The sequence below is a fragment of the Numenius arquata genome, chromosome 24, assembly GCF_964106895.1.
Source record: "Numenius arquata chromosome 24, bNumArq3.hap1.1, whole genome shotgun sequence".
NCBI classification, from domain to species: Eukaryota; Metazoa; Chordata; class Aves; order Charadriiformes; family Scolopacidae; genus Numenius; species Numenius arquata.
This window is the reverse complement of record NC_133599.1, coordinates 1,249,611-1,317,008: the sequence shown is the minus strand read 5'-3', so window position 1 is coordinate 1,317,008 and position 67,398 is coordinate 1,249,611. Positions and strand designations below refer to the sequence as shown.

Sequence of the window (67,398 nt, the reverse complement as noted above, 5' to 3'; positions counted from 1 at the left end):
CAAATCGAGGGCTCTGACCTTGGTTTTACCAGTGACCCCCAAATTCAGAGGGGACAGCAGGGAGGCGGGCGCAGGCACAAGTCGGACAAACATCCTGGGTGTGGGGTTTTAAGGAAACGCAGCTCATTTCTCCTCCTTAAAAGCAAACACGTGGGTGCCTGTTTTCCTCACCCCGTCTGTTCTCACATCATCCCCCCTCAGCGAAACTTCATTTAAAATCTGCCAGGATGCCAGTCTGCAGACCCATCGCCGGGGTCCTCCTGCCTCTGCAACTTGTCTGCGAGGGAATGACGTGATGTCTCCCAGCATATGTGTCGGTTTGCAGTCGTGCGGCAAAAAAAAAGATACAGAGAATGGAGGAGGAGGAGAAAAAAAAAATAATAATGGGAAACAGGCTTTTTCTGCTGCACATTCACTGCAGGTAGGGACGTATCCCTGCAGGACAGAGCAGGGTGTGTCTGAATGCCAGAATAAGATGAGATAAGCACAGAGCAGCAACCCCTGGTTGCCGTACTACCTTCAACGGGTCGGGAATACAAATTATTCGATGCAAACCCCCGGCACGATGAAGCAATACCCAGAACTAGAAGCCCTGCTTTGAGCAGGGGGCTGCATCTCCTGCGGTCCCATCCAACCACAATTATTCCACGATTTTGTGGATGCATTTTTCTGTGTAAAAAAAACCTTGAGTTTGACAGATGACGTGGGTCTGAACAGCAAACGAGCTGGGCGGCTCAGTGGCTGTTCAGCGCGCTCTCCCCTGTCCCAACAGGTCTAGGGCTGCCGAAGCAGCCGGCAGGCAGCACGGTTTGGATCAGTACCGAGCTCCCTGACCGACTCAGGCAGGTGGGCAAGCAGATGTAACCATCAGACGGTGGCAACGAGGCAGACAGAAGCATTAGTCTTGCACATACTGCTTTTCGCAGACATTGGCCTGTATTTTTGGAAGCAGCCGAAGACGACTCAGTGCTGAGACACGGCGGGGAGAGATGTACGGAGCAACCCCTGCCAGGCAGCTGCGACCATCCGTCAGCGGGAGCAGGAATCCCCTGCCAGGCCAGCAGCTCTGCTGCCCCACCGCTCACACTCCCCTCCCAATAACTTATTTAGAGATCAGGCTTCTCTGGCACCCCTCGTCTCGATTCCTACCTGGTTAACCCCATGTCACCACGACACAGGGGGTGACACAGGTGACTTCCCACCCTTCATTCCTCATATCCACCAAGTGCCCATGAAAGGCAGGTGAGAGGAGGCAGAAAATCTTGGACCTCGACAACATTCGAATGGGAGTTCGACTTTGGATATTCAACTTTGGATAAAGTCTCCCAGTGTCAGGACCTGAGGACCCACGTAGTCACCCCCCACACAAACTGCTCCGCTGTAGGATGCAGGACACGGCAGCAAGAGCAGCTACACGAGCACAGGGACACCCGGCTTTGCTCCTCTCTCGCCTGTTCTTTGGCAAAAGCTTTCACGGCGATGTGCAGGCTGCTTTGGGCACTCTTCAAAATTAATAACACATCCAGAAAAGTCTGCAGCTATTTTCTAGTTCTGAACATGTCTAAGCTGAAAGCATTGCACGAGCCCACAGGAAAGAAACGCTCTCCCTCCAGAGAAGTGTTAATCTGGCCGGGTGTGAACACCCCGGGGCTCGGGTACCGCAGACAGCTGAAGGCGAGCACAGCCCTCGTGCTGTCACTCGGGCGGCCAGGCCAGGCCAGGGGACCAGGGACCTGCTAATCTGCGTGAAAGCCACACCGAGCCTTCCCCTGGCTAGAGCTCGGCAGCGTGAGCTGCTCCGTGTTCCTATCCCAGCGCTGCACGCAGCAGTTAGATAGAGAGATGAGTTAACTGCGCCTTGAATCGCACCTCGGTCAACGAGAGTCTTTCCACACACATCCGCGCCGTTACGACTCCAAATCCAGGCTCGCTTATTTTTCTATTTTATTTTCAGTTTTCCTCCTGCTTTTTCCCTTTCCCTGCTGACTCCAACAGCCATTTCCCAAGCGCTAAGTGGTTTCCAAGCCAGACCATTGGTCTGCCTGGTTTCCACCCCCCATCACTTTTCTAATCGCCGCTGCCACCCCCTGCACTATAAATGGCAATGCTGTGTCCCTCTTGGATTTCACTAGACTGAGCCTACGGCCAAGGAATGGAGCAATCAGTAGTGCAAAGTATAAAGGTTAGAGGGATCTGGAGCCGGAGCAGACAATGGAGCAGAGGCTGAAATCCATGTCCACAGCGAGTCACCCACCAGAATTGCAAAAGAGGGCCCTGAGGCCAGCGTGGGCTGGTGGCCCGGCCAGACAGCCCGTGCCCGCCAGCTGGCTCCGGCGGCCAGCGAGAGCAACCCCTCATCCCATGCCCTCTGCTGAGATTGCAAAACCCACTCCAAATTTGTACCTATTTGGCAGCAAAACAAGAGCAAGACTTGTAACAAAAAAAAAAAAAACAACAACCTCCTAGGAGTCCATAAATTATACATGCTTACTTTTTATGGGATGGGAATAGGAAAATTGAGTTCAAGGGATTAATTTTTGCCTAAATTAGGGAATTAGAGAAAGGGAGGAATAAATTAGGAAATGCTCAACGCATAGGGATTTCTCCTGCAGAGACAGGAGCTGGTGGACTCAACACTCCCATTACAGCAGCACAACAGAAATAAGGGTCCTTGAGGAATTTGCTAGCAGGAACGACGCATCTCTCCTTTCAGTAAAGGAAAGGATCACATATACGGCCCGAAGCTAGAACTGGAGAATCCAGCTTAGCACATCAGTGTTAATTGTTCCATACCCGTTTTAACCCTGGTACTTGTAAGACAAGGTATAAGGAATATGAAAACGGAATAGTTCAAGGACTTGAAGACTGCAAGAGACCGCTGCAGCCTTGCCCCCGCCTTCCTCCGCAGCACCGCCACCGGACCTCGCAAGCGGATCGTTTCTGCTCGAGGTACATTGCAGCCACCGGAGAGACGCCCAGTCCCCGTTTCAAAGATTACAAGTGATGCAGATGATCACAACGGCAGACCCTTCAGAGTGATCTCTCAAGGGCAGGCAAAGGGAATAACTCGCCCACTCCAGCTGGTGTTAGCACGACCAGCTCAATCAGGGTTCTGCAGACACTCACTTCCCATGGTACAAGGCCCCTCTTCAAGTAAAAGTCACTGTCAAAAGTCAAATGTTAAGCGAGGATTCCAGAGGTACATTTATGTACAGTTTTCCTCAAGTATAAACAGAAGTTGAGAAAAATAAAAAATTAAGTGAGAGCAAAAATAACTGCTTGCTTTTTTGCAGTCCATGGGCCACAGCACCCGCGGGACGCAGCGGGGGTTTGCTGGGAGATGAGCGAATGGCCCCACCACTGAGAGCAGCAAAACGGCTCCGAGACAGCGAGCGGGAGCCTGGAGGGAGGAAATGCCTGACCACAACTGTCAGCCTGGCAAACGCCCTGGCACAGGCCAGAGGCTGCAGCCAGCCCACATCCAGGAGGACGCGATGCTCGTGCCCGCCCGGGCCAGGGAGCTGCCCCAGTTCCACACCAACCAGCAGCTCCCAGTCACCCCCCAGCACACAGAGGGGCGAAAATCTCTCCAGCCCATTGAGAGCACCGGCCCTGTAACACACACACACACTCACTGCCACATCTTGGCCTTCAACTCAAAGGGAATTAAAAGCAGAAGAACGCTGACTCACTGGAGCTGGATTTCAGTGCAGAAAACACCGCCTCACTGGAGGGCTGCCATTTCCTCTCCAGCATCTCTTCCAAGACCCTTTTTGCCTGTCCTGCATTAAACCCACTCCCTTTCGGGCTCCTCCCGCGGCAGTTACGGGGTTAACACTGCCAGAGGGACAGAGAAAGGCTTTAGGAAGCCCTCACATCAGGGACATCACCCCTGTAGTTTTCAGCTCTGAGCTCAGGCAGATTTATCCTTAAACTCTTCCTCTGATTTGGTGGCAGCTTTGGAGCCTGGGAACCTGCAGCTGGCTGAAACGTTATCCTCCCGAGCACCATCTCCTGCCTCCGCACAACCAGCCTAATTGAAAACAGTTGTTCGGTTCAGAAGCTTTTCCAAGTCTTTGTGAAAGACCTGAAATGTTCCCGTTTTTGACAAGTGAAATATGAGCTTAGTTTATAACTAAGAAGTCCAGGGACAGGAAGGCTTAGGATATTTTGGATGCAAAAGCTTCCGTTTTGCCTCTGGTGCTCCACACCAGAGCTTTGCTGCCTTTTCCTTGCCACTGCCTTCGTGCTCAGCTCCTCTTCTTGACCACAGGGCTTGAGAGGACACCACAGATGGTGCGATGGCCCAGCATGGTTGGAAGGGGGATAAATACCTGGAATAGGTTAAACACGTCCCTGCACAAGGGCAGGAAGGATAGGATGGGCAAAGGCGTTAGCATCCCTACGTGAGGTTTAGGAGGTGCACGTACCTCTCCGTGGGGTGTGCAGTACGTCTCGGGCTTGGAGAGGCCACAGGTGGAGGATGCTCTCAGGTGGTGGGCTCGTCCCAGCAGGAGGTCTCCAGCGGGGGGGTAACAGGCTCCCTGGGAGCAGGCTCGCTCTGCGCCCACCCGCCACGGGGCAGCTGGAACAGCAGGAAAACAGGACTTGGGGCTGTGTCAGGGTGGCACGCAGACATCAGCCAGCACGATGCTGTTTCTACAACACACCAACTACAACCCTACACAAAAAAGGACAAAGGTATTCTGCCCCTGAATTACCTTTATTTCTATTAAGAAAAAGGCACTTTTAAAGTGCTTTGTACTAATAGATATTTCTGAAAATCTCTTTTGCCACAACCCCAGTGTCAGGGCTGCAGGGATGCTCAGTTCCCTGCCCATCACACTGAACAGCCCTGTTTGCTGTCCCCTGTTCACCTATACATCTAGCCCTATAGCCGAGAGAACAGAGAGCAGTCTTTTGCCACACACCAGCGCTGTTACCAAATACCATTCTCCCAGCTGCTGCCATAATACTGGTACTAATACAAAGCTTACATTAGCAGCGTTTCTATTTAGTCAGCTTCCCCTGTATCCCTTTAGACACACTGTATGGTGAGCCTTACCCAGGAGGACAAATAATGCCCATGGCCAAAGCTGGCAGCAAGACTCCATCCTGCCAGGGACACACCTAGGGAAGAATTTGCAGCATAAGCTAAAATGAGCAGAAAATGCCAGTCTAAAGCTCAGTCCAGGTCCTTTCCATTCCTTCTCAGTTCACAAGGAGATAATTTTAATTGATCTACAACAGAATAACATGGGTGACAAATCAAGAATAACAAAGAGCAAAACCAGATGCTCAGACTGTGTATGTTTTTAATGTACAAACAATCCCAGATTTTCATCTAACTCAGGAAGCACGCACAAGTTTCTCCTAAAGTGCGTAAGTGATTGCCCCCTTCCCCGGCTGCTCTCTCTGGATCGTTGTGTTATTGCTGGGGTGAACCTCGGGTACCGGTGCGGCACCTCGCCCTCCGCAGAGCTGTGATTCCTGACTGCTCGGCTCCCTGGGGACATCGAGAAGCTGCAGCCCCAGCACCACGATCCGCGGCGGGCAGGGAGCCGGTGCTGATGCCAGGTCGCAATGTGCGGCTAGAAGCGATGCCCTGACGAGTGTGCACACACATACCCCCCCACATGCCCCTCCCCAGCCACCTCTTCCCCGCACGCTGCACTTTCTGCTCTCCAGCCCCACCCTTTGCCCTGAGTTTCCAGAATCGATTCCAAATCAAAAATCGCCAGCGCACGCGACGGCCCCGAGTCTTGTTCTACAAAAAGAAGAAACCTGTAAAAATCGCTGCAGAACACGTGTCTCCGGCAGGGTCCCTGCGGGGAAGCCTTGCAGGAGAGCCCCGGGGGAGGCAGAACTGCCAGAGACCTCACCTGACCTCTTCCCTGCGTGGGTGGGAGCACCGTCCCCGGTCCCTGTGGCGTCCCTGGTCCCTGCGGTGTCCCTGGCTCGCAGCGAGGGCTTTCTCCCCGTGCTTCAGTTGCCGATCTGCGACCGCAGGAGCCCTCTGAGCGCCGGCTCTCTCCTCTCCTGGCTTTTAACAGGCAGTGCCTCACCTGGGAGAGAAGGTGCCTGTGGGTGCAGTAATGATAAAGAGAGTGATTCAGGGATCTTCAGACATACACACCCAGTTACCGTATAACTCACGGTTATTGTCAGCTCCTAGACAGGGCACACGGCTGCAAACAGAAATCACTTCGGAGGAGGATGACAGCAGCGTGAACCAGCTGCTCCGCAGGTAACCGGCAAGTGAAAGCCCATCTGTAGGTAGCCCCACCTGCGGCTCACGTGGCCGCTGCCAGGATGTCACCGAGCCAGACTGAAGCCAGCTCCCTCCAGAGCTGCACGGCTGGGGGTCAGGGCCACGTCCCCAGCATTTGCCCACCCTCTCCGACAGGTTTTGCATGTCATGCTTGGCATCGCGATGACAAGACAGTGCCACTATCAGCGCCATTTAAAGCCTAATTCAGGACATCCACGTGAGTTATAATCACACTGGGTATTCACATCTCAGACCAGCCCGAAGGCGACCTCGAGCGCAGCGACGGGGATTGACAGGTCACGCAGCCCCGCTCCTGGCTGCAGCTCTGGAATTCCTCAAGACACAAAATTACCTAAAATGAGCGTGGGGATTATCAACAAAATGCAATCTTGTGAACTCACCAGCTGTGAAAAAAAGTCAAAGAGTCAAATTTTTTAAGAAATATAACTCTTGCTTGGATACCTAGCTGCATACCCAGCTGACAAGGAGCCCTTTTCTCCCACTTTGGACCCAATTCAGAGCTCTCTTGCACTTGACTCGTTTCAGTGATCACCGTTGCTTTACATGAGCATTGATGGAAACAGTAGCATAAGTTTTTTTTTTTTGCTGTGGCAGCAAAGTAACCAATTTTTAAGAAATCTGTTTAATCTGCGGACTGTTGGGACCACAGCTCAGCAGGGCGCAGACACAGCCACACACACACACAGGGTTCCTGGGCACCGCTCACGGGCTGCGTTTCAGCTAAAACACAGGTTTTTACCCTCAGAAAAACCTGCACCGAGCCTTTTCCATCTACTTTACTGAAACGACCCCAGAATCACGTCCTCTCCCGTACTGGCCAGGGGCTCAGCAGACCACGTCAGAAGACTGCGGATCTTGGCACCCGTGGCTTTGGCTGTGTGTGGTACCTACCTCCCGTCCCCACTGAGCGACACGGGGCCGTGCAGGCTGAGGATGAGGAGCCCAGGGAAAGGGTATACACAGAGCTGGAGCGGGGTGGGAAATATTGTCCCTAAGGCTATGGTATGTGAAAGATTGTCTGGGCTTCTGCCCGCGCCGAGGCGTGCCCGCTGCCGGGGAGCGCCTGCCCTTACCCCGCTACTGCTCAGCAATGCGGTAACACCACATTCCTCCTCCTGCAGCCGAGGAGCCTCCCCCCGTCTCACCTGGCAGCAGAAAGGAAGCGGGAAGAAACACTGGAATGTTTCACAGAGAAAGAGAGAGCCCAGACGTGCCAGGAGCTGCCGACACCGTTCCTGGCTGTGAGCACAGCTCAAACCACCTACTGTCCCGCCTTCAGCTGGGATGGAGTTAACTCCAGTAGCCGCCGTGTGTTGCATTCAGTACCAGACCGATGCTGATAACACGTATTGTTTTAGTTGTTGCCGGGTGATGTTTACATTAGTCAAGGACTTTCTCAGCTTCCCACAGGAGCTGAGCAGTGGCACAGACAGGCCAAAGGAATATTCCCTACCATACACGTCATGCTCAGAATATAAATGGGGGCTGCCCGGGGGGGCAGGAATCTGCGATCACTGCTTGGAAGGGATGGGCAACCCACCATTGGGTAGCGAGAGTAACTTACGTTGTATCACTTTATTTTGAATATTCTTTTACCATTATTATTTTCCTCTTCCGTTCCTGTTCTATTAAACTGTCCTTATCTCAACCCATAAGGTTTGGGCTTTTTCCCCTGCTTTTCTTCTCCCTCTTCTCCCTCCCCTACTGGGGATGGGGTGGGGGGTGAGCGTGGTCCTAGTTGCTGACTGGGGTTAAACCCCGACACTACCCCAGACTCTGCGAGAAACCGCATCAAACTCCCTAACTTCCTCCTCTGGTGGAGTGTCCATGCTGGAGAAGGCAAAGGAGAGGAAGGTCTGACCGATTTGGGTTTCTGCAAGGCTGCTGGTGATGCTGGACGTGGCACTCCTGCAAGCCGTGGCTAAACGGCCGCTTGCTGGGTGCCTGTTCTGCCTGGTTTAAAGCCATCCCCCACAGCACTGGTAGTCAAACTGGGAGGCTGAAGCTGCTCTTGGGAAGACTGTAAATGCCACCTATGGATCCTGCCAGAGCCAGCCGTGCTGAGCATTAATACACTCTGAAATGGTGATGCTTCCCCCCAAATTACTGTGATGCACAGGACACTGCAATTCTGTCACACAAACAAGGGTAGGACCGGAAAATGTCACCTCAACCGCAAGCTGGTCAAAAGAATTGTCCAAAATACCCCGATCCATCCTTTCCTCCTCCAGCCTCTCCCAGTGACTTGCCAAAGCAAGGTAAACCAGCACCTGGAATTTCAGGTGTTGCAAACAACAGAAGTGAGGAATAGTCTCATTTACAACATAGCTGCTGCAAATCAATAAAAGCACAAAAGAAAAGAAGCGGCTGTGATCAGCTGGGTGCTCAGGGACAGCGTGGCTGGGTGCAGGGGACCCCAGACACAGCCCTGTGACCCTGACGGGACTCAGGAGGCTCAAACGCTGCTCCGGGCTGTTGTTGATGAGACACATCGAGACAGCAGGGCCGGCTACATCCAGAGGAGACATAATGACAAAAATGCACTACAAAAATTAAAATATAAATGTTGGAGCAATCCTCTGTGATCAGCAAGAGGGAAGAGAAAGATGCTCTCAGGACTTCCATCCCCTTTTCAGTTTAGCCCACAGCTGCGCCAGTCTGTGCCGAGCTGTGTCAGAGCCTCGGAGGGCTGGGTAAGACCATTCCCTGGAAAACAAACAAAAGTAGCTCCTACAGGAAATTGTGCTCTGAGTCATGGGACATGCCCTGCCCTAAACACAGCGTTAGGGGACACTGCTTTGCTGGAAGCATCTGCTCCAGGATGAGATGTGCAACCATCTCCCAAGGAGCTCCCGCTCCCCACCGCTCCGTCAGGGAGCTGTTGCCTCCTCACACCCGGTGACGTTCATGTGGGCAGGATAATCTGAGTTCCTGCTCCACAGTGAGTGTGTGTGATTCATTAAGCAGCTTCTCTATCCTGTCCCCGAGGTGCTCGTCAGGCAGAAAAGCTCCATATCTTGCGATGGGCTGGCAATGGGCTGGCACCAGAAGATCTTAGTGCCAGCGGTGGGCTGACGTCCCTTCCGCACTGGCAGCAACCAAGAAAGATGCTGCTGGGCTGGTTTTAGGTTTCAGGTGGAAAGAGGTGACAGCACTGAGAACAGAAATGCATCGCAGCCAGCTGTGTAAAAGCTAATCTCCCCCTAAAAACGAGGGAGCACAGCCCTGCCAGCTGGGGACACACGTGTCACTCAGTGTCACAAGCTCACATTCTGCAATGGCTAATACCTGCCAAGCCTCCGCTTTTATAGTTGGGGTCCTCAGCCAGCCGGGCAGCCCGAGCCCCGCTGCCCCCGTGCTCAGATTCCTCGCACTCTTTCGAGGCTGCGGCATCGCTGTGGGAGCGGGACGAGCTGTGGCGGAGGGAGGGATGGAGGGAGGGATGGAGGGAGGGATGGAGGGAGGGATGGAGGGAGGGATGGAGGGAGGGAGGCCCCCCAGCTCCCAAGCGCTGCACCAGAGTGAACTCAGGAACGAAGGGGCGCAGGTGGTGGCAGCCGAAGTGAAAAGGATGTGACTCCTGCATGAGTAGCTTTGTTTTACTTCCTCCGATGTGACAATTGTTTCTGCTGGGATTAAAGGCACACGAGGACTTTACTCCTTTGGGAGCTTTTCCAGGGACACCATCCCAGCTCAGTAGCTTTCAATTGGGTTGTTGAGGTGTGATCCCAGTCAGCCAGCACTGACCAGTCTGGAATGATCGTGTTCCATTAGTTTTTGACGTCTCTCTCTGGAGTTCAGAGGAACAGGAAGGTAACTGGAAGTCAGGGGCAGAGCACTACACGCGAGAACACTTAATCTCTTGAAACACAAAACCTCCATTAAGGAAAAAGGATGCTAATTGAGTATAATTTTATAGCTTGTGCATATCAACATTAAGCAATACTTAATGCTGCTGTTGCATTTTTCATGGAAGGATTAATAAATGCCTGAAACACAATTCCTGAAAGTACATTTGCGATATGGGCTGCCGCAGAGGGAGGATTTGCTTAGTGATGCGGAGCAGGATCTTCGCACAGGGGAGGGCAGACTCCAGAGTCCCAGTCCCCTCCAGTCTCTGCCTTCCCAGAGTTGGGATGGAACCAAACACTCTCCATCTCCAGACGCCAGCAGATTACAGCTAAAGCAAAGGACGTAGTATTTGCCCTTAAGTTGGACTTTTCCTTTCCATGCCCAGTGGAGTTTCGCATGCCCAGCACACACTGGGTGGGCACAGGAGCCCAGAGGGTCCGTGGCCACCCACCTCCCATGCCCAGCCCTCCCAGGCACATACCGATACGGGCAACAGAGCTGGCAGGGGCAGCGGGCTGGGAAGCCTGCCTGCTTTCCTCCGGGGGGGGTTGATAAAATTATCCTTGCAGAGGAACATCTTTATTTTTGTCACGTCCCCATTTTCTAAAGGAGAAAATATTCCATTCGGAAAGCATCCAGCTGCTGGCTGGAGGATTTCAGCTTTTCCAGGCTACAATGATGGAGCAGTGAGGGGGAATCTGTGCTCCCCAGCGAGCCCCTCGGCACAGCAACCCTGCCTCCCTCTGCACCCATCAACGGCAGAAAATTTAAACTACTGGGGTATTTAGGAGCCCCTTTAAGCCATGTATCCTCCTTGACACCACAAGTGGTGACTGAAATGAAGGTCACACTATTCTCTGCTCCTGGTTGCCAGCTTGTTCCTCCTGGAACCTGATGGAATTGAAACAAGGGACTCGCTGTGCATGGGGTTTGATCCTGCTGGGGTAAAACGCAAGTGTTTTGCCCCATCTTTGCTCCCCTTCCCAGGCAGGACAGCGGGCTGGAGGGGACGAGCACAGCCCTGTGTCCCAGACCATGCTGCGGAGCTCACGCTTGTCACGGGCAAAGTCCAGCAGCGCCTGACCCTTGTCCGCGCACGGACGTGTGGAAGGTGAGGCAACCCATCTCTCCACCTCAGCACGCTCCAGCCGAAGCGATGCTACGGCACATTTTGGGAAACGTCACCAACAGGCAGAGCTCACCTCAGCATTTTGCCTCAAGTTCCACCCCATAACTCTGCAAAACCCAGAGCCACAGCCCGGGCTGGTGGGTAGGGACCTCTGGTAGCCCTCAAGGCCAAGGCATCGCTCGGCGTGGGGCTGGGCCCCAGACTCAACTCTTGCACAAAAGCACTGTGTTAGTTATGTGTGAATGTCTTCCTCCAAGTGGAATGATATTAAACGAAAATAAAATATTTGGATTCAGGATTTGGGTTCAGAGAAGAGAACTTGGCCAGGCCTATGACAGGTTGGCTGGAAGAGCACCCGGCACAAAGCCGCGTGAAATGGGGGCAATATTAGGTGCGGCTGTTCCTCTCCAGGAGGCAGATATGGCTCCTCGAGATGCCACGGCAGAGCCCAGCACAGATCGGCAGGGTCACCATGACTGAGCCACGTGGCCATCACACGCTCTGCCCTTACCTGTTCTTGTTCTGTGCCCATCACAGCCCACGGGGAGGCTCTTCTGCACCCGCACCCAGCAGGCACACGGTGTTCAGCACAGTGGAAACCACCGGTGTAATGAAACCAAGAGTTTTATCATTTTATTAATTTTTAATAGCGACAGACCCTTAATATGGCTTGCTGGCCTTTGGGGTTTCCTTTTCTTTTTACATCCCTATTTCACCAAGTGTTTTGGGGAGATACCGCCTACAGCACACTCATGCCTGAGCAGACCAACTGTCCCCAAGATTTTGTGGAGTTTCCTACGGGGATGCTCTGGCAGCAGGGGCTGGTCCTTACGCCAGTCGTTTCCCTTCCAGCACCTCCTGGCCCCTCTGGCAGAAGCTTTCCCCCCCGGGCCACCAGCACGCACCCACAGCGTGCCCAGCGCCTGCCCTGCCCCGCTGCCAGCAAGGAGCTGTGCGCCAGCCAAGGGACACAGCTGACACCGGAGCCGAGCCACCTGCGAGCCCCCCCGGGGGCCAACCCCTCTCCAGCCCTTCTGCAGAGCTGGAATGGCTCACCGCTCCTCTCCTCCAGCACGTCCACCTGCAGCAAGGGCAGAACCCTGGCTCCCGGTGCCCCCGTTCCCAGGAGCATCACCAAGGTTATCCCCACGCAAAACCAGCCGTGCCAGCGGGAGAGTTAAATTTGGGATCCTGCAGAGCCCCAGAGCAGCAGTGGCTGCGGCTTCACCTCCAGCCTCCACAGCGATTTCAAAGAAGCTTTACCCCAGCTGGTGGCTCCGCACCGGGCACCGGCCGAGCTCGGCACGTGCAAACCGGGGAGCGGAGCTGGGCTGCGGAGCATCATCTCCCTGAGCCCTCACACGCCTCGGCCGTCCCCGGCCGGCAATATTCAGGTTAAGCCTCCGGTGCTTATGCTGCTTTGCAAATTCAGGCAGAGCTCTTCTTCCAGATGACGTTAAACTCATGCAGTTTTCCCAGCTATAAAGCCTGGTTTAATCAAAGTTGCAGTTAAACCTGACAACCTCCTTGTGCAGACTCCTAAATAAGATTAGGAACAGCTAAAATTAGTCTAATTTAGTGTTAATCATTAATCCTTTTATCCACTCTTAATCCAATTTAAATGTCCACACAACGAGCTTGCACAGACTTTGTAACTCAAATGTAAAACAAAATTGAATTAAATATTATTTAATTAAATCAACACAATCTGAGTGCTGCTATAAGAGGCGTTCACCACAGATGATTATCAGCTTCTTGGTTAACCCTCAAAGTCATCCTGGGCTCCGTGCTCTCCCTACTGCTCCTCCAGCTCTTAGCACTTTGGGGTTGTATAGACATCTCCACCTGTGTTTACTGAGTCAGAAGCAGCTGCCCAGCCCTCAGCTTGGAAAAGAGACGAAAAAGGAGGGGAAAAAAAAAAAAAAAATTCTGCCTCAAAAAAACCCCCTTTTTTTAGGCAAAATGTCATGATTCCAATGCTTCCCACTGACCTTTGTTTCTGGGATTGCGTACTGCACTGAGTCGCTGGGCTCCAGGGTTTGTGCGGGGCCCGAGCAGCTCCGGGCGCTGGCGGGGCGCAGGAGGGAGCACAGAGCACATCTCACACCCACAGCCAGCCCGGCTGCACGTACGGTGACCTTGAACTTTCCCTGTCTAATTGCCGTCTCCTCCAGCTATCTTTTCTGCAATGGTCATTTTTCGAAGCATTGCAGAAGAGAAAAACATAGCTCGAAAGCAGGAATCAGCTGCAACCTTTGCTGCCAAGTTGGCAGAGAAGATAAGGACCTTTTTAAAGAAAAAACCCCCAGACACCGAGGAGGGATAGACAAGTCTTGAGCAACTTTTATAGCCAGTCTTGCAATGCAATTTCCTAAGCACATTCAAAACTTGCTTAAAAAAAAAAAAACACCAAGTTTTCACCGGCAGAGTTTCCTCGGAGCGCTCTGATCCCTGTGAATGCCCTCCCACCCGGCGATGGGGAAAAACCTCCAGCCTCCCTCGGACGTGCGGGATGTGAGCAGCAAGAGGTGACTCACTGCTCCTCCATCCCACGACAGAGCTCAGCAAGGAAAACCACCCTAACAAATTCAAGCACCACGTCCCTCTGAGGCAGACTGGCCACTGCCCAGGCTCCCGTGGCCAGTGAGCCCAGCGGCACGTGGAGCATTAACACCTGCAGCAGCCCAGGGAGGGCAGGCACAGAGGGGAAGAGGAGAGGGGAGGAAGACAGCATCATCCTTGCACAGAGGATTGACAATGAGAGTCTGGAATTGCAACCCCAACACAAAACCAGCCTAAAGTCTGGATTAATTATAGAATCAGAGAATGCTTTGGGTTGGAAGGGACCTTAAAGATCATCCGGTCCAACCCTTATGAGCCAGTTCAGTGCTTTTAGGGCAGAATTGGGCAGTGTCACCTCATAGGGCAGTGTTTCGGAAAGGAAGGTGATCAAAACCTCCAACAAAAGAAAAAAGGGGCCCGGGTAACTAACACACACTCCGGCAGTTCCCACATTTCTCAGAGCTCTCTTCTGCCCTTTCCCACCTCCAGAGACAAAGCCGGTGCTCGGCCCCGGCTGTGCCACGCACAGTGATGTGCCAGCTGCGGCACCAGTGACGCTGTGGGGGCAAGAAGGGGAAACACGGCACCAGTCACTCACATCACAAGTCATTCACGTCACGGAGAGGTTTCTCCCAGCCAGGGCCGAGATAAAACCCAGCTCAGGGGCATCAAACGCCCACTCCCTGTGCTACCATCCCTCCTTTCCATGCGCTGGAGAAGCCCCCTTTTCCTCTCCATTTGAGGACAAGACCCCTCGGGCTCCAGCTTGCTCTGGGGGCTGCCTGCCCACCCTTCGGGCTGCACCTCGTGGGGGTTCCCCAACACCCCTGGGTGCCGCTCCAGGAGATTCAGCCTGGGGAGCCACCAGGCAGCAGCATCCCTTACAGCATCTTTGGCGAAGGCTCCCTCTGAGCTTTACCTCCTTCCACAAACACCATCTCCTTAGAAGCGCTGCTATCTCACGACCTCGCACTGTGCTATAATTTCCATATACCGCCCCGGCAGAGCAACTCCCACCATCTCAGCCATAAGGTTCAGGTGAGAAATCTGCCCAGACACCACCATCCCCTCTGCAAAATCAGAAGCTGTAAACCCCAACAACTTCTTGTGGCTTTAGCAACTTCTCTAAGGTCAGCAGCCGCTAAAATGTGTATGGTTCCTCCAGCCAGAGCTGTATACGTGCACGGATGGAGGTGCCGGCGGAAGCGGATGATGTAATGTGCTGTATGATATTGATGCAATGCTCGTCGGCAGCAAGCCAGGCAAGAAGGGTGAGAGTGCTGCCTTCTGGTTTTCCCCAAAAAGGAAATACGCCGTCCTTGAGGTGAATCACAAGGAGTTACACTTACAATGGGGTGTTACAGAGTTTCAGCATCAAGTGTAGGAAAGTGAAAAGTAAGGTCTTAATGGGTTGCCTGTGACTTTCACTAATTTAGGAGTTTCCAGTTATTCTCTTATTTCCAAGAAATCCAGGTGCTGCCACAGGCTGCATCTATCCGCTTTCTAGTGGTTCCCCTTGCCATGAACCACCTATGGGAACCTTTAGCACACCTTGTCTTCACGCCTTGTCCTGGGCAACCCCTTTCTTATGCTCCACTGAGGCATTTCTTTCCCCGCTTCACTACCAGAGGGGGCAGCAAGGCCGAAACGTCTGCTTTGCTGGACTGGACTTCGCACAAATCCGAGCCCTAAATCCAAACCCTGGAATATTTTACCAGCTACGGACACAGACCCTCTCCCTCGTGCCCAAGGAGAGCTCAGTGAAGCTCCTACTGATATATTAAATATTTCTTACAGACGCACGGAGCCTGTATTTACAGGCGTGGAGCTGCATCGCAAGCGGTGCCAAAGATCCCTGCCTGTGGAATCGCACTGGAGGATATTTTTTTTTTGGAGGGGGGGGAGGGGGAGAACACTTAAGTTTTGTGGGGGAAAAAAAAAAAAAAAAAAAAAAAAAGTAGTTTTTTTTTAGCCTGGCCGGATTAAGGGCAGGAGCTGCCAAGGCGGGGGGGGTAGGGGGGGTGGACGGCCCGTGCTGGCGGCGTGCTCGGGGCACCCTGCCCGCCCCGGCCCGGCCTCCCCCGCCGGCCCCGCCCGCCCCGGCGGCGATATAAGGCGGCAGCGGCGGGCGGCGGGGCAGCAGCTGCCGAGCGGAGCCGAGCCGAGCTGAGCCCACCCCACCGCAGCGCTCACCGCCCCCCGCCCCGCAGCCGCCGCTGGGTAAGGGGGTGCGCTGCGGGGACGCGGGGGGATGCGCTGGGACGCGGGGGGATGCGCTGGGAGGGATGCGCTGGGAGGGATGCAGGGGGATGCTGTGCGCAATACGGGGGCGTGCCGGGGGGGGTCCCGGCTGGATCCCACAGCCCGGCTCCGGCTGCTCAGCCGGGCAGCTCTCTCCTACAGCCCCCGCATCACCCCGCTGTCCGGGCAGATGTGTTTTTCTGAACCGAGCCTGTAGCAAAAAAATCAGAAATCCCCACTTAACGCAGGTCTGGGGGTGTGCGGAGAGCTTGGACTGCCTGGGGGCTCTGACCACTACCGGGAAAAGCGGCTGGATTTAACTAACGTCCCTCTCCCTCTCTCTTTTCTTGCAGAACCGACATCTTCCAGATCTGCAAAAAAAATGGAAACCATGCATGAGCTGATCCCCTTTGCCAAAGAAATGCTCAGCCAGAAGCCCAACAGGAAAATGGTGAAGCTGTACATGCTGGGCAGCGTGCTGGCTTTCTTTGGGGTGGTTATTGGTCTGGTGGAGACAGTGTGCAGCCCCTTCACCTCTGAAGGGAGGCTAGAGGAGGAGGAGGAGAAGAAACCTGCCCCGACGCGAGAGCAAATGCTTCCTCAGAAGCAGGAGGATTTGATCTTGGACAAGAGCAAGAAGGCGGTGGGGACGCAGAGGGCCCTGGTGACCAGACCACACGCCTCCTAAGAGCCCCGTGGCTGGAGAGGTGCCTGCTGAGCAACCAAGCACAAGAGACTCTGCTGTCCTGTCGTACCTGGTGGTGGTTCCAGCAAGAAGAGGGAAGAGTTGGCTGAAGGAGACCGCAAGCGCGAGACTTGAAAGAAGTGAACGGTTATATTTGCTGCTGTGCAGCAGTGGGGAAAAAATACCTTTTGTTGGTATAAAAATGTGCAAGATGCACAGCATGGTTTCTTATTTTTATTACAGATGCATTTTACACCATTTTGCAAAAGCAATAAATATTTTATATGGTACCACTGCTCTCTAGCTGCGTTTATTTTCAAAGCCGTCTCTTACTGATTTGCACAAAGGTTCCACTCGTGTCTCTGGCTTCTCTTGGGGGACCCAGGGAACAGTTAAGGGTGGTGGCTGCACCCTCCAATGAAGCCCCCCTTGGTGGCTGCTCTGGGACCGAGGGGGTGGCCCTTCCGTATTTCCAGCAGCTTCTCCCTTCCAAAATGGGCCAAGTGGGGTGGGGAGAGGAGGTGACATTTGTGTCACACGGGTGACAGACACATGCCCCGAGCCGGAGGTGGGGCTGTACCTTTCGGGGTTATCTGGGTTTAATGGCACAGATTCGTGTCTGCCACGGCCGCGTGTGCCCAGAACTGTTCGGAAAAAAACCAAACAACCCTGTCCATCCCCCAGCAATCCTCTAACAGGCTGTGGCTGCTGCACGGCTAAAAAATCCTCTAGCTTTAGCGGGATCCTTCACAAACCCAGCAGAGACACCTCACTGTGCAGAATGATGTTGGCTTCCAGTATTATGGGGTGTCTCAGATGGAAAGACAGAGACAGACACGATGGCACGGTCAGCCCGGAGGGTGTGGAAACAGGGATCCAAGCTTCAGGGCTGTACCCAGGGCACTGCCAGACTCGTTAGAGGACTTTCACCTATTTAAAAGTCTTTCCTGGGGTTAGTAAAAACCTCCTGCATTCAGGACTATACCATGTTAGTCAAATAAACCCTCCAGACGGCCGCAGCTGAAAGATCATGACCATGCTACAGCAGGGAGGGAAGGGAAACAGTCCCTGCAGCCACGACTGGCTCTTTATCTGCTCAGTGGCAAAGAGATGGGCAGAGGCAGGAGCAGGCCACACACCTTGCACAGAAACCAGGAGATGTACCAGCGATATGCCACTATCTTGCTAAAAGCAAAATAATTGATACAAACAGCAGGAGATGATGGAAAATGAAAAAGCGCTGCCTGACACCAAGTGCCGAATGCATCGCTCCTCCCGGAGCTGCACAAGTTAACATCAGAATCCGAAAATACAAGAACACAGCTGAAGTTCACCCTTACATTTTCATAATACATAACCACGCAATCCATTTTGTTGACAATTATTTCTGCCAAAAAACACAGCAGCACATTGTGGAGGAGGAATCCTACCGAGCCTGCACAAAAGCTCTGTTCAAGCATAAAGTACCTTTTCCTCATGGGGAAAGGAGCAGAGTCCAATTAAATTAAAAACAGCCTTTGAGAAACACTCCATTTAGTCCATAACCAAGCCTTTTGCTCTCTGGCACGGTGGAACAATCGAACGCCTCATTGATACCAATGGAAATTTCATGGGCAAATGTGAAAGGAGAACTCAGGCCTGACGAAAGCCATGAGCTGACCAGAGCCCCCAGTTCCTTCTCTAAGGAGGTTCTAGGTTTGCAGCATGGCCCCGGGGACAGGGAGGGCTGGCCTGGAATTCGCTGTGGCACACTTTGGTGCATGGATAAACCAGGGACCTGAATGTCCATGGTTGTGTCAGGCACGAAAGTATTGCCAGGTCTGAGCTCTCGCACCAGTATAATTCAGAAGCGTCGCTGCTGCCACAGGGCTCATCAGCTGGTAAATGGGTTAAACACAAATGAGAATCATGTCTCTGTCCAAGGCAGCCGCAAACTCTGTCCATCACACATTGGTTCCCAAGATTCGCCCTTCTCCACGAGTTGTAGGTGTCTCACCCAGCCCGATGAGAAAGAGAAAATGTTAAAAATGAGGCGACAGAGCTGGTCTCGGGCAGCCCAGCTCACGAGTCCAGGGGCAACTGGGGAGCTCCCCACCCAGGGCTCACCTCCACCACTTCTGGGTTTGGACCTCAGGTTGTCTCCACACCACGTAGGTGGCCCCCCCGCCCCATGCTGGCACCCCACTGCCCACTCCTCCTCTCCACAGTCAGCCAGTCACGGGGTTTAGGAGCTTAAAGCAAAGAGGTTTGTGGAACAATCAAAATAGTTCCTCCTAAGACAGCTAACGGGATTAGACAGCTAAACCACGCGCTGCGCCGGCGGTTCTGCAGCCAAGTCGGTAAAATCGTGTCCCGCAGAAGACAATCTCCTGCCTCCTGACGCACTGCAAGCTCAGAGGTCGTTACCTCCCGCATGTTACCCCGAAAGGGCGCCCGAGAGGTCAAGCCTACGCGTTACCGTTTCCGCAGGAGATTGCACGGATCGTAGAGAGGACCAGCTCTCTGCAGGGTGGGGAATCAGACACGTATCAATGGCTGATTTTACCACAAGACCATATAAAGTTTTATTTAAACCGCGCAACGATGAATTCAGCGTGCGTGGAGGCCTAGCAATCCTTTTAACATCACTTTAACTATGACGGATGACACACTTGCCAGATGCAGTAGATTAAAAGGCTTCAGCAAACTTCCCTGTCTTTAAGCCACAGCACGACTCCCCACACCGGCCCGTTTCCCAGCCCTGTCCCCTCAGCCCCCCCATGTCTGTGTGTCCACACCGGGCACGGCAGAAATACAACTGCCACAAACACAACCCCACGCGACCAGCACCCACACACACCAGCGAGGGAGCACGGCAGAGTCATTCCAAAAGCCCGTGTGTGAATTGCAAAGAGAAATTGTAATTGTAAGTACTGGGATGTAGCAGAGGGCAACCAGATGGAACAAGCCGTAGAGTCGGTACCAGTAAGGACACCCCAGGCAAGCCCCAGTGCAGAAGCATATGGAGCACTTAAGACTGAGTTAAACCAAAGTCCCGAGGGATAAGCTCTTGAGGAGAGCCACACGTTGCCCAAGGTGTGAGGTAGATCGCCCAGCGTCACATGAGGTTGATTGATGTTACCCTCTTTCTTTTAAGACTTGCCTGAAACCAGTTTACTTTGACCAAGAAATGTGACATTTTCCTGGTGCATTAAATCCTCAGGAAAACCGCAGCTGGCGTGAGATCTGGTATTCGTCTGTACCCATCCTGCAACACCTCTTCAAAGATCTCATTTCAGCTCAGAGCTCGCGTCCAGGCTTTCATCATCGGGAGCTGAAGGCCAGCAAAAGCCCAGCAGCCCTCCCTGAGAGGCCAATCCCCTCAAGGGCACGAGCCCAGCGTCTTCAGAGAGTCCCCGCTCCCTATTTGCAGTTTGGACTCTGGGTGTTTCAAGAGCTGCCAGGCTAAAATTAGGGGCCCAGATAAGCGTATCAGCCTCTGCCACCCAACACCAAGGGCATCGGGAGCACGGATAGCGGCCAAGACTTAAAGCAGCCGCAGCACCAGCAACCAAATATCACAGCAGCAATTCCTGATTTGGTCACGCAGGAATTTAGTGCTTAGACATGGCTTATCATCGCAGCATTTTCTCTAAACCAGCAGTGAGAAGAAATATCATGTAAACCAAATACAGCCCTACGATCATCTCGCATTTCCCTTGGACTTGAGAGTGGATTTTTCGGAAGCGGCGCAGCCGTGACAGCGATGGCACTGGCAGGACATGGGCACTGCCCCCCAGCCGTGCAGCCGTGCTGAGAAACACGGCTCTGTCACGGCCCAATAGCACCACATCAGCCTAACGCAAATATAACCCAGGGCAGTCCTTTATAACAGCGATATCCATAAAGAAAGGAATTCAATCTGTGCTCACAGTGAAGTATGCTGGGAGGCTGGGTATGAGAAATAACGTCTTCATGTCTACGTGACAAAGGGAAGGGGGGGAAGGAAAATCCTCTGCATTTAACGAAGATTTGATAATGGGTTGAAAAAAGCCAGATATTGCTCAAAACAAAAAAAGAAGCGGTATCCCAACTGCTGCCAAGTGCTTCGAGTCCCTGAGCCTCATGCAGGGACCTGCCTGAGCCCTGGCTCTGCCCCTGGAACGTGTTCCCTGCTGGCAGTGCCGGGCTGGGGGCACGGCAGCGGCTCCCCAGCAGCTCCATCGGCTGCTCGGCCAGTTTGCCGTCAGAACAAGCCCCCTTCACATCTTCATTTCCTTCCAGCGAGCTCCAGGCAGCACTGAATGAAGAACCCCCCTTGTGCAGAGGGGCCAGCACAACGCCGAGCATCACCCCTTGAAAAGCACAGCCTCAAACAGACGAGCGATACAGAAGTGATGTGCACCAGGGGATACACCCAAGAAAAATCATGTGAAGCCCTTTCAGAAGCAAGAGGCTGCTCCCCCGTGCTCCTGGGCTCCATCTCACTGGGCCTGGACCGGGCACACCACCGGGCTCCCCTCTGCCAAGGCAGGAAGGTTTGGCAGCAGCGGGGCCAGGACCAGCTGAGATCAGAAGATGCTTCTGTGCAGTCACCTCTTCCTGCCCTCCTCCCCCTTCCCTCGCTCCTCACCCCCAGAAAAAGGTTAAAAAACCAAGTTCTTAAGTTGCAAACAGCAAAACAAACCCAGAAAAAGCTGTGAGTGGGAGTGAGGAGCCACAGCGCCCGGGCAGGGTGACAGCTGGCCGGGAGCAAACCCTGGTGGGCAGCAAAGTGTGGCCAGATCCGGCGGCTCCCGCTGTCACCACAGCCCCCAGCCCTCCCGGGGACAAGGCCAGCACCCCCTGCTCCTCACCTCCACACAGGACACCCGAAATGGTGCATGTACAAGTTTCCTTTTAAAAAAACTTCACATCCAAAATACTCAGTATTTCAGTCCTTTATTATCGGCTCATCTGTTTCACACAAAACCCCCAAACCGAGCCACAATTCCCACTGAACACCACACCAGCAATGCCAGCGCGGGGTTTGGCTCCGGAGCCACCGAGCTGCCCCACATCTCCCCACGCAGAGCAAAGACCACAATCCCTTCCTGACACACTCAGACGTGCACAAAGGTTGACAGTTATTGCTTTACTGCGGGATCCTAACACAGTAATAAACAACAATAACTGAAAAGAGCCTCTCGCCCTGCCGGCGACACAGACGAGATCCCAGCCGAGGCGAGGCTAATTAGTTCGGTTATTTCAGGCCAAGGAATGAAATGATTGCCCCGTGATCATGACCTCCTTGCTCAAAGCAAAGGGAGGCAGGAAAAGGCAGTGACTGTACCGGTGTTATCTGACCAAGTGTGGGCTGAGTGCTCCTTATCAGAGGGAAAGTTGAGACTGAAGCAGAAAGGCAGAAAATAAAAAAAAAATTTCTATAAAGCAGAAGCGACGCCAGAGAGCTCCATGGCCCAACCAGGTGTGTCACTAAATTTAATAATCTTTATTTTAAAGCTGCAATAGGAGGAAAAAAAAGTTTCCTTTATAAAATAGTTCTTTCTGGCTGGTGATGGTGGAGGGGTCAGAGGGACAACCACAGCACTGGCCCATGTAAACCAGACCACGGTGCAGCCCCCGCACCGCGGCCGAGGCTCCTGTCCCAGCCACCAGGGCTCTGCCCAGGCAGCAGGCACAGGCTGGAGCAAAGCAGCTCCAGGAGCACACAAAGCTCCCGCAGCGTGTCCCCATCCCACTCTGGGATCCCAGTGCCAGACCAAAGCTGGACACAGTTTACACCTATTGCATAAAATTGACGGCACTGAATTTGCTGCTGCCGAGACTCGGGGAGCGAGCGGACGGTACATGGTTTTTCCTCAGACTATACTCACTAAAGAGTAAGAGCAAAGCTCTTGCAGGACTCAAAGCAGGACCCACGGCAGAAAGGGCCCTTATTTCTCTGTAGAAAACAACATCTGGTATTTCACTGCAAACCTCCCTGTGCCTGAGCGACCCCACGGAGCTGGGGCGGTGGCACCCCCGGTGCTGGGTTCAGCTCAGCCCCTGCTCCCCCCGCTGCCCACAGGGGTAGGTAGAGATGAAAAAAATAAACCCTGCCCCAGCAAAGCCATTATGAAGCTGTTTGGGGGTGGTACCCACTGCTGGGCTCCCACTGCCCGGCATCCCAGGGACAGGCAGATGCTTCAGGGCTCAGAGCAGCGATGCCCTGAGGAGCACAGGACCTTTGTGTGTCCCCCCACAGCAGGGAGGCAGCCCCCATCACTCCCCGGAGCCTGACCCCCATGAGCGATCAGACCCCCGCTGCATCTCTGCACGCCCCCACGCCGGGTGCCGGCAGGAACGAAAGCCCATGTTTAACCACCTGCACTAGGCTCCCTCTGATGTTCTCCAAGTGAAACTTGACGCTGCTCGGCAAAGACACACCTCTTCCAGGGTGTTGTGCAAAATTCTGCATTTTAACGTAGGACAGGAAATATGAAAAGAGCCGGGCAGAACCCAAACAGCACCCTCGGTTAGGCTGAGGTTCACCAGCTCCAGCGGCAAATCAAAGGGTTTGCTTCACTTATCCATCCTCCCAAGATTTTTCCAGTGCTTTGGAAGTTGCAGTTCCTTCGCTCCCAGGTTTTAAAGGATTGGCATTGCCGCTTCCCTCTGGAGCGGCTCTGCAGAGGGCTTTTTTCCCTCCCTTCTCTTACATGCTTTATTTCCTGACTCCACAGTGGGATGGGTCGGTTGCAAAAGATTCTCATTCCCTTTTCGGGATTGGTTTTGGCCTTCTGGTTTTATTCTGCGAGGGATAATTTCAAACCGGGTAAGTATTAAAAGTGGATCTGTCTTTAAGAAAAAAATATGAGAAGCCACATTTGAGTGTTTTGCATAGAAACTGTACAGAGCTTGGACCAAACCACGCCTGAGCCTTTGTGTGGTGGGCGATGCTGGAAAGTTGTTTTAACAAAGATTTTAAATCAAACTGAGCAAGTAATACGCAGAAATACTTCCCGAGGGAGCAGGTGAGGCAGGGGGGTCTGAGACAGAGGGGGCTCTCAACACTCCCTTTTCCAGCGCGCAGCAAAAGAATTTATAAACATGACTTTTAAATGTTGGATTTTAAGTTTTGAAGCATGCACTTAGTGGATGATTTTTATTACAAAGTTGTTGGGGTATTTCTAAGTTGTTGTCCTGATTTGTGGAAAAAAACTGCTGGACGAGGCGCGCGCTGCCCCCGAGTTGCTGCGTTCCATGAGGAGCCACAGCTGCTCCTCGGTGCAGCTTTCTCCAGCAGATGGAAGTGACATCCTGGTGCCGGATGCTTTGCACTTGTGGGCTCATTTAGCTTCCAGTTAACTACTTACTCGGAAGGGCACTGGGGGATTTTTTTTTTTTTTAAATAGCATTTGGATAAATTAAATCCCCATGCCTTGGTCCCCAGAGATGCTGAAAGGGAAGCGGGTGATTGTCACCGGGGCGAGCACCGGCATTGGAGAGCAGATGGCATATCACCTGGCGCGGATGGGATCCCACATCTTGATCACAGCACGGACAGAGGCCAAGCTACAGAAAGTAAATGGCAAGCTGGGCACTCACACGCGCACATTCCCGGCGGTGCACACACAAACACAGAAGGCCAGTCTCACATCACAGGTACACACATGAGGACGTGCACGTGCGATCGCCACGGCACAGGTACCAGCGAGGCACAGTCACACTCACAGTCACACACACTTGTGCTGTCCGGGGCTCCTGCACACACAGAAACCCCTCTCCTGCAGATACACACACCCTGCATAGCACGTATTACAGTATTTGAACTCGCTTAGTTAGGTACACATATCCTTATCCACAGAGGCTGCCCCAGCACACACACACCCTCATTCCACTGCAGTGATACACACACTCCTGCTCACCCTACACGCATGCACTGCTGACACACACCGCCTAGGGTAACGCATTCACCAAAGGAATAATTTCTCAGGCTCCCTTTGAAGCTTAAAAGGCTCCAAACACAGTCCTGAAACTCCAAACCACTGCTTTAAGGTGGGGACACATAACAGGGAACACAGACACACACACACCCCCTTTTGCTCGCACAGAGGCGTCGCAGGGAGGGAGCGGGGTGTCTGACGCGTGGTGTTGGTGCAGGTGGTGGAGCGGTGCCTGGAGCTGGGGGCAGCCTCGGCGCGGTACGTCAGCGGCACCATGGAGGACATGGCCTTCGCCGAGCACGTGGTGAAGGAGGCAGAGACCTCGCTGGGTATGTTTACCACTCTCCACAAACAACAGCAGAACGTTGCATCTCGCCTTGGCCGTGCTGCTCTTTGCCACATGCCCAGCAAAACAAGCAGGAGAGATGGAGATGGGGCAAGACGGGAGAGATTTTTCCCTAAATTCTGCCCTTTGTAGTCTCGCTTCTCTGCCCGGCTTCATCGCTCCAGCTCAAACTGAACTGCGCTCTCGATTTCAGCTCTGTGCCCTCGTGACATCCTGTTCCAGTATCATAATCCCGGATTTCATCACCCCCAGCTACTGCGGTCTGAAACCCTCCATCGGGCCCGTAGCAGCCTTGCCATTGCGGTCATGGGTCACGGCTGCGGTAACGCAATCCTTCGGCTCGGTGCACAGCACTCTCCTGCCCCGGGCCCACAGACAGCTCGAGGGTGATCTCCCTCGTGCCATGGCATTTGTGTTTTGAACCAGAAAAAAAAAAAAAAAAAAAAAACACGGACCAAATTTTTACTGGCAGCCACCATCCTGACTCTATCCCCCCTCCAGAGAGGACAGGCCACAGCTCTGACCCAAAAACCTGATTTCTTTTAATGACATTTATCCTGCTCCCAGGAAAGGCTCTGCTGGTTGAAGCCCTCTCCCACCCAGCGCTAATCTTTAAGGTCCCCTCCGACTCTAACCATTCTATGATAACGCCAGCTCCTCTGCTTGCAGGAGGCCTAGACATGCTGATTCTTAATCACGTCGGCACGTCGTACTTCGGTTATTTCAATGGGGATGTTGGGCACGTGCGGAAGCTCCTAGAGATCAACTTCCTCAGCTACGTGGCAATGACCGTGTCTGCCCTGCCCATGCTAAAGCAGAGCGAGGGCAGCATCGTCGTGGTTTCATCCATGGCAGGTGAGTGGGAGCGAGGTAGGTGACATGGGATTCAGTCCAAAGACACCATGGGCTGATTTTCAGAAGTAAGCAGCACGCAGAGACACCGGAGCCATAACTGCCTAACACACTCAAAACAACCCCCACAAACCAACCAAGAAAGCCCAATGAAAAAACCCCAACCAAATCCAGGTCTTTTTTGTATTTTCTCGATGGAATTTGTTCTCTGATGCAATCCACTCACCCCAGGTTGCTTTTTGACCAGCCCTGCAATTAAACCAAACACCCTGGTGTCAGGCTCATTAGAGCAGCAGAGCTCATACACCTCCAGTTTTACAGGGAAAAGCAGAAATGCTGTAATTTCTCACTGCATTGGGTCTCTGACCATTCATCCCGGTTTGGCAGGTCAAGTTCCTGCTAATATTTGTAAAGCGAGTTATTAACTGACTCTATTCACAAAAACATGACTCTGTTCTAATAAATTTCTGTTAAGTCAGGAAACTAAATTACTAACAGATGTCCCACTCACAGCCAGCAGGCCGGTTACAATTGTGGTGATCAGCTTAGCTCAGGAGCCAGAGACAAGAGCTTAAACTTTGCTCCATCTCCCCCCTCGAGGGTTTCCTGGCTACTGCGGGTTGCTCATGCCCTGAGCAGAGACATGAGACATGGTCTTGGCCTTAAGACCTTAAAAGAGCTGGAAGCTGACGGGAATATTTGTAACGCTGCTGTTCAGGTGCCAGGATGACATTTCACTAACAGTAAACTCCCTTTGGGTAAAATACTGCCCCAACCTCTGTTTTGCCCTTCATCACATAAAGAACAGCTTTCCGTGCTATAACAGACCTTCACTCTGTGTCCAGGTAAAGTCGGGTTTCCCTTTACGGTCCCCTACTCTGCAACTAAGTTTGCCTTGGATGGATTTTTCAGCTCCCTGAGGCAGGAATTCACCATTCAGAACGTTAATGTTTCCATCACACTCTGCATCCTTGGCTTCATCGATACCGGTAAGATCAGCGCTGTCTGATCCAGCGGATCAGGAGCTGAGCATCAGCTTCTCACCCTCTCATCCTGCCCTTCAACTCCCTCTGCCACCGACTCTCCCCTTTCACCTCTGCCGCTGCTTCTCCTCCAGCCCTGCTGTAGCACGAGCGCATGCAAAATGCCCTGGTCTCTGGGGCATCCTACCATAGACTGGTTTGGGTTGGAAGGGACCAGTTGTGACCGGTTATAGAATCGTAGAATTGTTGAGGTTGGAAAGGCCCTTTCAGATCATCTAGTCCAACCATCAACCTAACTCCAACAAAAACCATCACTAAACCATGTCTCTAAGCCTCTCCAAATAGGAGGGGCAATGAAGCTGGTGAGGGATCTGGAGAACAAGTCTTCTGAGGAGCGGCTGAGGGAGCTGGGGTTGTTCAGCCTGGAGATAAGGTCCCTGAGGGGGGACCTTATCGCTCTCTCCAACTCCCTGAAAGGAGGGTGTAGAGATGCAGGGGTCGGTCTCTTCTCCCAAGTCACAGGCCATGGGACAAGAGGAAACGGCCTCAAGTTGTGCCAGGGCAGGTTCAGATTGGATATTAGGAAAAACTTTTACACGGAAAGGGTTGTTAAGCCTTGGAATGGGCTGCGCAGGGAAGTGGTTGAGGCCCCATCCCTGGAGGGATTTAAAAGACGGGTTGACGTAGCGCTTAGAGACACGGGTTAGTGATGGGTTCTATCAGTCAGGCTGAGGGTTGGACTAGATCATCTTAAAGGTCCCTTCCAACCCAGACAGTTCTATGATTCTATGTAGCATGGGGAAAGAAATTAGTTTTAAGACTTTTTTGGTGGAAGAGAGGTAGGATCCAACAGAGGCCAGGCTGGAGGGGGCTTTGAGCGACCCGCTGTGGCGGGAGGTGTCCCTGCCCAGGGCAGGGGGTGGCACCGGGTGGGCTTTAAGGTCCCTTCCGCCCCGAACCATTCCGTGATTCTACGCCCAATTTTGATAACCGTTTCCGCGCCGGATAACTCAACGGGACGCCCTTCCCCGGTCTTCCCCCCCCACCCCCCCCGTCTCCCCGCGCAGAGAACGCGCTCCGCGCCACCGCCGACCTGCTGCTGGTTGCGCCGGCGCCGCGCGCCGAGTGCGCGCTGGAGATCCTGCGCGGGGCGGCGCTGCGCCGGCGCGAGCTCTACTACCGCTACGGCGCCACGCGCCTGCCGCTGCTGCTGCGCGACTGGGCCGCCGAGCTGCTGGACTACCTGGTGCGGAGCCGGTACCGGCTGGACGGGCTGAAGAGGAGGAGCCCCCCCGACCCACCCCACCGCCCCCCCGCCGCCGCCGCCGCCCGCCCCGGGAACTGAGCCGGCGTTACCGGCGGCCGCCGGCTCGGGAGGGGTCGGCCGGCGCAACACCCTCCTCTGCCGGCGGAGAGGGGCCGCGCAGCCGCTCCGCGCGGGGCCCCAGCCTCCGCTTGCGCTTCCAAAAGTCACTTATTTCGACGTTTAAGCAGATGGCATCGCCTCCGGGCGCGGAAGAGGGGAGGGGAACTCCCCGGAGCCGCCGTGTCCTGCCCGGACGGGCCCGTCCCCTGCCCCGGACTTGGGAAAAGCAGTGACAAACTAGTTAGTAAAGAAAGTTTACTAACCCGACGGTTGCGCGTGTTCTGTGGGTTCTTTATCCCCGGTCTCCGTTACGAAATGCTGCTGTGAACGGACACAGCTCCACTGACTCGCCTTTCACAGGAAAGTCGAACCCTTGCAGTAATCGTTATTTGAGGAGTAACTGCCTTTTTAGCCTATTTTTTGTTCATTTAATGGCCAAATGCAAGTTTTTACCCCGAGCAAAACGTTCCAAACCTGGTGGTCAGTGTCTTACACAGTTATAATGGGGGGACGCCCCGCAGACGCCGGGCGCTGCAGCACCAGTAGCCGAAGGTGGGGCGATGCCCACTGGGTGCCCGAGCAAAGCACAAGCCCACAGGGAGCTCTGTGCCGCTCCCCTCAGCCTGGCACCACTGCCCGAGCTGCTGCACTTGCATCTAACGTGGTTCTGGCCATTGGGGCACCGACCGTGCTGTTCCGAGACAAAACAGCGCGAAACCTCCCCAAACCCTTCCCACCGAAGCACTCCCCAGGATGGGTTTGCTCCTCACTTTCTAAAAGAAATCAGGAACTGGCATTTCTCTTCTCCTTACCCAGGGATCGCCTACACAAACCAGTGCGCGTGGAGTGGGTTTTGCCCTTTAAACTTTCAGAAAGTGATTTGCAAACCCATTTGCCATAAGCCCAGGCAGACACTGAGCGGTGTGACACGCAACACTCGGGAGAGCTGGAGATCATCATCGTTCACCCACTTGGCTCTTTTGCTGCCTTAGGCAACCCGTGGGTTCCTCAAGACAAAAGTGCCATTTTTTTAGGTGTAAGAGCCACCCAGCAAACACCAACGGTGGTATCACGTAGAGTAAGCCAGAATCATAGAATCATTCAGGTTGGAAAAGACCCTTGGGATCATCGAGTCCGATCATCAACCCTACTCTACAAAGTTGTCCCCTACAGCATATCCCCCAACACCACATCTAAACTGAAGCACTGATAAAGATCTGAAAAACACAAACTTTGCCAGCCCTGCTCTCTCTAGGTATTCCTATGAGTCTGTCCCACCGTGATCACCAATTAATAAATCCTTGTGGCAGCCAGCAAGGAACGGAAGCGTTGCCGTGGTTTTAGACATGGAGTGGAGAGAGAGGAGGAGAGAAGGATGCCCAGACAGAGGTGTCCCAGCCCCAAAGGCAGCCATAAAACAACACTCCCGCTGCTCTGTGGGGCAAAAAGCTTTTCAGTGCCTTGCCTTCAACACTCTCAGACACACCTTAAACTCCTGGCAGGACAAGGGTGCAAAGGGACAGCCCAAAGTCCAAAGTGACACACTCCGTTGGGTTAACGTTTTGCTAAATTACAGGAAGCACAAAGAAATGGTCCAACAGATACCAGCAAACTTGCACAAGACAAGAGTCAGTTCAAACCTGCCAGCACTCCCACCCGCAACCGACCGAGGTGTCCCCTTCCCGCGCTCAGAGCCACGGAGCCTGGCTTGCTCCTGGCCGCACTTCTGCAGCAGGATGGGTCTGCTCCTGAAGATTTTCATCCCCTTGCTGGGAGCGGCACTGGCCTTTTATTTTTATTCAGCACCTGAGAATTTCAGTGAAGGTAAGTCATTGGAAAACCAGGCTTTAAAACCGCAATCGGGGAGGCTGCTGCCAGAGTGGCAGCGTGTGCCCACGCACAAGAGCTCGGGCCATTAAGGGCCTTCCACAGCCCGGCTGGAAGAGCCAAGGTGCGGGAGGGCTGAGCGCTCGGAGGAGAGCGAGAGCACCCCATGCCATGCAGGAAAGCTCAGGGGATTACGCTGGGGTCTGCTGGGACGCACAGGAAGTGTCTGATCTCAGCAAATGATTTATTCAGGAAACATGCAGCTATCCACTTAAAGCGTTTAATCGTTTTATTAGCCAACTCTCGCCATTTCCAAAAGCCGCTCCCAAGCCAGGCTGGATTCTGAGCTCAAGCCTCCCACGTGCTCCCTGCCAAGCTGGGATTAACGACCGGACCCCAGTAGGGGTCTGCACGAGCGGTGCATGCTGCCGCTGCCTGCGGCTCCCCGTGCCCGGTGTTGGGGGCGGCGGGGGCAGAGAGGAGCCACGGTGCCCGCCTGCAGGGAGACGGTGCGTGCTGCACCGGCTCTGAGCCCCGCGCCATCCTCCCCAGAGATGCTCCGGGGGAAACGGGTGATCGTGACAGGAGCCAGCAGCGGCATCGGGGAGCAGATGGCATATCACCTGGCACGCATGGAGGCCCACCTACTGCTCACCGCGCGGACGGAGGCCAAGCTGCAGAAAGTAAATGGCAAGCAGAGCGTGCTGGGTGGGCAAAACACATCCACAACCCAGAACCCCATAGGCAGGCAGAATGCAGATATTCACCCCAGTCCGGGCACGCAAGGATGCCAGATACCCTACGGATCCACCCCAGCGCGAGCCTTTTCCAACATACACACCCCCCACCACAAGAAATTGCATTTTCAATGCTGACAGCACAGCATTTCTTTCTGCACAGTCTTCAGCTGTGAATTCTGATCTCCACCACCAAGGGCAACACCAGCGTGTCCGAGGCCTGGTCTGATCAACCCTCACCCCCTTCTCAAAGCCTGAACTGTTTTTCCATCCCGTATACAACTGAATCATACCCCTAAGTAGTCATGTCCCTATTTATAAACACTATATATTTGGCTCAGATGTGCCATTGTTTAACTCTGCAGCCAGAAACGTTTCTCCGAGCAACATGTCTCCTCCCATGAAGGGAGAAGGGCTTCCAGCGGGACAGGGAGATGCGCTGCCCATTCACCCAGAGGCAGCAACAGCCTTCATGGGGTGGGATGGGGGGGTGTCTGTGGAGGGGGGTCCATCGCCAGCACCGCTCTCGCTGTCACTGCAGGTTGTGAAGCGGTGCCTCGAGCTGGGTGCCGCATCCGCCCGCTACGTGAGCGGCTCTATGGAGGACACCAAGTTCCCTGAGGTGGTGGTGAAGGAGGCTGAGAACACCTGGGGTAGGTGATTGCCCCTCTTCACTCCCCAGCACCCCCTGCCCCACTTTTTGGGCCATCCCAGCCACCAAGAAGCTGCTTTGGTTTGAGGTGCCGGTTGCTAATAGCAAACACTCTCTGCTTCCAGGAGGCCTCGATATGCTCATCCTAAATCACATCGGTTACTCCTCCTTCAGCTACTTCAATGGGGACGTTGGGCATGTACGAAAGCTCCTGGAGACCAACTTCCTCAGCTACGTGGCAATGACCGTGTCCGCCCTGCCCATGCTGAAGGAGAGCGAGGGCAGTGTCGTTGTGGTTTCATCCATGGCAGGTGAGCACTCCCTGCCCACGTCCCCTCCTCTTCCTGCAAGGGATCCCTGCTCCGGCTCTTCTTCAAAAGACAGAGTAAGGACCATCAGGCAGAGCCACCCCGCTGGGAGTCAGGATCAGCCCACGATTTATATCCTGGATGCACAATTCAAGTCCTTTGGGGGATTTATATTCCATGCCCTGTTCTGCCAGTCTCTGCACCCCCTCATCGCCTTCATGGTACACCACTGCAGGTTGTTTTGCGTGCACGGCCACAAACTGCGCATGCCTTTGCTATTGATGGGTATATATGCAGGAATACAAGAACAGTATCACCCACAACTGAAGCTACCTCATGCCATTGTATGCCATATGTTACATTTTAAACATTCCTGAGCTTGTTTATTTCTCTCAAGCATTCACGACAGCACTCTCCAACACCCTAAATCACAGCATTATAGATACCTGAAGGGCAGGAGCAAGGGAGCGCCGTGCAGGCTGGTGTCTGCCCAGTACACGAACCCTGACATTGTGTCCCTCTGCTTCAGGTAAAACTGGCTCCCCATTTGTTGCTCCCTATTCTGCAACTAAGTTCGCCTTAGATGGATTTTTCAGCTCCTTGCGACATGAATTCATCATAGACAAGGTCAACGTCTCCATCACACTCTGCATCCTGGGCTACATCAACACAGGTAAGCTCAGCATCGCTGGGGCTCTGCCTTTCCAGACAGAGCCGAGCTGAGCCCACCACCCACCCAGCAAGCTTCCTTGCCATCACCAGCAGTGCAATGGTGGAAACGGGACCCCAATGCTTTAAAAAGTGTGGCCCGAGACCTTTGACTCTGCTGTCCTTGCAGGGAATCCCCAGGGGAGGTGGGGATTCCGTCCCTTATAGTCAATCAAGAGGTGGAAAGGAATGGGAAGGACATTGCCATAATTGTTTTTTATTTTAATTATTCTAAGCTTTGTTAAGTAGGTCTGATCCCCAGGGTTCGTCGGTTTGTTAAAGGAAGCTACAGACATCCCGACTGAGCTGGTGGTGCCTGTGGCAGCCCCTCCATCTGACACTGGTCCTTCCCTCCCTGTCCTGCAGAGAATGCCATGCAAGCGGTCTCGCACGCCATCCGGATGGCACCGGCACCGAAGGAGGAGTGCGCGCTGGAGATCATCAAGAGCGGGGCACTACGCCAGCGGGAGCTGCACTACCCCTCCAGCACCGTGAGCACCGTGATCCTTCTCCAGGCCATCGCCCCCAACTTCCTCGACTCCCTCACCAGGAGCGGCTATAAGATAGAAAACATCAGAAGAACATAGTCCCCAGGACGGCAAGCACGCGGGGACACCTTGGACCAGGCACGAGGGATTTGGGAGTTAATCTGGCTACTCGGGTGCCCTTTCCATGCCACCAGGGCAGCCCCATGCTGATGCACCCTGGCAACCTGAAATGGGATGCACCAGAAGCCTGTAACACACAGCATGAAATTGCCTTTTTTAGTCACGAACTCTTGCAACTTGCTTTTTCTGACCAAGAGACACTTCAGAGAAGCCCCGGGCAGCAGGATCTGCTGCCAGTGTCCTGCTCAGCCCCCAGACACTGTCCCCCCCCACCAGCCCCAGGGGCAGCGGTGCCAGCACTGCAGGAAGGGAGCCCAGCCCCAGCCCAGAATGAGGATTTGGGCCAAGCGGCACAAACCACCCAAACCCACCACAGCGTCTTTGAACCAGGAATTTTTTTGTCATATATCCCTTCTAGGCTGGTCTTTGTAGAAATAAATCCTACGTTACCTTACCAGATCTCTGCCTTTCCTTGTGTTCCTTTTCCACGTGCATAGGCACAGCGCCCTTATCAGCGCCCAGCTGGTTAAACCAACCTCCCTGCATGATTTGCATTAACGCAGCTTTCACTTCTCTAAAGACCTTAATGAATTTCTGCCATTCCTGACCTCTCCTCAGCTGCCGATACACACTTTTTTTCCTTTGTGATCTGCAAGAAGCCTTAAAATAATAGCATTACTGTACTTCCCTAAGTCTGGATTTCTCTACCCCAAAGCACCTCAGGGAGACTCAGTCACCGAGTGCCACGAGCAGCTCCGTGAACCAGCGCTCAACCTTCGCGTGGCAGAGACCGATAAAGGGAGATGGCCCAAAAGATAATTGCTGGCTCTGCTTAGAGAGAAGCTGGAGACTTTGGGGTCCCAAGATAACCCGAATCCCCTGGCGGGCCGGGCCCCTGCGCCCCGCAGCCGGGCTGCGAGCAGAGACAGGAACCGGGGCTCGGCTGCAACGTTTCCTGTTTTACAGAGTGAGAAAAGGAGCGAGAGCAGCAAAATGAGGTGGTTGGCACGAAGATGGCAGTTGGAGCGTGTTCGTGCCCGATAACGGCCCGCTCACCCCGCTCCTCCGCGGCGGTCGAGGGGTAGGACGGGACCCCTCGGGCCAGGTAAGTGCCCGCAGCACCAGGGCCGGCGAGGGATGGAGGGGAGCAGAGGCTGCCGCGCTAAAGGCAGCAGCGTGCACCTTCTTTCCTCTTTTTTCACCCCACTTTCAGCCTACACCACTGATACTGGGAGGCTGTAACATGAACCAGCAAGAAGCACTTTTTTTTTTTTTAGTTTCCCTTGAAGCAAGAAGTGTAACAGCTTGGAAAGCAAAGATAAAGGACATGTTTGTTAGAGAGGGTAATTTGGGGTAACAGAAGGAGGAAATAAGAGTATGAGCTTGTCAAGAAGGCCTCAACAGTTTGCTCAGCTTAGGGTGAGTAATGGACTGTGTATTATTTTAAGCTTTACCTTGCCTTAAAGTGCATTTTTGGTTAACGGAGGCTAATCACAAGGGCTGCTCTTGGGATGCAGAGTGACAGGCTGGGCCGCCCAGAGGCAGCGCAGGTGGGAGAGGGGCTGAGCAATTCCTGACGGGAAGAGCTGGATGAGCGGGCACCGAGCACGACATCCGAGGTCCGGACTGAACGTGCAATTGGGCCATTTCTAAAATTAAGAAGAATTAGCTGAAAAACACTTTTAAGGTGTCCTGAAGAGTTCGGAGCAAGCTGTAGACACACGCTTTGTCCCAAGCTCTGGGATTCGTACCCAGCTTCAAGGGAGACACTGCAGGGTGCTGGCGTACACCCAGCTCGCATTTCTCTGCGTGAAGCTGTTGGCCAGACCTTGTCTTACTGCTGGGCCAAGGAAAGCACCAAGGGATTGCTATCCTAGGGACAGGAAAGCTGCATGGAATACCCTGCTCAGCCTTTTATACCCCCAGGCTCCTCCAGCTGTAAGTGTATCACAGTAAGAAACACCTGAACAGTGAAATACTGTTGCGACCCTTCAGTAAATTTAAGCTAAAATTAGAGATGCTTTAGAAGCTATTCAAAGAAGAGAATATTCAAATAAAAATCAATAGAAGGACATAAGCAATTGCCACACTTCAGGGGTCTGGAAGCCCACATCGCATGTGGGCTCAGGGTTGGGAGCAGAGTCTGGGCTGGGGGTTTGCAGCACCTTCCCTGCCCAGAGCAAGAGCTGACTGCCCCCCAAAGCGACGTAGAGTCCGATACCTCACATTTATTTAATCTTGGAAACAATCTGTTTTCACTCAAATCATGTCTTTTCCCTTGGTTTCATCAGGACACAGGATCTCAGAGTGGCCGGGGCAATCACAAGCCAGCAGAGCTGTGCCCAACATGATCAGCCAGCCCGAGAGGGCACGGCTGCGGTGCCGGCGCGAGAGCTACGAGGAGAAGTGCGAGCGGCGGCACGAGACGCGGGAGAACCTGCGGCAGCGACACAACGTGACGACCTGCCGCCGCCTCGGGAGGGGAGCAGAGGAGCCACCGCAGAGCCCCCGGCAAAGGGAGTTCCTGAGGAGGAGAAACCTGGCGAGCGATGCTGGGAGGACACCGCCGGGACAGAAGGCCGAAGCACGTGTCCCCCCGGTCCCTTCCTTGCGGGTGGATCCAGGACCGTCCATCCTGCTCCAGGTAACGCCTGCCCCCGGAGCGCAGCTCAGTGCTCTGCCTGGCACCCCTAAAGCATCCACAGCCTGTCCACCGATTGCAACAGCATCGGGATCCAAATCGAAGTACAGACAAAAAGTGAGAAAGCACCAACAAAAAAGTGCATTTCCTTATCAGCTGCAGAGTCAGGCACAGATAAATGCTGTCACCTCCCTCCCAGCGTGCTCCTCTCCCATTTTCCAAACCCTGAACCAGATGGAGATTTTTCATCATTTCTCCAGGTACAACCCCACATCCTACCTGCCAGGTTGCAGTTTTGCACTTGCAGAAATTATTTTTACCCTTGAAAACTGAGGTCTAAACACCGGGCTTCCCTCCATCACCTTCACTGTGAGCAGGAGGGTGCAGGAATTAGGAGACTCCCTGGTACTCCTTCCCACCCGGCGCGGCACAGCTCACAGCAGCCCAGGGGGCCCACTGCCTTGAATAACACCTATACAAAGATGCAATGCAAAACACCTCAATCTGACAACCAAACAGACTTCCCTTTAAACTTATATCCTGTGCAAAATGAATAATTCCCCTGGTATGTTGTAAATTCACAAAACTCTGTGGGCAGAGACAGCTGAAGGCGAGATGACTTTGGCAGGCACACCCTCAAGCTCCCTTTGCTCTCCTCTCCCGTGCAGAGCAATTACCTGCCTCCTGCTGCCATTCAGTTCACTGGGTTTAATCCCCCACTAGACAGCAGGAATCTGGAACAAGCATTTACACGGCACAGCCCATGCACGGTGCCTTCCCCTCTTTGCTGTTGCAGAGGTATCGAGGGCGGGAGGCTGCGGGGACAGGGGGGCGATGGGGTGAGCACCCCGCTCCCCCAGCCCCGCAGGGAAGCCAGCACAGAACAGGTACCTCTGCTCCAAGACACCCAAACGGTAGCAGAGACCCAAGCCAGGACCCAGCTCCCTGTCATCAAAAGCCCTCATCTTTTCCAAAGATATCTCAGGACACTTTGGGAGGGTTCCTTGTCTTGTTCTGGTGTCGTGTGCCCCCCCCACCCCGAGAAGGCAGCAGGGATTCCCCCACTTCCCCCCAGAGCTCTGGAGCTGCTGCAGCCACATCAGTGGGTCCTTGTGCATTTGCTGTGGTTTCTTGGCATCTCCTTGATGCTCTTCACCCAGTCACTGCAGGGACAAAGCCTGATCCAGCCACGGCCCATTCTGGAGAGATGCTGACTCAAGCTGCCCTCTCGTTCCAGCACCCGCAGAGATGCCCCACATTGCCCCCTGCGCTCTCCCCGCTCAGCCTCGGCATCCCCCTCAGCATTTCGGCAGAAGCCATCCCCAGGCGAGGTGCCTCCGTGAACACCCAAGGTAGGTGAGGGATGCTTGGGTTCCCCAGCAGCTGCAGCATTTCCCTCCCATGTCTAGTCTACATCAAGAGGTCTGGGATGGGAGTGGGAGCTCCCCTCGAAGCCGAACTCCCTTCAGCAGCCCCACACCTCCAGTAAGTTCCACCATCCCAGTCTGAGGTTCTCCTGCAACTGCAGGTGTTAAGAACATCTTTCCTGTGGAGTGATAACCCAGCCCGTGGTTAACAACCCACGCTGCTGCTCTGCCCTGCAGCTTCCCTCTAAGGACCCCAGCCGTGGGACTATTTTACTTCTATTTCTCTGTCCATCTGAGCAGGACTCTCCTCTGCCTTTTGTCCCCATTGAGCTGTGTTACTGGATGCTGTTTAAACAGCTGCTCTCCAGCCTAGAGGCGACGCAGAGACAGCAGAGACGGGCGCTCAAACAAAACAACTTCACAGCCCCTGGGACAGGGGATCCGTCACATCCCTTTGCTTTGCTTTCACAGGAACCCAGACCCTCACAAATCCAAGCGCAGGAGTGAAGGACTCGAGCCAGCAGACAGAGTAAGATGGTGCTCCCCTCCCTCCCCGGGCTGTGAATTTGGGTACCCGCCAGGCAGCAGCCTCCGATGCCCAAACGCGTTTCACCTCGGCACAAGCCTTCGCTGCACAAATACCCCCACGGACTGCTCCAGGCCTCCACACTCGCCTCAGTAACACACTTTCTTTTTTATTTTAGTTGTGGAATAGCAGTTCTAAATAAGGTAAGCAAAACACAGATAATAAAGAGCCTTGAACTCCTGCAAATGAAATCAGTTTCTAAACTTTTTGACCAGGACATTGACTGATGCTAAATTTCTGTTATTTCAAAATCGATGACTCTGGTCCTATAAGCGAGAAAGGCCCTTCTGTCCCACGGGTGTCTGCTGTGCTCACTCAGGAACTGCCCCGATCTGACACCCTACGTGGCACAGATGCAGTAAGGTCAATGCTGGAAGTTGCTGCAGAAAATATTCACACTTCACTGGGAAAACCAAACAAACGAAGCCCAGCAGGGTCTCCTCCTCTGCCCAGAATCAGACTGTGAACTTCAGTTTTAACTCAAAATGTTTGGATCTTGTAGCCAGTTCATAAAGTGTTTATAAACAGAAACAATCCTATTGTTTTTAAACATTTACCCTTTCCCTTTCAGGAAATGGTGCAGCTGTCCAACTACCTGAAGGTAGGTACCAAGTACCACATACCCATCGGGAACGCAGGTCTTCAGCCAGTGCAACACTGCTTTTAAAATTATAATTATTCTTAAATAAAGAGGTATCACATACCCAATCTTAACACAGCCAAGAAAGCCTACAGACAAGCCACTGAGCCCAGAGACCTGTCCAAAATTCCGCAAGTGGAGGCAGCCCTGACCCCGAGCTGGAGGGATCTGGGGGTTCCCCGCCAGCTCTGGGGGTCCCCACTGACCGGCTCTCCCCTTCCCACAGGAGGCCCTGCACCGCGAGCTGCTGCTCAAGCAGAAGATGGTGATTTTGCAGGAGCTTTTCTCCACGCTGCTGCAAGCGTCAGAAAAATCCTGGCAGGTACCGAGAGGCGCAGGAGGTGATTCCTGCTGGGGCTGGGGGAGGTTTTGCCCTGGTGGGACCTGGCTTGTGGGCAGAAACCAGAACTCTCCACGTGTCTCACCCTCTTTCCAGGAGCTCAGCGCTCGCTCTGTCTGGCTTTGGGGCTTCATAGGCTTGGAGATGTCACAGCACTGTCACCTAGACAGGACATGGAGCAGAACCCTCCACCTGCAAGTAGCTGCTTGCCAGCCTCTCTCCTTGCTGTCACCTTTCTTTTCAGGGAGGGTTGAACTCAAACTCAGAAGTTAAGGGGTCACTTTGCTTGAAGTTTTTCCCTTTTGTGCCCCGAAAGAGCGTTACAAAATGTACTTTGCTTTCAGATCAACAGGAAGCGTAAAACCCTTTTCTTCTGTAAGGTTTTGGGCTTTTTTTTTTTTTTTTTTTTTTTTTTAATATACTTGCTTTTCCCACCTTTTCTTAAATAAAAAGCAAACAGAGCCTGTTGGGGAAGTGTTCTGGGCCCCAAACACAGGTCAGGGCCCCAGCACCACAATGCTCTGACACATCTGCTCATCCTCAGAGCCTGAATCAAGCTATTTCCCCACAGCTCAAACAAAATCCTCCAGCCAGCACCGAAAACCAGGGCCCATTTTTTTTTGCTTTCAGGAGGTAAAATTAAGGTGATACATTTTACGCAACATACACAGTGTTTTATATAGGACTTTTAAATCAAATATTAATTTACAGTTCATTGTGCCATTAAAAAAAGTGGTTTGAAACTTCTGCTGGGGCAGAAAAGCGAGTGATTGGGTGAGATGGTGCAAAAAACTTGTGTTAGATGTACTGCGGTTAGAAATTTCCGCCTTCGCTTGCTTCTTCAAATATAATTTGAGCAGGAAAAAACACCCTGACACACTCTGCAGGAAGTAGCCATGAAACCTCAGATTAGAAACAGGTGGGTGCACTTTGCTTCTCTCTATCTCTGCTACAGAGGAGAGACTTTGCTGCTGCTTCTTGCACTCAGCCTTTCATCGGACTAAAAATTAACTCGCCGCTGGCACTGGAGCCAACAGGGCAAAGGAGGGAGATGCTATGGGGGTCCCCGGGAGCTGCCCTGAGGGAGGGAGGCTGGGGCAAGGGGCTTCTCCGGGAGGTGCAGCCAGGTCCTATACAATAATGCTGTGCCGTGGAAATTGATGGTTTGTTGTCCATTTCCAGGCCCAGGTGAGATGCCAAACGCTTGTTGCGGAGGCTTTTTAATCCTTTCCAATAGTTTAGGTTTAGAAGAAATGTGATTGCATACACTGGAAGGATCTGGCAGTAACTCTTGAAATGGCCAGAATCATTCTTGAGATGCTGCTCGCGCTCGTGGATGCTCCTGGTTTGATGGAGCAAGCAAATACTGCGCAGGAGGATGGGGTGTAGTTAAACTGAAGGGATAAAGCATTTGGTTCCTTCCCCCTCCCACGATTTTACTTCTAGGTTAGAGACACCTTCCTACCACAGGTCCGTACCTTAAGTCCTCCATCTGTTGTAGAACTTGCTTAGTTAATTCAAAAATGCTGCCAGATGAAGGAAGCTAAGTCAGTCTCGGTTATTAAGAGTAATTAGTTTTAAGCAGTTCTATTCTTAAAGAAAAAAATTGCTGCTTTAATATATTTTCTTCCCTTCCTGACCTCTGAAGTGGAGCCTGGCTTTTGGAAGTACCTTGCAGCTCTGCAGAGTTTAAGCTCTTTGTTATTTCCAGTGCATTACTACTATGACATGGACTTACTTTTCTAGCACAAGCATCATGTTTGCGCAAACTGGACGCCTTCCAGAAATGGCATTTATTATTACTGCTTTAAATCAGCTATTTAAAATTACTAAGGGAAGGAATATCAGAGAATTCACTGATCACAGGACAACCAAAAGACTACAGCTGCCAGCGAAAACCAGTTTAAAATACTTATATGGCACTTAAATGACAGCAGAGAGAGGTTTTGGAGCTGCCCATTCAGGTAACCTCCGATCGCTGCAGAAGAGGGCTACAGAGGATTCAAATCCAGTATTTGCCAAAGTGGGTGTATTTTGAGGGTGTTAGCCCCAATCCTGTCCTCCACGTGGCTGCCAGCTGGTGTCCCCAGGCTCTCTAGCAAGACACAGCACAGGGAACCCCAGGTGGGGTTCAAACAGTGTCACCAGGGACACGACGGAGGAGAGGAGAAACCACCACCCCAGTGATGATGGCTACAGGGCTCTGATATTGTTTTGTTTATTTGTGGGTAGGGGGTTGTTTTGGGTTTGTTTTAGTGTTTTTTGTGGCTTTTCTTTTTTTTTTAAAAAAAAAAAAAAAACCACACAAAACAAAACCAAACAAAACAATAGCCCCTTTCCTGTAGACAATCTTCAACACAAGGGTTTGACCAAGATTTGCTCACATAACTTTTCTGGTCAGAAGCAGAATTTCTTCTGCCCTCCCACGTATGCGCTCATACTCACTCACCCCTCACTGCCACACTGTTCTGGTAACAGACAGCATATTCCATTTAGGGAATTTTTTGTGTTCTTTTGCCAATTTATAAGCCGCATCTCCATGAAAGGAGTTTGCCAGCACATTTCTGCTCTCACACGTAGGAAGGGCCCCGTGCTCTGTTGCCTTGTACTTTGCACAGTCATTTACACCTGTGCACAACGGCCGTAACACCACCCTCCAACGCGAGCCTTTGCAGACAGCACCATAAAATAAACTGCAGAGGAAAACCAGGCATGATACTTCACATCCAAAAATGCTTTTCAAAATTCCACCTACTTTCTAAGAGGACAGAGCCTTTAGTATTTTGTACCAACAACTGAATTGGGAAGATTTGTTCTATAGGGCTGTAAACTTACTCCTGTGCAGATTCAAACAGTGCTAAGATACCAGAGAATCAGGTTTTACTTGGGTCTAACAGCTATTCCTGTAACATCAAGGAGTTGCTTTTTCAGAGGCTTGACTTCAAACAGCAGTAAGCAGAGAGGACACAGGCGTTCTCAGTATCGGTGGTGGAAAAACAGCCTACGTGAACTCTTTGCTAGAAATTTTGTCTGAATTTGCATGCAGTCTGGTTTCAGAAAGCCCAAGAAGCCTGACTAACACCCAGAGGAGATTATGATAAGGAAAATGAATCATCACTGTTGCCCTCTATCCCCCTGCCCAACCGCTAGATGTTGCAACACAGACCCAACCTATCTCCTAAGGGAACCAGCAAGACAAGACCTTAGCACCAGCCGGAGCTTTTCGCGTTGTAGGGAGGGACCGTCGGGCAGGGAACGGGGCCGTACGCTCTACCAGCCCCAGCCAGACCAACCTGGAACCCCCTTGCCCTTAACATCTCATCTCACTGCAAAAACCTGCACTCAGTAACCAGGGAGACTGCCTCAGGAGAGTTTTTCAATGTGTAAAAGTCTTACTTCCCCATATCCCATTATTCTGAGATCATGAAGGGCTTATTTGGACTCTTGAGCGCTGAAAAGACTTTGACCAAACTTAGCCACAATAGTATAGATAAAAAGGGAGAAAGTGAATCAAAACACAAGCTAACAAAACATTGGGGGTATAGTTCATGATTCCACACATTGGTTCCGTTGTTTTTTCCCCAGGGTCAGCTGAATGAAGATAAACTGAAGTGTAAACTAAGGGCACTTGAAAATCAGCTGCAGGCCTGCACCCAGGTAATGTCTGATCACTGAGAAACTAACTTGGCTGAAGAAAGGCATGAAAAGAAAAGACCAAACCATGTAATTAGGACGGGTCTCAGTTTCTAGAGCAATCTGATTAGATATGGATCTGAAAACGATTTTTCCTCTTTGCTGAAGCAATACTTCACAGCAAATTAGCAGTAGCATTTACACACTCCAGATTTGCTAATATTCAGGCTCAGCAAAATTAGGAATATGTCAGATAAAACCCTTCAAGCACTTTTATTCTTCCTTTAAAGAGTTACTCAAAGGAGTGTGTGAAGAAGATCCTGGTAGAGATGGAGGACCAGAAGCAGACCTACGAGCAGAAGGCAAAAGAGGCTCTTCAGAAGATGCTGGAAGATAAGCTCCAAACAGAGCAGCAGCTGCAAAACTCTCAGGTAAACAACATGTTTTACTCCTGGCTTTGCTTTTATCTACTCTGACTGTGACAGAGCCCCCACATTTCAGGGAAAGGTGATGACCAGCTTACCATTAGTAACAAAGATGCAAAAATACCATTTTTTAGCTACTGAGCAAAGTCTGAAGCAGCTTAGTGGCAACCTGTGCTCATTCTGTGAGCCATGCATCAAGTTATTAAAAACAGCACACAGCTGGGGAAATATACTGCTGTTTGGCAGTATAATCCCTTCTCCTCCACCATCCTTTTGCCCCTTCCCCTGCTCTGCACACTCGCAGGGAATGACAAGCCACACACACAGAGCCATCCAGGGCACGAGGTCTCCAGAGACGCTTTCTCTGGAGTTGCTCTTTTATATGAGAATGGATTTTCCCCAAGAGGTAGCAATTTGCTTTGACCCACAGGATAATTGGGATTTTCAGAAAAACAAGTACATCTTATCCCAAATACTACCAGGCTTCTAAATCCTCCCATCAGCATGGGAACTTGGGTTCCATGCCCATGTTTGCTCTGTCCATCAGGTGGCATCAGCCCCACGCAGGTTATTACAGTCCCGGTGCAGGAGGCGGCAGCTGCCCCAGGCACAGGCCAGATGGTGTGACTGCCCATGGGTGTCATTCAGGGCATGGCCCCATCGGGCTGTGGGTCGCAGCCCACCCGTGTGTCCTCTCTCTCACCCCCAGAGAAGTCTGGCAGCAACGAGAGAGGACCTTGCCTTCTGGAAAGAGCACTACACCACGCTCAAAGCCGAATTGACCAAGATGACCACGACGCACACCGAGCTCGAGAACAGCTTCCACGATTTGCAAAGCGAACTGCAGGTACGTTAGTTCCCCACGGGAAGAGCATCCACCGGAGTTTGCGTTTTCCCATTTGCAAGCAGGGAAACCCCCAAGTTGAGATCACTGTATCCAAAAAGCCCCTTTGATTTTGGCACAGTGGCCACACGTGCAACCTGGTCCTCAGCCCGGGGCTGCCTTTCGCTGCTGGAAAGCCGGTGATGCCACAGGCTCACCGTCTGTCCGTGGCACGGCGCTGGGCTGATGCCGGGGTTCTTGTCACCCCCAGCGAGCAGCCGGGCAGAACGAGCAGCTCCAGCAGGCCCTGTGCAGCCTGCAGAGTGAGCACGCCGCGCTCCACCGGCGAGCCAGCGCCCTGCGCCAGGACAACAACCTGAAGGCAGAGCACATCAGCGCCATGGAAGGTATCGTGTGCAGGGGAACGGTGGGGGGTGGTCTGTCCTCCAAACGAACAGAGGATATACAGAAAATACTCTTAAAATCCTAGTCCTTAAAGCCAAGCACGCGCGCACACACACAAAAGGCTCGCTCTCTCCCAATGTGTTGCACATCTCAGCTTGCCAAGAAATCCTCTGGTTACCAAAGGGCTCCTAAAGTAGTTTCCAACTAGATTAAAGGACCTCAGAGAAGTCAAGTGACTTTGCTAGAAGAAAGGATGGAACGAGAGACCTGGGTGGGGGGGGGAAGCATCCTCAGCTTTGATGAGGGCTTTAGCATCCTTTGTCAGATCCATCAAATGCAGCAATACAAGCCTGGGCAGCTGGTGGGGCAGCGCCTGCTATGGTCTGAGGTGACTGCGTGGTGGGGGATATCACGGGCACATAAACACGTGCTAATAGTGCCTTAAGAGACCGGTTCAGACAGAGACAAGGAAACAGGTAAAAAGCACATCCCTTCAGAGAAGAAAGTGCAGTAGCCAACAACATCCAGCCCACTTTACACATCTGGAGAAAGGGAAAGTTGCCATCTTTGCAGAAAGATACACAGAAATTTACATCAACCTTGGTTTCCTTGTTATTATTTCAGATAAATTGCAAAAAGAACAAAATCAGAAGTTAACACTGGAGGCAACAATCAGCCACTTGCACGGTAAGTGACACAAAAATGTGCAAAGTAAGAGACCTGTGTTAGCGCTGCGGACGGTAACGGCGGCTTTTTTTGTTCACAGACTTGATAAAGAACCAGACCAACGAACAGAAGATGCGGGAGATGATGGTGCAAAGGAAAGGTCAGCAAACTTTGTAACTCCCACCTAGCAATCCTCTCACTGGACACAGGAGCATTAGACCTGACTAGCAGAAGTCTCCATTGGTTTAGAATAAAGGATTGTTTTAAAGCTGCACAAAGCCAGTTATTATATTTTCGTAGTTAACATTAAACTGTAAGTGTATTTATGATAGCAAAGGCTGTAAAAAAATAAATGGATTTCATTGCAAAGTCTACTTCAGTGACTATGCCATTTTTTTCCCCCCAAGCAAAGTACATTGCAGTTTATAATTGCAACTACAGATGCATTTGAAAAAAGTAATAAAAGGCATTTTAACTCTCCCTCTCTTCCATTTCTGGCAAGTACTTAGGAATATTCCTCTAAAGATGATTAACTTGCAGCTACAGCAGAGGCAGGCCTGTGATAACTCACTCAGCTCCTGTGCTCTCTGCTGTTCGTAGCATGTAAATATTATCTTTAAACTGTGCTGAGTAAACAAGATCTAAAGCAAACTGAAAGCCTGGACCTGTTTCTCATCAGAAGCCTGACTGTTTTCTAGACCAGGTTTCCACCACGCAGACCCCACCTCTCACTCCTACCAAGGAAAAACAAAACGCTCTGTTAGAGCGCCCCGAGGAGGAGGAGGGAGAAGAAAGTCTGAAGGATGAGATGCAGAAAAGGACATCCCAGCTTACAGCAAAGGAGAACGAGGTGAGAAAGTCACTGAATCCCAGCTGAGGAGAAAGCTGCCGGTGTAAGCGCTCCAGCAGCACAACACAAAGCTCCTGGAAGCAACCTGAGCTTAGTATCTCCTGTAACGATTCTCCCTGCCAAGTTTTTATCCTGATACCAGCCTCACCTAAACCCCTGATGCAGCGTGTGCATAAGGGCAGGGCACCAGCAGAGCTCTCCATACAAACCCATTTCTGCTCCCACAGATGGGAGTCTTACCAGTCTCACAGGGAAAAGCCAAAGCCAGCTTTAAGAGCTGAAGCCCTGAGCACAAAGGAAGGAGAGGAAGAAAAGAAAAGGCTTGCAAATAACAGGGAAGACCTGCTAACAGAAGCAATGTCCTTACAACTGGGCTGCAAAAAAATACAAAGCTTTCCAACCTCTTACACACTCTTTCCCGCTGTTTCAAGGCACAAGACTGCTAGCACAAAGTGTGCCCTCTGCCAAGCAACAGCCCCACAGTTCTTACAGCAGTACTTAGATAGAAAGGATTTATAGAAAAGGATTTACGACTTACTGTAGCAGAGCTTCGAGCCACGCAGGAGAAGAGCTTGTCCTACTGCCCCACGCTGGTGCGTGCACCACCACCATCAGGCATCGCCCAGCATCACCTGGGCTTTGTAAAGCACAATCACAGCAAAGGGAACAGCTGGGGGGGCAGCTGCCCCCACGGCAGATCTGGAAGCCTCCAGGCTCAGGGAGACTCCTTCCACTGCCACCACCGCCACACCGCTCACTGGGAAGGCAGCAGGGTCTCAGACCATGCGGCTGTTCAGGAAAAAAGGCACTCCCCGGTCTTTGGGGTTGCGCAGCGCAACCAAGTCTGTCCCGTGTGTCCCAAGTTCAGGGGGTTTAAGGGACTCTGCAACTGCTCCCGCAGTCAGTGAAATGCAGACGGAGTTTCAGAAGGAGAGGAAAAGCCTGCCGTGAGTTTGTATTCCACATCTTCTTCCTGACCTGCACACATCTGTGGTCATAAAAAATAACTATTGCTCTTTTCTTCCATGTGGTGTGAAAGATGGCAGCAAAGTCATGGGGCGGTAACTGACAGGGCACTGCCTCTGTCACCACGTTCCCAGTAACACTGGCGTCTGCTCTGTCCCCCATAGGTACATATGGACATACAGGTAGCAGAAGTGAAAATCCCCCGTCGCTGCAGCGCCGATGCCTGGGTGAAGCGCTGCCGCCGCTGCGGGAGCCCCGCCAGTCTGGGTGCATACGAGAGCGAGGGGATCCTTCCTGCTAACGGCCCCTCGCTCTGCTTGCAGTGCACGGAGCTACGCTCGGAGCTGGAGGCCCTGAGCGAGGAGTACCGCTCCTGCCTGACCAGGCTGCGCCAGTGCCGGGACGAGCTCAACCACTTCCAGAGCGAGCAGGCAAAGGTGGGATGTGTTCCTCGCTCCGACTCCCGGTGCTTCCGGACCCAGGCTGCAAATCGGTCCGGGAAAAGTCCCCCCGTTTATTTGTGCAGTGCAAAAAGATGAATGACATGTATGCTAGGGATGAGACAAGAATTTTCTTCTCCCCACCAATTTCCTAGTAACACTTGCTCCTCCTTGCAGAGACGGCGCCACCACTGGATCCCTCTCCTGGTGGCAGTGATAGCAATGGCCATAGCCACCTTCCTGGCAAGTTACAGACCATGAAGGACCTTCTGAATGACTGACCTCACTGCAGGAACTGACTTCTGCTTCACCAGCAGCAACACGCTGTGGCCGCAGCGCACCTTCTGCTGTTTCCTACTTGCCTGTTTGGTTCATATCCTGAGCTGGTCTCACTCCAAACTCCCACAGCTCCAATAAAGCTGGGAGATCTCCCCTTCCCTTGGCTGCTTTGGTTATTCTGCGTCAGTTGAAGTTTGTGCTGCCCAGTCCCCATGGCACTGAGGGACAAAGCCACTCCAGCCACCGCTGCCAGGACTCCTGGGGGGCAGGAGGGACGGGGCATCCCATGCCCTTGGCATCTGGCCTCCCTGGTTTTCATGCCCGGCAACTGAGAGGACTACACAGTTGTCTTCCTTTCTTTATTACCTCCCTAAATGCAAGGTGTTCAACCCTGGACCATCTCTACTGGTTCCTGACAGAGAAACCCAGCTCAGGGAGGCTTTTTAGTCCAGTCCTCCTGGGCCCAATTCAGGCCACCACTCCATGAGCCTGTCTCATGGCCAAGCATCCTCACAGCTACCTCCGCTTGCCCTCCACTGCCAGCACCAGACGAATTCCAGAGAGACAGGGGCTTTAGGCCCCTTTTGGAGCTGCACCGTCCAGGTGTTACGGTAGCGATTGCCCCTCCTTGAAGCTATGAGGCAGCGAGTGACACCACGTTGCGCAAGTAGCAAATGCGATATGGAACCTACTTCACAAATGCAAAAGACTGTGGTGTCCAAATGTTTTATTAATCCTCAGCTGTTTGCAGTAAATAAATATACCCTGACTTTATAGAGCACACTCTGCAGTGAGGACAGAGGCTGCAGAGCAGCTGTGAGGGTGCACATCCACACACTGGTTTTCTGGACAGTTCACGTTTAATTTGCAACTGGCCTATGTCTGGGGCCCGAGACCGTCACTGTTCAGCCTGTGGTGCTCAGGGGCCTCCTGAGACCCCCAGTGGGCCACACACACGGGAACTGGATCTCTCACTTTGGTCCCTGATGCAAGTCAAAAATAGGCCAAAAACTCTGAGTTTGTGTTTTACAAGGCAACTGCTGGAAGAGACACCACCTCACTCGAAATGCAGAGATCTACAAAGTCTCTCTGCGCACTGAAGGCCTCCTTCAGCTCATCGCACCAGGCGTCCAGCACCTCCTTCAGCTCCGCACAGAGGCTCTCCGGGATGCTGAAGGAGTAGATCTGGACCCCGAGACCATCCTTTATCCTGGGGCAGGAGGCCTGGACCGTGAACACCCTCAGCGGCGTCAGCCCCAGGCAGTTCTCAGAACCTTCCTCCATGGCAAAGGTGTACACCGCTGGGTAGCCCAGCAGCACCCCGACGATGGTGCAGAGGTTCCAGCCCGTGGGGACAAACTCACTGGAGGACACAGAGCCGGTGGCAGTGGCCTCGGCGGCCCCTATGTGAGCAAGAAGTGTGGTGAGGTGGCTCCTGATAGCCTCAGCCTCTGCCGGCCCACAGAGTGCCGGACACTGCCGCCTCGCTGATACATCCATGAAGGGTGCGGGGTGGGTGCGCAGCACGGCCGCCAGCCTCTGCCGGGCCAGCCCCGGGTGCAGCAGCAGCAGGGCCGAGCCCTCCATGTCCAGCAAGTGCAGGCGCCGCGGGCCCAGCCCGGCCTCCATTAAGCGGGCCAGGTACCGCCGCAGCTCGGCGGGCCCCGCCGCGCCACAGTCGTACAGCAGGGCCGGCTTCAGCCCCGCCGCCACCGCCAGCACCTCCCCGGCTAACTGCAGGGCCCGAGCCGCCGGCAACCTCCACCGCCGCCCGGCCCCCAGCTCCTCCCGAGCCGCCGCCACCAGCCGCGGCGCCGACAGGACGCTGCCCGCCGGGGCCTCCGCCTCCTCCCCGGCCGCCGGGCCCATGGCCACCGCGCGTTGTAGAGAAGCCACCGCCTGGCCTAAAGCTTCCGGGGCGGCCTCGGTGCTAACGTGGGCGGTGATCCGGGGGCGGAGCAGTTTGGTCCCGCCTGGAAAGGCCGCTCCGCCCCAGTCTAGGCCTGGGGCCGGGCCTCAGGGGCGAACAGGCCGCAGCCGCTGCCCTCAGCTTTCAAAGTGTGTTTTCCGCTTGAGGTGTTTTATTTTACACATATATGTGTGTACGTTTTGCGTGTGAATACAATATATTGAAAAAAAAAACAAAAAAACCAAAAACCCACGCTGGAAGAAGTGCCAGGCTCCCAGCTTGCAACTACAGAGCCCGTAAAAGAGAGAGAAATAAAAGCTAGACACAGTGATATTCTCCAGGCGGTTTTAATAGAGCACAGATTAATTCCCCCCCCCCCCCCATTTAATGATCAAGTATTTATATACAATGTATCAATAGTGGATTAAAAACAAAAATTACAGAATTGAGGATCTAATTCACACAGCTAATGGCTGAAAACAGGAGCTAGAGGTGTTCCTGCCATCCCGTTTTAAACAGTACCAAAACAAAAGTACCATACGCTGTTGAAACAGAATCCGATGACCAGATTTACAGGTTTTATTCAGATTTAGGCAAGGCACTCGTTAAGAAATACTCTATGTACAACATGAGAAGCCGTGGGGCCGAGCAAAGGGCCTGTCACTGTGCAGGGAGCGGCTGGGCCATGTGCATGGCGGGGGCCTGCATCGGCCACCCCTCCTGGTGGTTCTGCAGCAGGCGGTACAGCTGCTTCAGGTGGGCCACGATGTTGTCCTTGATGTCGGGCGTAGAGATCTGGAGCCGCACGCTGCCGCTGTCAAAGGAGCGGGTGAAGTCACCAGAAAACATTTCGTAGATCATCCGGGCCACAACTGGAATGACCTTTTAAGAAGAAGTTAGTTGTTTTAGCCTAACAATTGCTCAATATATTCCTGTTATTTTGCAGGAATTCCCTGCCCTGGATGCAGGGGATGGTTTCCACAATAACCTGAAGTGCACTCGCAGACCAAAGCTATTTGGCACACACAGCATTTGTATTTGCCATGACAAAACCCACCAGCCCTGTTGGGGTTTCCCAGTGTCAGTAACCGCAACAGAGAAGAACAGGTCTCTGGTATCCATGGGCATGGATCCAGAGCCAACGCACCAGCCCCAGCACAGCCGGCACGTGTCACTTCAGGTCCTACCTGAACCACAATCAGCTTCCTCTCCCTGGGTTTTCCATCAGGCCATTCTTCTCCAAAACAGAAGTAGATCTCATATGGTGGCTGTTTCTCTATTTGTCCTTTCTGATGGGCAATCAGCTCTAGGAAAAAAAGCAGAATACTGCAGGGTTGTCCTCTTTCAGTCAGAAACATTCACCACATCCCACCTCATTATATCATCCCACATCTTACCTACACACTGTCCTTCGCCAGAGCCACCTCTTACACATACACAATTACAGCTTATTTCTTGAACCCAGAAGTGCCTTCTTTAACAGCGTTTTTCGGAGCATTAAATGAGTGCACATTCACTTTATTCTGATGCGCACCTGCTCCATGGCCACTGAAGTCAGGGAAGCAGTGGCCCCTACCCCGGCTCCACGCAAGAGCAAACTAATTGGTGCATCCACACCAAGCCCCAGTGCAGACGACCCTTTCCAATAGTGCCACCAAGTGCCCAGACCACTGTCCAAAGCTATTTTTCAGAAGCAGAAGCTACTTACCACTTAGGAACGTTTCCAGACAGAAGAGTTTAACTTTCTTTTGCCTCTCGATCAAATTTGGTGTGGTGGAGGAAGGCGCACAGGGACCAGACCAGTACACCTTGCACTGACAGAGCCGGACAGCGTAGATGGCATGGCCGCTGACCTCCAGGATCAGTCCCCTGTCCATAACATCCAGCAGCCGGCTTGTGAAGACCTTCTGCCTTTCATTGGTGATTTGCTCTGTTCCTGGGAACTTTACTTGCTCCAAACTAATAGGCCCAAAGAGCTCTTCCTGGTCGGGCATAGGACCCAGCTCTCCGTAGAAGAGTCTGCATCCCTGCGGGTTGCTTACCGTCGTCGTCGGTCCAGTCTCCTTTCCTCGATATTCAAACTTGATTTCTAGGTCTGTCACTGAGAGAGAAACTGTCAGTATGGCTTCTCCTGGACCTTTGCGTGTACTGTGTCAGCAGAAGAGACACACCGTGCAATCCATGCTACAGTAAGGGAGATGTGTAAACTATACACAGCTCTCCATGCTAACAAGCAAACAGCCAGAGGAAAAGAGTCAAAACACTTTTTTCTTTTTTTTTTAAAGTGCAATGACAGAAGCACAACAAATCCATATACGTACTTGGCAGAGAGCTGATCCAGAGCTCAGGGCTGCTGAAGAAGTCATGCTGCAGCGCAGTTGGGGGCATTTCCATATCTAGAGGTTCATTCTTTGGCCACACAGCTTCAGGGCTGCAGTTTTCTGCACTGGCTGGAGCCATTGGAGAATCTACAAAAAAGAAACAATTCTTCAATAAACCAAGATTTTATTTTAAGCACACACCAATTTACAAGCAAATACCTTCACTAATACATTAGTCTGCGCCACCAACCATTGATATTAAGAAATGGAAATGTCTCTTGAATAGGGACATGCTGAGATTGATTCAGTTCTTCCTCTTCTTCCTCGTCAAGATCATTATCCTTTTCATCCCACGGAGCTGAGCCAGTGGAACCTGCAAACAAGCACATCCTTGTGGGTAGTCGACCTGGGTGAAACACTGCAGTGCATTTCTTGAAAAAACAATGTAAACTTCTTATTGGCTTTGCACAATATTGGTATTTGCGTATTTGTGTACACAATATTTGTGTATTTTGTGAATATAATCTTTAAAAGGAAAAAAATCCAATCTGTACAACATACTATTTTCAGTTTATAATATATAATTCTATATGTATAATTCTAGAAATCTAAGGAAACGGATAAACTATCGCCAACATTGGCCTGTTTAGCAAAAAACATGCAACTGTGTGCAGCTTTATTCTTTTTAGTGCAGGTACACTGTGGTTCAAAGTCCTCCCGGTTGAAGCGCAGCTGGGCTCACAGCCGGGAGCTGCCTCCTGCCGCACACGGAGGCAGCGCAAGAGTTAATGCCATGGAGAGAAAGGAACTCGCATTGGACAAATGCCTGCTCAGTAACCAGCCCCGTGTCAGCAAGGCCCTCACCTGGATTAATGATTGATCCCTGGGACTGCGGGATATCACACACTTCATAAATTTTAATCGGGTTCATGGGCACCTCCTTGGTGCCATCATATATCAAATTAAATTCCCGGCTTTTGTTAAGAGCACATCGTAGCTGGGCTTTCCACTTTGCAGGGTCTGGCTCATCGACTCCTTCCTGGTACTTTCCCGTTTCCACTGCCCAAGCCTGGGGACAAAGTACACTCTGCTCAGTCCAGCCCTCCCAACAGAGCAGCTTTTATCAGAAATCAAGCTTCCAAACAAATTCAGTATAAAAATCCTTCTCTTGCAGAAGTCTTAACTACAGCTCTTCTGATAATAACAACAGAAAATCTGCTTTAATGCTTTTTCCATTGAAAGAAAGGGGAGAAAAAAAGATGTAAAACCAAATTTCCAAAAGCCATTAGCAATTCTGAGCATGCATCTTCATACAAGTTAAGAAACGATAAATGGTACAGGACTGTGCAGTGAGTTTCTCTAGGTGTCTCGGGTTCAATACCAAAAGCCAGTTTTGACAGCGAGCCATACCCTGCTCGTAGGAGGAACGGACTTGGTTAAAACAGAGCGGAAGAGCAGCCGCAGACACCCAGCTGGCCCTCGCCCTCTCACCCCAACACCAGACTATCGGTCCACCATCCCTCCAAGGCAAAGGTCAGAGATTCCTCAAAGGAGCATAGGAGTTATAATGAATCCCTTGGGATAACAACATTAAGGGCAGCAGTGGTGAGTACTGGAAGTTTGTGGTGGACCTCTTAAGATCTGCGTAACAGTATGTAATGGTTTGCTGCTAAGAAGTAGTCAGCCACCACATCCTAAACCAAGCAAATAGAAGCAAATAGCAGCAATGTTCCAGAATCCATGCAAATAGACATCGCATGGCCTTTGGTGGTTGGAAAGGGTTAAAGAACTCAACACTGTTTCAGGCAGTGCCAAGCTTGGCATCCAGGTGCACAAAGTGGCTTTTCTGAGGTCAAAGAAATAGGACAAAATGTGCCTGGAAACAACTCCCGAGATGCCTATCCAGCTCCTGGGCCAACAATTCAACCCTTTGTCTCTGTTTAAGAGCTGTGATATATACGAGCTCTCCTCTCCCTCACCTTGAAGATGGTGTTCTCCTCCTCGTGCTGCGGGCTGTGCCGAGTTGCGTGTTTCCAGGGGATCTGAAACCGCTTGGCTTCTCGGTTCAGCCAGATAAGGCCGGGATACATACCGCTATCTACCTGGGCTACCAGCCACGGCTTCAAGCGAACTCTGCGCGGGTGTAACGCCATTGTCTACAAAAGAGAGGGACAATAGTAGACCAGCTGCTAAAGGTTAGTTGAGACTCATACGCTTTACATAAAAAAAGTTAATTTGATGAGAAAGGACCCTATGCAGCGTTAGTGCTATTGTTTGTTACGTTACTGCACACTGAAATCACTGATTTGGATTCAGCTGGATGACTCTTCTGCCAGGAGGAGTGACAAACGCATCACGAAGCGGGGACCGTAAGTGTTACAAGAACAACAACTTGCTATTAAATATTCCAGTAAGCAGAGACAGCGTGTTGTGTTTGCTGAGCGCAGGGAGGGCCAGCCCCAATCAAACCGCGCTGTAAACGCTGCGCAGGAGATAAAGCCACAAACAAGCCACAGCAAGAAGAGGCAGCTGAATTTCAAAAGCCTCCACATTCGCCACAGCGAAGGGGCCTGTCTGACCCAGCGCTTCTTCAGGCGTGTGGGACGTGCATCCCGGAGGAGAAAAACTAACATGAGCTGAATCAGAGGCTTCTGCCCCAGCAGAGGTAAAGGTGGAAGGCTGAGGCTGAAGCGGAAGGGACTGTTTTATCAGACGGACGTCCCTCTGAAAGCCATTTCATGACTTTTTCATGCATGCTCTGAATGCAGTATAATCATTCGCAAACATCACTGACCTGCAATAACCAGGATGTTTATCCAGAAGGACATGAACTGTGAGTCTGCCTGCACTCCTGCTAAAAAGCAAGTGATATTGACTTAATGTTTAGGTTTTTTTAAAAAAAAACAACAATGCTGCAGTTAACTGATCAAATCTGTTTCTGTTTAAGTAGCTCCATGTTGCTACTACATTTGCAACCAACCAACAATATTTTTCTTGTGCAGAACAGATACCAAGCCAAACAGAACTAATGACTGTCCCTCTGCAGGAAAAGACAGCATTTGGTATCTTTAGATTTTGGGAGGGGACTTTTATGCTACACATGTGCTTAGAAGGTCCATCTCCCATATTCATTTGTAAATCTTGAAACAGAGGTGAGAAATGACAAATATTCCCTTTAATAAAGCAGCTACAGGATAAGTAGAACCATTGCCACAAGCTGCAAACACCGCTGCAGGAGCTGCAAAATGTGTCTGGTAGCAGAGACAGAGGAGATTCAAAAATCCTATCCAAGAACTAGTCTAGGAACAGGTTTTATTTGTTCAAATACCTGCAGGTCCCACTTAGATGCAAGCGTTCACACAAAATTAATCTGAACACAACTTATTTTATCTGTTAAGCAAAGAAAATGTTCACATTCAGTTCCAAATCTAAATGATAGCTTGTAAGTGTGCTTCGTCAAGGAGCTGGGGACATGAGCAGACTGCTTCCCAGGAGCTGCAAAGAATCAGAAAGCAATCACCAAACTCATTTTTGTGCTTCTGAAACCGCTGTATTGGTTATCCATGTCGAAAATCCCCCCAGAATTAAAGTTTCAGTAGTGTGTTTGCAAAGACACAAAGTCCAGGTTAATCCTGGACTTAGAATTGAGACCAAAACCAGGTATCGATTTCCCTTGCAAAGGGCAAAACCAGAGACTTCTCCCTGGAACAAAGAAATCCTAAACCAAAGCTTGTTTCCACAACCTTTTTTACACTTCACTTCGCTACAAGCAGCCCCCTCTGCTTCTAATACCATACGCTCTGCTCACACACATTGGCAAGACCAAGAGCAAATTCAAACCCACACCCCAGGGAGAAAAATTCGTGCCCCTCTCAAACAGAATGAATTTGGTCACGCGGAGGGTGCGCTGGCGTGGCCGTATGAGGTTTGAATTGTCCCTCGGATCCTAGACAGCGTCTGTCAATACGTGACATTACAATGCTTTATGACCTTTTATCACCAATGACTTGTTGACACAATAACTGAGAGCAAATCAACTTGAATCCCATTGCTGGGCTCAGACGGTGAGTCAGCCTTTTCCAGCCTTCAACTTCGATCCAGTGGGGTCCGCTAATGCCAGAGGCTGCTCCCGCCCCGGGAGCTGCAAGGGTGAGCTCGGGGAACGTCCTCGCACTGCTAATTGGATTTGCCAAGGGAGGCTTGGCCCTTGCTCAAGACTCCTTGGTGCACATACCCAGGAATCAGAGAATGGTTTGGGTGGGAAGGGACCTTTAAAGACCATCGAGTCCAACCCCCTGCCATGAGCAGGGACATCTTCAACTGTACCAGGTTGCTCAGTGCCCCGTCCAGCCTCACCTGGAATGTTCCCAGGGATGGGGCATCTCCCACCTCTCTGGGCAACCCGGGCCAGCGTCTCACCACCCTCATTGGAAAAAATTTCTTCCTTGTATCTAGTCTAAATCTCCCCTCTTTTAGTTTAAAGCCATTACCCCTTGTCCTATCGCAACAGGCCCTGCTAAAATGTTTGTCCCCATCTTTCTTGTAGCCCCTTTAGGGACTGGAAGGGGCTCCAAGATCTCCCCGGAGCCTTCTCTTCTCCAGGCTGAACCCCCCCAACTCTCTCAGCCTGTCCTCACAGCAGAGGGGCTCCAACCCCTCTGAATGGAGGAATGCTGGAAACAGGAATCCTCCAGTTTGCTTTATTACCACTCAAACTGGCTGATGGGGGGGGGTAATTAGCACATCCCTGTGCTGCTAATGCATCTCTGGTCAGCGATGTAATTATTCCCTCTACCCCAATTATTAGGTCATATGTTTTTCCTTGGAGAGGAGACATTCACCCCAACAGGAACAACTCAAGCAGACTCAGGAACGAGCAGACATCCTGCAGCCACCTGTCCGATGGCCGCAGAGAAGTGACCAAGGTGGGGGACAGCCCCAGTTAACTGTGGTGGCTCTCGGGGCCGCAGCACGGTGCCAGCCAGCATCACGACAGACGGCGCACCAGGAAAAGGCGACCTGCAGCCTGTCCCGGCCTCCCCGCATGGATGCTTTTCCCCTCCGCCTGCGCACCCAAGCAAATTCCATGCTCCTGCTCCACCCCATCACGAAGCCTCTGAAGAAGGAAGGGTCTTCTCCAGCATCAACACTGCGATACCACAGACCTCACCCCTCGCTCGTTACCTTTGATTACATTATCCTGTATTTAGTGGGTTCATACTAAATTTTTTTCAAAGGCAAGCAGCTCACCCCTTAACATTAGCGTTCCCCCCGAGACACAGGATGAGTTTCCACCTGAGTGTCCCACGCTCCATCACCTCCCTGCAGCGGGAACCTACAGCTCCCACCTTTCAGAGATCCCTGCATCACTTCTCGCAGGGCGAGGGGACACACCTGGAGCACAATTAACTCTTACAACCCCGGGATCCCGCGCCCCAACGGGGTACCCCCAGCCCTCTGCCATGCCCGGGGAGCCCCTCAAGATGGAAGAGGCATGAGTTCTTACACAGAATTTGGGTTCTCGAGGCTGTAACAGCTTTAGTTCAAAAACAGCTGTCGGCAAATGGGGCGGGGGGGCAAATATCACCCTTGCCCTGACTCTAGGCCCCGGTTTACGCCAACTTGAAAGACGTAGCCCAGGGCTAGTACAGCCCCGGCCGGGAGCAGATGGGGAAGGAGCAATAAAGAGACATTTTCGGCGCGTTTTACCCTCCCCGCTGCCTTCGGACCGCGCCGCCCCCCCCACCCCCCGCACGGCCCCGTCCCAGCCCGCAGCGGGACGCCGGCCCCCCGCCGCCAACCTTCCCACGGACACCCGCCTCCCCCGCGCCTTTTCCAATTCGAACCGAACCCCCCCCACCCCCGCCGCGGCCCCCGCTCCGCCCGCCGCGGCCCCGGCCAACAGCCCCCCCCCGCGGAACGCGCTTCGCCGAGGGCCCGCCGCGGTCCCCCGAGGCGGATCCGCGGATCGGGTCGGGCATCGCGACCACCCGCCACCTCCCCCCCCCCCACCTCCGGCCCCGCGCAACTTACCCGGGCGGGGGGCGGCGGGGCGGCTCCGCGCCCGCGGGGGCTCTCGGCCGCCCCGCGGGGCCCACGCGTGGGCGCAGCGAGGGGAGCGCGGCCCGGCGGACACGCACCGCCCGCCCCGCCCTCACCTGCCCAGGTGCGCCGGGCGCAGCCGCGCCGCGCCCGCCCCGCCCACGGACGGACGGGGGGGGAGAGGTGGGGGGGGGGGGCCGCGCCGTGTCCCCCCGCCCACGGACGCGGAGTGGGGGGGAAGAGGTGAGGGGGGGGGGGGCCGCGCCGTGTCCCCCCGCCCACGGACGGACGGGGGGGGGGGGGGAAAGAGGTGAGGGGGGGGGGCCGTGCCGTGTCCCCCCGCCCACGGACGCGGGGGGGGGGAAGAGGTGGGGGGGGGGGGGCCGCGCCGTGTCCCCCCGCCCACGGCCAGGGGTGCGCTCCCTGTGTCCCCACGGCCGCGGGTGGGGGTCCTCTCCGTGTCCCCACGGCGAGGGGCTCCGCTCTGAGCCCGCCCCCCCGCAGGGCAAGCGCCCCCATCGTCTAACCGCGTCTCTTTTTTTTTTTTTTTTTTAATGGGATATTTAGGAAAGAAAATAACAAGTTCCTGGTTTTTTTCGCGGCTCAGAGCATGCCTGGCCCGGCCGATCCGCAGCGGCAACACTTAAAGCGGGCTGGGATTAACGCAGAGCCACGGGCACGCAGGTTTTTGCTGAAAAGCATAAAAATGTCCCTTTTCTCTGTCCCCCCCCCTCACACCTACCTGGGGCTGCGAGGGGGCTCCGCGGCATCTCCCCCCGGCCCGGCCGCAGCCTTCCTCTGCGATCTCCACCAGCCTCGCGGCTCATTTCTTTTCCTCGTAGGTGGAGAGCCGTGACTCAGTGGTGAATCTTGGTTTCAGGAGATCATACAATACTTCGCTATTCAGTTTCAACGAAGCAGAAAAAAACATTGGGAATTTCCCTTCTCTTTCCCATCATGAACACTATGGATAGTGCTGGATCCCAAGTTTGGAAAGGCTGACTTGCATCCAAAGGTCAATGTTCTACCAAGACTTTGGAACTATGCAGATTTTTTTAAATCTTCACACACAGAGAAAATGTAATTCTGCATTTTTCTTGGAAAGTTTGCCTTGCAAGATGAATGTTTCAGGCTTCATTAATCACTGGAGCGTGGCCGCTCCGAGGTAACGTTTAGCAGGGGTTCGTCAGCACATAATAAAATCTTCCTGGTAATAAGCAAAAGACAATAGGTGACCCTGGAAGGTTCGTGGGGTTGCTTTGTGGGATGGCACTGCAGTGGTGGATCTTAGATGGGTTTGGTTTCTTGTACCTGACCGTTTTTGATAGGCAAAGCAGGGAGAGCTGCTCCTGTAGCACTACCCTCTACCGTGTTGTTATTCCTGCTGTATAAACACGGGCGACAGCCCGGGCAGCGTGCTGAGCGACTGGGAAGAGATGCAGAGAGACGCCGGGCTGAACGCCCGGCCGGAGTATGAGGGATCTTTGATCTCTCCTCAGATGGGTCAGCACAAAAGCTGCCGTTCATCCTCCCTGCATTCCTCCAGTCCACGTGTCCGCCCTGCCTGGCGACGACGGGTAAATTTAAGGATGCTTCAGGTTTGCTTTCCTTTGTGGCCTGATGCTCGGGCAGCTGTGGAAGCAGACACGGCTGGTGATGCTGAGCGCTCGCCCTGGCTGTCTGCGGCACAGCTTTGCCCTTCCTTGGTCCCCTGCGGGGACGCTCTGGGGTGCCCAACCCACCAGAGGGGTGTTAGGGCAGGTCAGGACTGAGTTATTTAAAATAATGGAGCAATGCGGCAAAAGGACGAGGCGAGGGCCGCTCCGGCGTGGGAGAAGGATCTGGTCCTGCCTTTGGTTTCACTGAGGCTGGTCCTCTCGCAGCGGGCAGCGGTGCCTGCCTGCGCCCTGCCGCCCTCGGTGCGGCCTCCGCGCCTTCACCCAGCAGTAACGCAGATGCCAAACAAATGAGTCTTCCCAGGCCTCTGCAGGGTTTGTTGGGTTCTTGAGTTTCTACCAGCCTCTGCTGAGGCGTGCGGCAGCACGTTGTGTTGTGAACTGACGGGAAATAAGCTGTCTTTTTCCATGCTCTTGGCTGGGAAACTCTGCAGCTTTTGAGCTGTATAGGTGATAATCTAGGGATAGCTCATTAGGCAGGACATGTGATCAGATGTTACCTGTTTGCAATTAATCATCCAAAGTGTTCACTCTGACATAATACATAAAGCACCAATCCTAACCCTTCAGGCAGCCAAATAGCACCAACATCTTCAGTGTTTTCTAGAAATCACTCTTTTAATTTTTAGTTCTCTCTGCTTATATTTACCTCTACCTGCATCTTTTTCCAAACCAAACGAAGAAATCCTTTGGCTGATGAACTGTACTTCCTAAGGTGACATTCTGCCGGCTGAGAGGCAGAAGCTCTGTCAGTACAGTCTGCAGAGCACAGGCTTTGGACAGAGAGTATATGCAGAGGAATTTTCATACCAGGAGCTATGGGATTTAATTTATTTCAGTGCCAAATTAACATCAGTACTTTTATCAACATGATTGTACCTCCTGATGCCTGCAGTAGCACCAGCAAGGCTTCCTAACCCCGGTCCCCTACAGTCCTTTGTTCCAGCTAGAAAAGATTGTAGTCATCAAAACAAAGGGGAACCATTTTCTCTCCTGGGAACAGATCACTAAGTTCCCATAAGGCAAAACAAAATTATGCAACAAGGCAAGACAACGTCCTGGGCATGTGGAGTCTTGCTGGCTGCTCTCGGCGCTCACATTCCACAGCGGCACGAAATGGAGAAAGGCTTCGCACCCGTGTGTGCGAAACCCCCAGCTCTGTGGCAGGAAAAAGTGCACTGAGTACCCCCCACCCCGTCCCAAAACCACCTCTGCTTCTTGAAAACCGCTTGTGACCCAGAGAACCCTCACCAGATACTAGCCAGGACGATTAAGAAATACCATTGAGGGGAACAAGCTATTTCTTTTCATGGTATGCATAGCAGAGCACGGGGAAATGGAGAATGCAACAGAACTGTTTTATAAACGCCACAGCGACTGTGGCTGCCAAAGTCTTCCTTCAAGTAGGACTAATGAAAGGTAAATGCTGGGGATAGACCCAGTACAACTTTTTTCAATGACCAGACCTCCAACTACTCCACTGAAGACAAGTGACCTTACAGTCAGGGGCTGAATTTCATCCGAAGCATTTATAAAAGGAAGGACTGAGATTTTTAATCCTGTTGCATTCTTCTAGGCACAGAGATAGACAAGCAGGATTCCTCTACATTATTAAAAAATTACCTTTTCATTGAAATAGAGCAGTCTTAGCCTTTCTGGCAATGCCTCCGGTCCTTCCCATCCATCTCCAGACTGCTGCTGCACTGCCCAGCTCCTCTCTTGCTTAAGACTCCCAAATGAAACCATGCATTGTCTAGGCACCCTCCTATACAGAAGCATAAAATTATGCTATACTTCTACAATTTTATTTAGATACACTTATATAAACACACACATGCAATCCCCCTGGTGGATCACCTACAGGTGTGAGTAAATTCAGAACAAGCCCTGTTCTAATAGTGGAATATGAATTTCTTTGCTGTTCTACAACATAAAACTTCAGACTGAATCTTAAGAGGTTTTTTTGGTTTTTTGTTTTTTTTTAATGTGAGAAGCTGTTCTTTCCAAACTAAATAAAAAAAGTTCCAAAACAGTGAACAGTTTAAATCCTTCTGGGCCTTAACACTACTATAATGAGGACTCCCTTGTTCCCTATCAACACCGCTCAAATCCTCTTAAAAGAAGAATCCTAACTGGATATTGGGCTGGCTCAGACACTTTTATAGCTACAGGTCATTTCTTTGCAGCTGACACAGCTCATGGTTGGATTCAGAACACCTGGTACGATATGGATAAAAGCTGGTGGCTGCAGTGAGCAGAGGAAAGAGGAGCAGGGTGGCTGTGGGCAGGAGAACTTGGTCCCTGGCAGGAGGATGGTGACCTCTCTGTTGTGCTGAGTGGCTGCAGAACAGAGACCAGAGGCAGAGCTGTGTGTTATATCTGTAATAAAAGTGGTGAGCAATGCTCAGGGGTAAGGGTAAACAGGAGTGTTTCAATGGATAAAGGCACAAAAGGGGGAAGGGAAATAAGGAGAACTCAATGCTTTAAAAAATAGGGAAATAAAATGTTCCTGTTATTTTTAACTGAGGGTTTTATGAATGAATTGTGAGAATAAGAGCAATGTGTACGCTTGTATCTATGTGCATTTATTAGCTTTCTCAATCATTTTGTATAGATTGGAGCCTCTAGTAGGCGTTCAATTAACATTATGCATTAGTATGTTTTTTCACGTGAGTAGTGTTAGTTATATGTCCTTATTTTTTCAGGGTTTACTCTCTGTAATTCTTGCCTTATTTCACTGAAAGATTGAGTATCCCCCACAGGCAGGTAGTGTAGGTCAGTACTGAAGAACTAACATTAGGGAAGTTCACTTACAATCCTTTTTATTTGCTAGAAAAACTACAGCAAAGTGAGTGGGGTTGTACATTGTGTGCAAAGGGAACCTCAACTCCTAAATTCTTTGATGTGAAGGTATTAATGTGCAGAAGGACCTTAAGCCTCTGGTGTCTGCTCCTAAATAGGGCACAGCTCAGAACATCTGAAGGTCTTTGTGACTCAGAGGTGGGAATCTCCTAATGATCTTAGTTATTTTTATATATGCCTGATGCCACACGTTATGCTGCCCTAATGCAGAGAAGCAACTCTACCATCACCAGGCAAGCACGCAAAGCTGTGGTGGTCAAACCTGTAGGAAAGAAAGAGGAAGAAGAAAGTAAAACTCAAAAAAAGAAGGTGAAATAGCAAGACACAACATTAACATCAAATAAAGGTACAAGACAGAGAGAGGAAAAAGAGCAAAGGAAAAACAACTAAAGGTGATAAAAAGATAATACAAGCAACGAACTTTGGCAGGGTTTTCTTTTTCTTCCTTCTCCTTTTTGGAATCTTGCTTTGCGGAGGGAAATGGGACAGCAATTCACCAACACCGAAGGGGAGCAAGGGGAGATTGATGTTGCCGAATTGCAGGAATGGTATAAGAAGTTTGTGGTGGAATGTCCCAGTGGGACTCTCTTCATGCACGAATTCAAGCGGTTCTTTGGGGTCCAGGATAACCGTGAAGCAGCAGAGTACATTGAAAACATGTTCAGAGCTTTTGATAAGAATGGGGTAAGTGGTGAGGAGTCTTTACAGGGATTTGTCTAATAATCCACACCTCTTCTTTCTGTAATTTTGGGGTGTTTTGGTGCAGTTCCCACCCTTGTTGCTGAGTTTTGTGAGACTAAGGCAAGGGCGATGGACCTGGAGAAGGGGCACGTGCTGCACCGCTCTGTATGGGCTGCAATGGATTCTTCTTCTCATAAATCTGTACGCAAACTAAGGACAGAATGTCCCCTTAAGGGACTAAATGTCGATCAACAGGTTGAAATTCAGGCAGTCGCGTTTTGAGACAGTATTGTTGAAAGATCCTGGAATAACCAAGGTTGCTACATGGAAAAAAAATATTTATCTGTTATGATAGAGGGGGAATTATAGTGTGGGAAGTCCTCCTCGGTTTGCTATACATTGGAGGAGTGTATATATACAGTACGAACAGGTGGTGTGTAACAAAATATTGATTTTTAGCTGCTTGAAAGTGAAGGAATGCTGAACCATTCAGACATTCTGGTTTTGATTCCCTTTGCTGTATTTGTCATCAGACACCCAGGAAAAGTGAGCTTTCTGGTTCAGTAGCAGTTCATGCATACCCGTGTATTGGTGCAGAAGACAGTATCATACCAGCCTGTGATATTTTAGATACTCAAGAGAAACGCAGTATGGTTACCGTCCTCATCTTGAGAGGGGTAGCAATGCTTTCCAAACTAGTTAATTGTTTTTTTCCTGAAGGTATCGAACATATTCAGAGTGTGGGGTTGTTTGTTGCTCTACATCGACAGAAGAAAAGAGGAGACAAGTCTGTCACCTCTCAGATATACAAATGTCCCTTAAGCTTCCTTTGAAACCAGTGGTGTTTGAGGCGGTAACAAAAGTCAGTTTGTGAGAGAGGATAAAAAAGCTACGGAAGGTGTAGGCAGATTGATTTGTGTAATTTGAAGTTGGCAAAATCCAGGTTCCTGCAAAAAACCGAAGGTCCAGGTCCAAAATCTGTTATGAAAGATGTGCAGAAAGGGTTGTGGAGCAAAGACCTACATTAAAAGGCGATGTCCCGTACTTACATGTATTAAGAACACTAAATTAGGCCTGGGGTCATGTGTTTGCTTAAATATGCCCATGGTATATGATCAATTGAGCAGGACCTGACAATATTATTAGTAATAAGGAAATAAACCCAAATCCTAACCTGTCTTTTTATGCTTACTGGCCTTCAAGGTCCAGCAGCAGCAGCTTTTGCTCACAGCTGCTGCAAAGCCTCTCGGTGCAGAACACGCCGGGGGGCAGAAGCACAGCCTGGATCTGCTGGGGGGGTTTGCTACCCGGGTCGGGGGGCTGTAAGGGGACAAGGGGCCGCGGCTGAGCCCTGGGGATGGGGTTGCTCTATATGAGGGCATCTGTGGAGGCTGCCCAGGGAGCCCTGCGTCCCCTCACTGCCTCTGAAGTTTTTTGGAGGACAAACACCTGATATAAACCCTTTATTGTGGGTGTTCTTGCTGCTGCCTTCTGAAATGTGATGTTTTCATTGTCTTTCTTTCTCAGATGAATTAATATCAAACAAGGGGGGAGGGTGGAAGAAAGGGGTCATGGTTGGGTGTTGGTCTCATTGGTGAAGCAGCCGAGGCTGTTGAGAACAGCAATCCCTTCCCCAAAGTCAATGCCTCCTGCGCTGATCCCCATCTGCCCCCCCATCCTCCATGTAATCTGTCTTGCCTTGGGGTTTTTAAATTGCTCATTTCTGGGGTCCTGGCAGGTGTCCCCTCTTATTGCACTGTAGGAAAACTGCTTTGCTCTCCGCTGTCACTCCTTGGGAACTCATCCCTGGTGCAGAGGGGTATGGCTGTGCTCACTGATGGTCTCGGGCTGGCGTGAGTCTTCTATAAAGATGAAAACAAATAGCTGTCCCATGGAGTATCTTCTTGGCGGTTTTTTATCTAGGTTTTGTAGGCGGGTTTCTGTCAACTGCACCCAGTTACGTGCCATTCAGCTGCTTTTTTTGTTTCTACAGGATAATACCATTGATTTTCTGGAATATGTAGCTGCCTTGAATCTTGTTTTACGAGGAAAACTGGAACACAAGCTGAGGTGGACATTCAAAGTATATGACAAGGATGGGAATGGCTGCATAGATAAACCTGAGCTGCTGGAAATTGTTGAGGTAAGTGGGCATTGCCTAATCACTTCTTTAAGCAATCACAGTTCTTTGGCAATGTAATGATGTATATGGTTTTTGTGATAATGAGGTTTCAAGGCAGCTGTGGGCAGTGATGAAGGGAAAATGCCTGCCCTTGGTGGAAAGGTCGTGTGCTCCGTGGTCTGATGAAGCCCGATGGGGTGGCTGAGGGATGGGTCAAACCCACTGCGGGTGGCCTGGCCCCTGCTGAAGCTGTGCAGAGATGCAGCATCTGGGTGCCATTGTGGAGTTCCTGTGTCTCTGCTCTGCCTTTTCTTTCCACCTTTTTACACCAAAATTCATTGCAGTGGCCAGAGCAAGAAGGTTTCACCCCATGCTCCTTACAGGAGCTGAATTTCCTGCCCGAGTAGCTGGTGAGAATACACCGAGAGGCACAAATTAGTATAGAAATCCCTTTTGTAATTATTCTCTCTGGGTTTCTGTTATGTTCTGCACTTTAATTAGTGACTGTGTGAGGGTGTGAGAGGAGGCATGGGGCATAGCAGGCAGTCAGGCACAGGGTGCCTGGGTTCTTTGGGTAAATGTTGTGGTGACTGTGCTGGAGTCACCCCTGTACCACAGGTGCTGTAACTCACCCTTGCACACCAGTACTTGTGAGGCTTAATCAATGGTTATCAAATGCTTCAGGATCTTAGGTGAAATACAATATCAAGAAAACATCAGAAGTTGAATCTGTGGAAAGCAGGTCCTTTTGGCTGGAAAGCGTGGCCAGGCGTTACCTGCAGCACCAGGTGTGGGAGCATCTCGGGAGCTTGTCTGGGTCAATTATAGTTTTGAGGTCAGGCAGGAATTGGCCAGAGCTGTGTTAGGCCCTGGCTAATCCCCTCTCTGGGAAGACTTCAGACAAAACCCTTCAGCCGAAGGAGTAAAGTTAATAATGAATGTGTGGTTGTCATGGGAGGAATAGATAAAATCTGCCTCTTTCCAGTGACAAAGTGGAACAGAAACTATGGGTCAAAATATGTGCTAGTACAGGTTTGCTCTCGCAGCTTGGGCACAAGCTCCCTGGGAGAGAGGGTTGGGTAAATCCAGATGTGCCCGGCCTCAGATGTTAGAAAAAAATCATCCTGAAAAGTCAGATTTTTCCTGTCTGTGAAACTCTTGTTCTTTGCAAAGGAACCCTGAGGTCTGACCAGTGTGTGTAAGGAAAATAAGAGGGCAGCAGCTTCAAAGGGCAAATGAAGTGAACCACAGTGTGTGTTAGTGTGAGGTCGGAGGTTTCGTTACAGGTCTGGGGCTGTCGAGTGGCAGATCTTTCTAGAAAGGTTAAAACCGCAGCCTTTGTAAAAGACCTTTACGCTGTTGGGAAGATAATGGAGTTCACTGCTTTTCATTTTCCAGTCCTTCTCCTAATCTGCGAACTTCTTTTCAGTCTATCTACAAGCTGAAGAAAGTGTGTCGGTCGGAGGTGGAGGAGAGGACCCCATTGCTCACGCCGGAGGAGGTTGTGGACAGGATATTTCAGTTGGTGGATGAGAACGGGGATGGTAAGAGATCGATGGCTCAGATTGCATTCATGCGTAATGAGAAGTTATCTGTGCTGGACAGGCGAGCTTTAATTACATCTATCAATAAATCACTTAGGACTATTACGTTACTCAGACACATTGGGCTTGGTTCTGGTCTGTTTATTAGAATTGAGAATAACTTGGTGCAGTAGGAGGAAATAATCTTCGTTGTTATTTTAATGTAAAACACACAGGGGTCACTATTCTGTCTGGATTTTGAGGCCACACAGATCTCATCCTCAGAGAGCCCCCCCATAGCCAGAGTGCAGGTCCCAGTCCCAGCACAAATAGCCCTGGTAAAGACAGTGGCTCCAGTCACACTGGAGTTTGCAGGATCAGACTTGCATCCTCGCAGAGGAGCGTGTGTCACTAATGCAGGGCTGGTGTGAATGCGCTGGGTTACAGCGTGGGAGTTTCTCTTGGCTGACTGGCCCAAACTGTACGGGGAAATGACATAGAGCTTTTGTTTTACTGCCATATTTTTCTGAAATTTAGATGGCTTTTACTCCTGCTTTCCTCTTCTTATGTCTTATCTGTCATGTCATGTCTCCCCATCTTGTGTCCCCCTCATCTCGCACACAGGGCAGTTGTCTCTTGACGAGTTCATTGATGGGGCCAGGAAAGACAAGTGGGTGATGAAGATGTTGCAAATGGATGTAAACCCTGGGGGATGGATCTCTGAGCAGAGGAGAAAGAGTGCTTTGTTCTGAGAGAATTCGGTTCTTATACAGCTGAAAATGTGACTGACTACAACTGTGGCTCTTGCACTCCAGGGTGGTAGTGGCTTTCCTTTCTAATACAATCTCAGCATCCAGAAGAAAACATCAGCGGTTTAAGAAGCCATATCTCAATCTAAACCCCATGTGCTGTGTACTGCTGGTACCCAGAGACTATTTTTGGCCCATGAATAAGTCTTTCTGTGTACACAATGCCATGTTTACCAGCTCTGGTCTTTGGTTACACCTCAAGGAACAAACTTTTCGTGGCTTCCTGCAGCGGATCCTGGGCAGGGTTTCATTCTGATGACAGACAGGGTTGGGAATTGAGAAGTCCTGACGCGGTGGTACTGTCTCCAGCACAGACCAGCGTTTGCATCATTCATAC

The 67,398-nt window shown here is 51.8% G+C and overlaps 8 protein-coding genes across 9 annotated transcripts in view; 5 read left to right on the top strand and 3 right to left on the bottom strand.

Moving 5' to 3' along the window:
* Positions 1-5,114, bottom strand: part of LAMB3 (laminin subunit beta 3) — a 24,242-nt gene extending 19,128 nt beyond the window's left edge. The window contains exons 1-2 of the mRNA XM_074163490.1: positions 5,066-5,114; positions 4,431-4,585 (exon numbers count right to left, since the gene is read on the bottom strand). Of these exons, the coding sequence (XP_074019591.1) occupies positions 4,431-4,585; positions 5,066-5,114 (204 nt within the window). The remainder of the gene's footprint in view (positions 1-4,430; positions 4,586-5,065) is intronic.
* A 10,862-nt stretch (positions 5,115-15,976) lies between these two features.
* On the top strand, positions 15,977-17,050 carry G0S2 (G0/G1 switch 2). Its single transcript, XM_074163429.1, has 2 exons — positions 15,977-16,055; positions 16,430-17,050. The coding sequence occupies exon 2, from the start codon at positions 16,459-16,461 to the stop codon at positions 16,762-16,764; it is 306 nt and encodes a 101-aa protein (XP_074019530.1). The 5' UTR covers positions 15,977-16,055; positions 16,430-16,458; the 3' UTR covers positions 16,765-17,050.
* A 6,419-nt stretch (positions 17,051-23,469) lies between these two features.
* Positions 23,470-28,194, top strand: LOC141475258 (11-beta-hydroxysteroid dehydrogenase 1-like). Its single transcript, XM_074163524.1, has 6 exons — positions 23,470-23,557; positions 24,176-24,387; positions 24,886-24,997; positions 25,684-25,869; positions 26,712-26,855; positions 27,917-28,194. Exons 1-6 carry the CDS (start codon positions 23,470-23,472, stop codon positions 28,192-28,194), a joined length of 1,020 nt encoding a protein of 339 aa, XP_074019625.1.
* Positions 28,195-29,911: 1,717 nt separating this feature from the next.
* HSD11B1 (hydroxysteroid 11-beta dehydrogenase 1) lies at positions 29,912-33,511 on the top strand. The gene is made up of 6 exons (XM_074163263.1): positions 29,912-30,039; positions 30,595-30,725; positions 31,321-31,432; positions 31,557-31,742; positions 32,269-32,412; positions 32,814-33,511. Exons 1-6 carry the CDS (start codon positions 29,952-29,954, stop codon positions 33,032-33,034), a joined length of 882 nt encoding a protein of 293 aa, XP_074019364.1. The 5' UTR covers positions 29,912-29,951; the 3' UTR covers positions 33,035-33,511.
* Positions 33,512-34,012: 501 nt separating this feature from the next.
* Positions 34,013-47,291, top strand: TRAF3IP3 (TRAF3 interacting protein 3). Of its 2 annotated transcripts, none has more exons than XM_074163335.1 (16): positions 34,013-34,160; positions 35,347-35,699; positions 36,934-37,048; positions 37,535-37,592; positions 37,768-37,792; positions 38,221-38,250; positions 38,516-38,611; positions 42,215-42,286; positions 42,553-42,693; positions 43,397-43,534; positions 43,782-43,917; positions 44,540-44,602; positions 44,682-44,741; positions 45,280-45,431; positions 46,721-46,834; positions 47,015-47,291. In XM_074163335.1, the coding sequence occupies exons 2-16, from the start codon at positions 35,403-35,405 to the stop codon at positions 47,096-47,098; spliced, it is 1,581 nt and encodes a 526-aa protein (XP_074019436.1). In that variant the 5' UTR covers positions 34,013-34,160; positions 35,347-35,402; the 3' UTR covers positions 47,099-47,291. The 2 variants fall into 2 exon arrangements, with proteins under 2 accessions (XP_074019436.1, XP_074019435.1); XM_074163334.1 differs by having other exon boundaries at positions 46,562-46,834; positions 47,015-47,273.
* Positions 47,292-48,142: 851 nt separating this feature from the next.
* C24H1orf74 (chromosome 24 C1orf74 homolog) lies at positions 48,143-48,985 on the bottom strand. The gene has a single exon (XM_074163310.1). It carries the CDS (start codon positions 48,983-48,985, stop codon positions 48,143-48,145), a length of 843 nt encoding a protein of 280 aa, XP_074019411.1.
* Positions 48,986-49,685: 700 nt separating this feature from the next.
* On the bottom strand, positions 49,686-53,499 carry IRF6 (interferon regulatory factor 6). The gene is made up of 7 exons (XM_074163309.1): positions 53,326-53,499; positions 52,211-52,415; positions 51,597-51,719; positions 51,347-51,493; positions 50,734-51,126; positions 50,213-50,331; positions 49,686-49,907 (listed from the first exon to the last, which is right to left on the bottom strand). The coding sequence occupies exons 1-7, from the start codon at positions 53,497-53,499 to the stop codon at positions 49,686-49,688; spliced, it is 1,383 nt and encodes a 460-aa protein (XP_074019410.1).
* Positions 53,500-62,406: 8,907 nt separating this feature from the next.
* Positions 62,407-67,004, top strand: GUCA1B (guanylate cyclase activator 1B). The gene is made up of 4 exons (XM_074163244.1): positions 62,407-62,610; positions 64,601-64,750; positions 66,159-66,273; positions 66,877-67,004. Exons 1-4 carry the CDS (start codon positions 62,407-62,409, stop codon positions 67,002-67,004), a joined length of 597 nt encoding a protein of 198 aa, XP_074019345.1.
* Positions 67,005-67,398: the final 394 nt, after the last annotated feature.

What these genes read in the sequence shown, in the direction of transcription:
- LOC141475258 (XM_074163524.1), top strand. Translation starts at nt 23,470, where the DNA reads ATGGGTCGGTTGCAAAAGATTCTCATTCCCTTTTCGGGATTGGTTTTG. An exon ending in GAGGGATAATTTCAAACCGG is followed by an intron (nt 23,558 to 24,175) that starts GTAAGTATTAAA and finishes CTTGGTCCCCAG; the next exon opens with AGATGCTGAAAGGGAAGCGG. An exon ending in GGAGGCAGAGACCTCGCTGG is followed by an intron (nt 24,998 to 25,683) that starts GTATGTTTACCA and finishes CTCTGCTTGCAG; the next exon opens with GAGGCCTAGACATGCTGATT.
- TRAF3IP3 (XM_074163334.1), top strand. Translation starts at nt 35,403, where the DNA reads ATGATCAGCCAGCCCGAGAGGGCACGGCTGCGGTGCCGGCGCGAGAGC. An exon ending in GATGATGGTGCAAAGGAAAG is followed by an intron (nt 44,742 to 45,279) that starts GTCAGCAAACTT and finishes ACTGTTTTCTAG; the next exon opens with ACCAGGTTTCCACCACGCAG. An exon ending in TCCAGAGCGAGCAGGCAAAG is followed by an intron (nt 46,835 to 47,014) that starts GTGGGATGTGTT and finishes TCCTCCTTGCAG; the next exon opens with AGACGGCGCCACCACTGGAT.
- GUCA1B (XM_074163244.1), top strand. Translation starts at nt 62,407, where the DNA reads ATGGGACAGCAATTCACCAACACCGAAGGGGAGCAAGGGGAGATTGAT. An exon ending in GAGCTTTTGATAAGAATGGG is followed by an intron (nt 62,611 to 64,600) that starts GTAAGTGGTGAG and finishes TTGTTTCTACAG; the next exon opens with GATAATACCATTGATTTTCT. An exon ending in AGCTGCTGGAAATTGTTGAG is followed by an intron (nt 64,751 to 66,158) that starts GTAAGTGGGCAT and finishes ACTTCTTTTCAG; the next exon opens with TCTATCTACAAGCTGAAGAA.
- G0S2 (XM_074163429.1), top strand. Translation starts at nt 16,459, where the DNA reads ATGGAAACCATGCATGAGCTGATCCCCTTTGCCAAAGAAATGCTCAGC.
- C24H1orf74 (XM_074163310.1), bottom strand. Translation starts at nt 48,985, where the DNA reads ATGGGCCCGGCGGCCGGGGAGGAGGCGGAGGCCCCGGCGGGCAGCGTC.
- IRF6 (XM_074163309.1), bottom strand. Translation starts at nt 53,499, where the DNA reads ATGGCGTTACACCCGCGCAGAGTTCGCTTGAAGCCGTGGCTGGTAGCC. An exon ending in TCTGGAAACGTTCCTAAGTG is followed by an intron (nt 50,332 to 50,733) that starts GTAAGTAGCTTC and finishes TTTTTTTCCTAG; the next exon opens with AGCTGATTGCCCATCAGAAA. An exon ending in GGAAGCTGATTGTGGTTCAG is followed by an intron (nt 49,908 to 50,212) that starts GTAGGACCTGAA and finishes TCTTCTTAAAAG; the next exon opens with GTCATTCCAGTTGTGGCCCG.
- HSD11B1 (XM_074163263.1), top strand. Translation starts at nt 29,952, where the DNA reads ATGGGTCTGCTCCTGAAGATTTTCATCCCCTTGCTGGGAGCGGCACTG. An exon ending in ACCTGAGAATTTCAGTGAAG is followed by an intron (nt 30,040 to 30,594) that starts GTAAGTCATTGG and finishes CATCCTCCCCAG; the next exon opens with AGATGCTCCGGGGGAAACGG. An exon ending in TGTGGTTTCATCCATGGCAG is followed by an intron (nt 31,743 to 32,268) that starts GTGAGCACTCCC and finishes CCTCTGCTTCAG; the next exon opens with GTAAAACTGGCTCCCCATTT.